A 72,089-nucleotide genomic window follows, 5' to 3' on the forward strand; every position below is an offset into this window, starting at 1 on the left:
GTGGACACCGAGGAACTTGAAGCTCTCAACCCGCTCCACTACAGCACTTTCAATGTGGATTGGGCGTGCTTGGCCCTCCCTTTCCTGCAGTCCATGATCAGCGTGGCAGATGTGTTGTTGTCTACCCTCACCACCTGGGGGCAGCCAGCCAGGAAGTCCAGGATCCAGTTGCAGAGGGAGGTGTTCAGTCCCAGGGTCCTGAGCTTAGTGATGAGCTTGAGGGCACAATGTTGTTGAACGCTGAGCTGTAGTCAATTAACAGCATTGCAATAGGGGCTCAAGAATGGTGCAGCAGTCTAAGGCACTGCATCTCAGTGCAAGATGCGTCACTACAGGCCCTGGTTCGATTCCAGGCTGTATCACAACTGGCCGTGATTGGGCGGCACACAATTGGCCCAGTATCGTCCAGGTTAGGGTTTGGCCGGGGTAGGCCGTCATTGTAAATAAGAATGTGTTCTTAACTGACTTGTCGAGTTAAATAAGATAAATACAAATGTGAATGCTATGGGGCGATAGTCATTTAGACAGGTTACCTTGGCGTTCTTGGGCACAGATTCCTGTCTTTTCATTCAAAATCTTTCTCTCGAGCCGCCATTTCTGGTTATAGGCCGCAGGTACACAGACCCATAGAGATGTATAGAGGGCACACTTGCCACTAGACGGGAAAGCCCTCTACGGGCTTTGCTATCACAGAAGCGAGCAGTGGCAAAGATCAGAGGTGCGACCTCTATACATTTTCATGGAGGCCGCTGACGACATTTCTCCAAACAGCCTCGAGAACTAAATGAGGAAACAAGCCGAGATCAGATCATGGAAACACACCCGGTAGAGACATAATTCTGAAAGTAACTAAGTAGTACTGTTACTTATACTGAACAAAAATATAAACGCAACATGTAAAGTGTTGGTCCCATGTTTCATAACCTGAAATAAAAGATCCCAGAAATGTTCCATACGTACGAAAAGCTTATTTCTCTCAAAATGTGTGCAATTTTTTTTTTACATCCCTGTTAGCGAGCATTTCTCCTTTGGTTAAGATAAACCATCCACCTGACAGGTGTGGCATATCAAGAAGCTGATCAAACAGCATGATCATTACACAGGTCCACCTTATGCTGGGGACAATAAAAGGCCACTCTAAAATGTGCAGTTTTGTCACACAACACAATGCCACAGACATCTCAAGTTTTGAGGGACTGTGCAATTGGCATGCTGACTGCAGGAATGTCCACCAGAGCTGTTACCAGATAATTGAATGCTCATTTCTCTACCATACGCCGCCTCCAACGTCCATCTGTATGTATGTCGCGTCATTGAGATACAGTGTGAATATGACCCCTATTTATCTAAGTCAGTATTTCCAATAATTTTGCTGAAAATAACCAGTTAATTGTTCACAAAAACAAATATTACATCTCTTTTCCTTCTACTACTTTAGTTTAATTCTACTTTTTTAGTTATATCCAATTGGGACTGATGTGCCTTCTTTAAATGGGAGAAGAAGCACAGTCAGGGTGCAGCACACTCTGTTATCTCTGGATGGGCCCACAACTGGGTGCTTGCCAATAAGTAAGATCTGATGGTATTGAGGGATCAAATCAAATCAAATTGTATTCATCACATGCAGGTTCAGCACTCCTCTGAAGGCTGAATAGCATCTTGAAACAGAGCGGCATACATAGTCCTGCCTCCTGCAGAGAGGTTGAAAGAGAAAAGTGGAGCGCAATGAATACTTGAGTGTTCTGGAGGCTGTGAAATTGAAAGGCCTCTCCCCATTTTTTTCAGAAGATTTCAATAGAAGAAAGAATCAGGGCGTGCTTTTTAATCTCAACTTTTAGATTGATTGGTTGAATTTATGTGTGCAAATCAATGTGGCTCTGACAGACCCTTTTATGGCAATCCTCATGGCTACCTGACGCACAAAGAGGAGCACATAGGCCTTGTACAAAAACAAAAACAAATGTATAATCTCCAAAACAGAAGAACTTGACCTGATTTAAATGATAGTGTTTGACACCACGTGAAACGAGAGTGAAAATGAAAAATGTTCGCCTAATCAAAGAAACAAGAAAATTATGATTTCCATGCTTTTTATTTGACAACTCTATCAAGAACATACTGTATGCTTAGTTTCATAATTCATCTAGGCCTTTATGTTTATGCCCATGATTCAAGGACATTTACAGTATCCCCAGCAAACAGGAAATCCTGAGGACATTCGGCAACAATCCCATTAGGTACCTTAAGGGTTTCAGCTATGTGACCCACTGACTTTCTGAAAACTTTCTAGGGACATTTGTCTAGTTCCCTGTAAGTTCCCAGGACGTCACTGAGGACCATATCATGACCATGTCAGGACCTTTTTAGGACGTTCTCAGGACTTTGATTTTACTAGTCCTTAGGACTTTGTGTGGTGGTCCCAAGGGAACGTTCTCTGGGAGACCTTTTTCTAGTCCCTGGTTTGTCCCAAGGATGTTTTTAGGACGTTCTTGGGATGTTGTGTAATGGTCCCTTGGAAGTTTTGTCTAGTTTGTCACAGGGACATCCCCGAGGAAGTTTTTAGCAAGTTCTTGAGACGTTGTGTCATGGTCCCCTGAACGTTCTTAGGATGTTGTGTCATGGTCCACTGAACGTCCTTGGGACGTTGTGTCATGGTCCCCTGGAGGTTTTTGTCACATGATGGTCCCAGGTGTCCCATAACATTATAAGTAAAGTAATGAAATGGTATGGGTGGTTTTAGTACACTGTTCAGCTAAAATAGTGTACAAAAATTTAATCAATGACAGTATGATTACAATTGACATGATCACTTAGTACTGACTTTTCAATATGAACCCACAACCTCTGGAGTTGGGGTATGCTAATATTTCTGCTGCGCCACAAAGCTTGTAGAATCCCTTACACATTCATTACCTATAATACATCTTTGCACATAGTGAATTCGTGCCATCTGCACTGGTATTTTATTTATCCATTAATGTGACTATTCTCATATTGAATTAATTTACTTAAAGTATTTCAACAATTTGAGTTAGGGTTTTCAGTATAGTTGTCTAATGTTGGTGGGGCATATTATTATGTTTTAATGTTACTCATGAATCCCTATGATAAATATTATAGTTTTTTTGAGTGTGTTTTTAACAAAGCTGAGATTTACTTTGAAGTGCAAAGTGGAGGAATAGTACTACAGGTGAAATCAGTCGTTGCTACAGACATGGTGGCGTAGCAGGAAGATCGGAATGCTGTGAACCGAGAGGTTATGAGTTCAAATCCCAGGTGAGGACTGTAATCATGTACTGTATGTCAGTGTTTCAAATACTGTATGTAAGTTGAGAACACTGTTTTTGTGGGTCCCTAGCATTGTCAAAAGACAAAGAGCTGAGAATTGATTTGTGGTCCACCCATCAGGGCCTTGATGGGCTTGGCAACAATTACAAGGGGTGATGTGTATGAAACTAGGGTGCGTGTGCCCTGGGTAAAAACATTTTTGGGGAGAATGTTTCTTTGTAACTATTAGGTGACCTCCCCGGGACAACCTGGGAACTAGACAAACACCTACAGGGACCATGACAGAACATCCCACGAATGTCCTAAAAACGTCATGGGGATGTCCTAAAAACTTCCTCGGGGACGTCCTTGGGACAAACCGGGAACTAGGCAAAACCTCCAGGGAACCATGACACAATGCCCCAAGAACATCCTCAAAACGTCCTGGGGACATCCCCAGGACAAACTAGGAACTAGACAAAACATCCAGGGGACCATGACACAATGTGCCAAGAACGTCCTCGGGGACTAGACAAAACCTCCAGGGGACCATGACACAACGTCCTGACCACTTTAGGCAACCATTTCCTAACGTTCCGGGGACTTCCTAACAACACATTTTTGTTTGCAGGGTCTGTACTACAATATGTAAATCATATTTATTGTTTTCCCATTTAATTACAAGGTAAGTTATCTACAAGGTTACGTATAGGCTAGGGGTATTTTATGTCCAGGCGTTCTACAGTCTCCCCCACCATGACATATGGCACAGATAACTCCCTTTTACAGTGGAGGAAAAGCACCCAGATGCTGCAGTATTTATGGGTTAATCGATATGCAGTCAAGATGACACCATGTTCCTGTAACTTTCTGTCACCATGATGGCTCACTAATTTTGGAGAGGATGCTTTCCCAACCTCCGACAGGCCCTGAGATGGTTTAATTTGGCAGTAAAAATGCCAATCAGCCAGTCACTGTCGGTTACTTGTTGTTCCTCGGGAGGTCATGATGAGGGTAAATCCATGGGAGGAAATATATTCACATACTGCAGCTAGAGACACTTCTAACCCCTGACATCCCATTTGGGTTGTAATTTCATGTTGTTAAAGTGACTAGGCTGAGACTGCAGTCCCTGTGCTGTTAGAAGGGGGTATGGCCAGATCAGGGGGATTTATGCTTTAATTTGTGTGTGTGTGTGTGTGTGTGTGTGTGTGTGTGTGTGTGTGTGTGTGTGTGTGTGTGTGTGTGTGTGTGTGTGTGTGTGTGTGTGTGTGTGTGTGTGTGTGTGTGTGTGTGTGTGTGTGTGTGTGTGTGTGTACAGCTTTTGCTGACAGGGGTCAGTACCGGTCAAAAGCACAAGGGGATCCCAAGGACCTTACCCCCCTTGAAGGATTGTCCCAGCCAAAGGGATGGGGGAAATGAACATGGCCATGTAATCATTGCCCTGGTTCCAACACTAAAACACTACGTTTTGATGATGTGCTATAACTGATAGTTGAATAGAAAAAGCAGCACTATACTTTCTGATCAATGCTTTCGAGGAAAGTGGGAGGGACATAAAATGTCGACCGCATTATCTACCAAGAGAATTCTCTTTGATTATAATCACAGCCGCATATATTCCCCCCCAAGCAGAAACATCGATGGCCCTGAACGAACTTTATTTGACTCTATGTAAACTGGAAACCACATATCCTGAGGCTGCATTCATTGTAGCTGGCGATTTTAACAAGGCTAATCTGAAAACAAGACTCCCTAAATTCTATCAGCATATCGATTGTCCTACCAGGGCTGGTAAAACCCTGGATCATTGTTATTCTAACTTCCGTGACGCATATAAGGCCCTCCCCCGCGCTCCTTTCAGAAAGCTGACCACGACTCCATTTTGTTGCTTCCAGCCTATAGACAGGAATTAAAACAGGAAGCTCCCGCTCTCAGGTCTGTTCAACGCTGGTCCGACCAATCTGATTCCACGCTTCAAGATTGCTTCGATCACGTGGATTGGGATATGTTCCGCATTGCGTCAAACAACAACATTGACGAATACGCTGGTTCGGTGAGCTAGTTCATTAGCAAGTGCATTGGCGATGTCGTACCCACAGCAACTATTAAAACATTCCCCAACCAGAAACCGTGGATTGATGGAAGCATTCGCGCAAAACTGAAAGCATGAACCACTGCTTTTAACCAGGGCAAGGTGGCCGGAAACATGACCGAATACAAACAGTGTAGCTATTCCCTCCGCAAGGCAATCAAACAAGCTAAGCATCAGTATAGAGACAAAGTAGAGTCGCAATTCAACGTCTCAGACACGAGAGGTATGTGGCAGGGTCTACAGTCAATCACGGAATACAAAAAGAAAACCAGCCCCGTCGCAGACCAGGATGTCTTGCTCCCAGACAGACTAAACAACTTCTTTGCTCGCTTTGAGGACAATACAGTGCCACTGACACAGCCCGCTACCAAAACCTGCGGACTCTCCTTCACTGCAGCCGACGTGAGTAAAACATTTAAATGTGTTAACCCTCGCAAGGCTGCAGGCCCAGACGGCATCCCCAGCCGCGTCCTCAGAGCATGCGCAGACCAGCTGGCTGGTGTGTTTACGGACATATTCAATCAATCCTTATCCCACTCTGCTGTTCCCACATGCTTCAAGAGGGCCACCATAGTTCCTGTTCCCAAGAAAGCTAAGGTAACTGAGCTAAACGACTACCGCCCCGTAGCACTCACTTCCGTCATCATGAAGTGCTTTGAGAGACTAGTCAAGGACCATATCACCTCCACCCTACCTGACACCCTAGCCCACTCCAATTTGCTTACCGCCCCAATAGGTCCACAGACGACGCAATCACAACCACACTGCACACTGCCCTAACCCATCTGGACAAGAGGAATACCTATGTGAGAATGCTGTTCATCGACTACAGCTCAGCATTTAACACCATAGTACCCTCCAAACTCGTCATCAAGCTCGAGACCCTGGGTCTCGACCCCGCCCTGTGCAACTGGGTACTGGACTTCCTGACGGGCCGCCCCCAGGTGGTGAGGGTAGGTAACAACATCTCCACCCTGCTGATCCTCAACACTGGGGCCCCACAAGAGTGCGTTCTGAGCCCTCTCCTGTACTCCCTGTTAACCCACGACTGCGTGGCCATGCACGCCTCCAACTCAATCATCAAGTTTGCAGACGACACTACAGTGTTAGGCTTGATTACCAACAACGACGATACGGCCTACAGGGAGGAGGTGAGGGCCCTCGGAGTGTGGTGTCAGGAAAATAACCTCACACTCAACGTCAACAAAACAAATGAGATGATCGTGGACTTCAGGAAACAGCAGAGGGAGCACCCCCCTATCCACATCGACGGGACAGTAGTGGAGAGGGTAGAAAGTTTTAAGTTCCTCGGCGTACACATCACGGACAAACTGAATTGGTCCACCCACACAGACAGCGTGGTGAAGAAGGCGCAGCAGCGCCTCTTCAACCTCAGGAGGCTGAAGAAATTCGGCTTGTCACCAAAAGCACTCACAAACTTTTACAGATGCACAATCGAGAGCATCCTGTCGGGCTGTATCACCGCCTGGTACGGCAACTGCTCCGCCCACAACCGTAAGGCTCTCCAGAAGGTAGTGAGGTCTGCACAACGCATCACCGGGGGCAAACTACCTGCCCTCCACGACACCTACACCACCCGATGTCACAGGAAGGCCATAAAGATCATCAATGACAACAACCACCCGAGCCACTGCCTGTTCACCCCGCTATCATCCAGAAGGCGAGGTCAGTACAGGTGCATCAAAGCAGGGACCGAGAGACTGAAAAACAGCTTCTATCTCAAGGCCATCAGACTGTTAAACAGCCACCACTAACACTGAGTGGCTGCTGCCATACATTTAAACAATGCCACTTAATATAATGTTTACATACCCTACATTACTCATCTCATATGTATATACTGCATCTTGCCTATGCCGTTCTGTACCATCACTCATTCATATATCTTTATGTACATATTCGTCATCCCTTTACACTTGTGTGTATAAGGTAGCTGTTGTGAAATTGTTAGGTTAGATTACTCGTTGGTTATTACTGCATTGTCGGAACTAGAAGCACAAGCATTTCGCTACACTCGCATTAACATCTGCTAACCATGTGTATGTGACAAATAGAATTTGATTTGATTTGATTTGAACTACATTGATTTGGGGTTCACTTTCTTGGAAGTAGTCCCTTTCCTCAGCCACAGTGTGTTATATGTGCACAAGTACTATCTCACAACTTGATGAAACCTTCACTCTTGCGTAGACATTTAGAAACGAAACATGCCAATTTGAAAAATAAGCCACGCAAGTTTTTTGAGCGAGAATTAAGACGACTTTCGAGTAGTAAGACATGTATAAAAGCAACAGATACCATTAATAAGAAGGGGCTAGAAGCGTCTTATATGGTGAGCTACCGAGTGACTGGGACAGGCAAGCCACATACTATTGTGGAGGACTTAATTCTTCCTGCTGCCGCGGATATGGTTGGGATAATGCTGGAGCAAAGACCAAAAAAACTATACAGACAATGCCTTCATCAAACAACACTGTTTCACGACGCATCAGTGACATGGCAGGAGATGTTTTGAATACAATACTTTGCATACAAGCCAGAGAATTCTATACGTCACAGCTGGATGGGTCAACAGATGTGGCGGGCCTGGCACAGCTCCTGGTATATGTCTGTTACGTTTATGGGGGTCAATTAAGGAAGACATCCTCTTCTGCAAACCACTGGAAACCATGATAACAGGAGAAGATATTTTTAAAGTACTGGACAGCTTTGTGACATCAAATGGACTTTGGTGGTCAAGATGTGTTGGTATCTGTACTGATGGCACAAAAGCCATGACAGGGAGACATATTGGAGTGGTTACGTGCGTGCAAGCAGTTGTTCCCGACGCCAACTGGGTACACTGCAGCATCCACCGAGAGGCTCTTGCTGCCAAGGGAATGCCTGACAGCTTGAAAGACGTTTTGGACACTACAGGGAAAATGGTTATTAAGGCAAGGCCCCTGAATTCTCGTGTATTTTCTGCACTATGCAAGGATATGGAGAGTAAACATGTAACGCTTTTACAACATACAGAAGTGCACTGGTTATCAAGGGGCAAAGTATTGACAAATGTTTTTAAATTGAGAGACGAGCTTAAAGTTTTCTTTACTGACCATAATTTTCACTTGTCTGACCACTTGCATGATGCTGAGTTTCTCACACGATTGGCCTATCTGGGTGATGTTTTTTCCAGTCTGAATTTTCTGTATCTAGGATTACAGGGACTCTCCGCAACTATATTCAATGTGCGGGGACAAAATTGAGGCTATGATTAAGAAGTTTGAGCTCTTCTCTGTCTGCATTAACAAGGACAACACACAGGTCTTTCCATCATTGTATGATTTTTTGTGTGCAAATGAACTCAAGCTTATGGACAATGATACAGTGAAGCACCTGAGTGAGTTGGGTGTGCAAATACGCAGGTACTTTCCCAAAACGGATGACACAAACAACTGGATTCGTTATCCCTTTCATGCCCTGCCTCCAGTCCACTTACCGATATCTGAACAAGAGAGCCTCATCGAAATTGCATCAAGCGGTTCTGTGAAAATTTTATTTAATGAGAAGTCACTGCCAGATTTCTTGATTGGGCTGCACTCAGAGTATCCTGCCTTGGCAAATCATGCTGTTAAGACACTGATGCCCTTTGCAACCACGTACCTATGTGAGAGTGGATTCTCGGCCCTCACTAGCATGAAAACTAAATACAGGCATCGTATAGCGTGTATGTAACAGGCTTACAACGATGGTAAAAAACAACATTTGAGAATGCGCTGACCCTGGTGGTAGAGGGGGTACGCAGCTGGAGGTTGAATGTTTGAAGGGGTACGGGACTATTAAAAGTTTGAGAACCACTGCTATAGAACATTATACCCTTTAATCATATAGCCCTAGACTTGACTAAATGTATTTCCCTATCAAAACGTAAACTATTCTTTACTGAACAGAAATATAAATACAACACGCAACAATTTCTTGGATTTTACTGAGTTACAGTCAGTCAATTTAAATAAATAGATAAATTAGGCCCTAATCTATGGATTTCACATGACTGGGCAGGGGCGCAGGTCCAACCTATCAGAATTAGTTTTCCCCCACAAAAGGGCTTTATTACAGACAGAAATACTCCTCAGTTTCATCAGCTGTCCGGATGACTGGTTTTAGACAATCCCTCAGGTGAAGAAGCCGGATGTGGAGATCCTGTGCTGGCGTGGTTACAGGTGGTCTGCGGTTGTAAGGCCGGTTGGACGTACTGCCAAATTCTCTAAAACGACGTTGGAGGCGGCTTATGGTAGAGAAATGAACATTAAATTCTCTGGTAACAGCTCTGGTGGACATTCGTGCAGATAGCATGCCAATTGCACGCTCCCTCAAAACTTGATACATCTGTGGCATTGTGTTGTGTGACAAACTGAACATTTTAGAGTGGTCTTTTATTGTCCCCAGCACAAGGTGCATCTATGTAATGATCTTGCTGTTTAATCAGCTTCTTGATATGCCACACCTGTCTAGTGAATGGATTATCTTGGCAAAGGAGAAATGCTCACTGACAGGGATGTAAACATATTTGTGCACAAAATTGGAATGAAATAAGCTTATTGTATGTATTTGACATTTCTGGGATCTTTTATTTCAGCTCAGCATGTTGTGTTTATATTTTTCAGTATAATTAGTGCTATCCGGGAACCTTGGGATGTCCCTGCACTAAGCCCTAACCCTTACCCCAACCTTAACCTTTACCTTTTTAAATGTCAACTTCAATGGGGTGACGTCAGAGTTGGGCCCCCAGTGATCTCGTTTAGACTTTTACATTCTAATTACTAGTCATTTGTTGTTACCAGTCAATAGATGCAGCCCACACATTGTTGACAGTAAAGAGAATAGGACTGCCTCGTGTCATAATGTCCCTCCCCTCTCGAGGTGTAAAGAGTTAACGGAGCAGTGGGTTTGCCCATTCTCATGTTTTGAGTGACGCGATCATCTATGAGACAAGAGAGGATCCGAGGTGGCCGCGTTTAACGCTGTTGACCACTACAGTCATTGCGCGCGGGGGACGACAGACATTCGCCTTTTTTCACCGACTTGCTGTGTTTTTCCCCTTTTTTTCGCGGACTTTTCTGTGCTATTTGACAACAATGCTCTTAGTTTTCCTACGGAGAATACTCACTGTATCGTGTATGAAGGCGTAATCGCGGTGTAGTGGAGCAGCTCGGATTCTACGAGGCCAAAGATAACTCTTCTTTGGGAAACCAAACATGCCGCGGCGGAAACAAGAAGCGCCCAAGCGCGCGGCAGGTACGTAGCCCACTACGACAGGAGTGGTTTTATTTGAAGCGATAGCAGCTCAAAGATTTGTTGTTCTCAATCTCAAACCTTTGGAGTTCCGTTTCCAGTATTTTTTTTCATAGGAATACTAGTGCATCTACTCGATGTATAGGCTAACTTGATTTGTAATAACACTTTGTAATACGAACCCACTATCCCAGGAGTAGCATACTAGTACTGTAACTGTAGGCCTATCCCTCGAATGTTACCATTTGTTTCCCCTCGTTACAAAGTAGCCATACTATTTGTCACAGTATCACCCACATCCGATGGCTGCAGTCAACTTTCCTCTTCCCATTGTTCCCATGGATAGTTTACTTTCCCGGTAAACGTTAACTTACCTTGGTGGAAGAATTAAAATGTGTGAAAAGTGTTCCGTCTGTAATAGCGAAATGCCCAAGGCGGTGCCAATACTCTCTGAGTCTCTAGGGGCTTTGAACATTTGATCCAAGCGGCTAACTTTGGAATTGGGAGGTGGAAGAATAACTTATGATTTTTTATTTGTATAAAATAAACAATTGGGTCCAGACGAAGAGATTGTGGACTGGAAGAAGGTATAATCGACTGTTGCCATGTCTGATTTGACAGTTGATTGATTAGCTGTCATCTGCTTTGATCTGTTTCTTCCCGATCTACATCAGGAAATCATTCCCCCATGTTATGCAGCCCCATGACGTCACATTAAAAGCACTTTGAAAGCATCGTGTACACCCCCCCTGCAATGGTCAAGTGACTCACGAAAAAGCAGAGGGGTAAAGTGGTTTCACAGTCTGACACACACACACACAGCCTACAAACACACACATGCACGCTAGGGGGGTTGTAAAATGAGAAGTGCACAATGTAATGGAGGGGAGGAATGGTTTTCTCTATTAGACCAGGCAGTCAGGAAGGCTTTGTTTCATGTTTGATTTAATTGTCTCTTCTCTGACAGGCCCATTCATCAATGGCTTTAATGGTCAATCAGAGACAGGCTGAGTGAGTGCTCCCATTCTGTTTAGCCATACGCTGGCCCAGGCTTTTATTTAATCAAAATGCCCCTGCCTAATGTACACACTCGCTCAGAGGGAGAGAGGGAGAGCATAAAGAATGTCTGAAAGCTTTCTGATTTCAGAACGAGAAATATTTTTTCTACAGTTTGTTTGTCTTTTCTGTCCATTTGTTTTGTCTCTCTGTTGAGGCAGGATCATGGGATGTTGTAATATAGACCCATTCTGTGTTTGTTGTGGAAATGTTAGGGAACTTTTAATGTCATTCTTTGTTCATTTATTCTTTATTTTTACCTCCTTTTTGTCAGTGGGTCCCTCCAGCTGCAAGTTACAAAGTTGTCAACTGTTCAGTGGCACACAAAGGGTGATGATGAATTGATTGCAGCACAGAGCATGGTGATGGAGAGAGCAAAGAAAGGGATGACAGATGATGGGCCTTGATTAGGGACTTAGGGGGAAGGCAAGCCCACAGCAACCTTGAGACTTGCATGAAAAATCTCCTCTCCCATATTCTCTATATCTCTCCATCTCTCACCCACTGTCCTTCCCCTCCCCCCTCAGCATTTTCCTAGAAAAAGCAAAGTTTTGCTTGCTTCATTAGACTTCACCTAATTAGCTGGAAAGGCTGATGGAGTCTTGACAGGCTTAATGATTGGAGATGACAAGTCTCTGTGTGCCCGGCCTCAACCAACCAGGTTTGCCACCACTTTGATGTAATCAAGTTGATATTACACAGTGCCTCCGCTCCCGGCGCAGTGCTAGCCGTTGGTCGTGCTGTAACTCAATTTTCCGCTGCAGGTGACAAATGGCCGGGCGTACCTGTGTGGGTCAGGTTTGAGTGCTTTTAACAACCAAGGGCAGCCTGACAGGAGAAACGCAAACAGCTGGGGAAGAAACCCTGGATGCATTCACATAGCTTATGATTAGCTTAGGCTGTAGGCCCAGGGGCTATGATGTTTTACATTAAAGCATTCTAGTGAGTGTACTCAGTGTAGTGACTGGGACCTAACAAGGTGGCCCCTAGGTTAGCATCCTCACAGTTAGTGGCTCTATTTGGTATGTGTTTGCCTGCGTGGGTACTTGCGTGCATGCATGTTTTGGTGTGATGTGTTTCTATGAGAGTGTGTGTTGTTTTTTTCAGCCAGGTATCGAGTCTCCTACTCAGGCCAGCGTAGTGAAATCCAGCCCCATGCTCTAATCCGGCCTCCCTGTGCTCCAGTAATCTTTGTGAGCAGTTCCAGCGGCGCGGGGAGTTCTGGTTTAGACTGGGCTCTATGGCTAGAGGTCTCCTGTTTCTGCAGGGTCAGGCCTATAGCTGCCAGGTCAGCTGTGGCAGCCATCGTGTGTGTGTGTGTATGGGTGGGTGGGTGGTTTGGATGGCAGGGGTGATGAAAGGAATTGCAACCATAGAGGCCCCAGTGAGGAGTGTCAGTCATAGGCCATCGTTCCTCTGAACTCTTTCATCCCTCTACCTCTCCCCTCCCTCTACCCCCTCCACTCCTCATCCCCCCCTCCTCATTGTTACTCACAACTGTTGTCGTCACTGCAGCATCTCTTATACTGAGACAGAAATGTGCTCAGGTACTGTATATTATCATTACAGCGCACACAGAACAAAAATAATAATTGAAACCACATATGCTTACTTACAAATATGCTTATTGACATATGAATTGCAGAGACCAACATAAATGGTTTTTATTTTATATCTGTGGGTGACTGCCTGTGTGTGTATTCTGTATTTGTCATTACAGGAATGAGGGGGCATATGGGCTCGTAATTGTTCCACTAAATAACAGGTAGGACTAGACCGTGCAGGTGTGAGTCTCAAGGAAGTTTTTCTTGTAGTTTTGTAGGCCACGCCACCCATGGCTAATGAAAGTTACTGTGGTTGGATTCCGGCGAAGGTTGAGTCATGCCTGTGATCTATGTGTCTGATAAGTGCATACCTAATGAGGTCGCTGTGCCTGCCTGCCATGCCGTTGAGGAGGGGTGGTTGACTGAGTGCTTCCCACAGGTATTGACAGACACCACCCAGTGTAATGATAACAATGCCACCCTAAACTGCCAGTGAAAGGGGAGGGAGGGAGCGAGAGAGGTGGAACGGGCTCCTCTCCTCTTTATTATTTTTTTTTAACCCCACTTGGCAGATGTCAGACCATGGGCCGGGCTCCAAAAGAGAAAAGGGAGTGAACCAAATCACAAAACGAGTAAGCCATCCTCTTCCAGGGCCGGGACGATACCAGTATCACGATACTTGTTAGTAACGTGGCAAGAAAACAAAACACGAAGCGGACTTAACTTCTTTAGGAAAACAGCCCTAATATTGGAAACAAACATTAGATTGTCATTCAGAATCACATTTATTTATTTTCCAAGCTATAGCACACAATATTTCACATGCAGCACGTTTTTAAAGGACCAGTTTGATCTGCTTAATTTTTTCATTTTTGCCATGGAAAAAAATATTGTGCTACTGGCATCTTCACAGCTCTACCCTCCTCAGATCAGGTTTCAGGGCCCTCATGTATGTGAGTGGAGTAGGCCTACGTAGATACTTTATAAAAATAGTCCCGCCATTCGTTGTTGTGATAGATGCAGCTGCGATATGGCAACAATTGGGGCAGTCTTGCTTACACAAACCCTCAGCTCCCGTCCCAGAGGGCAACGCGTCAGAGCCTAGTGGGATGTGTGGTCTTTTCGGGAAACTGAGCCCGCTCTGGTCTTCAGGGGTCCTGAAACCGAATCCAGGAGGAGAATAGCCCGGCCATGCCAAAGAGCCGATTTCCTTTTCAACAGAGTCATTTATCACTGACCCACCCTTCGTTCCTGACACACTGACGTGTGTCATTTATCATACTGGCTTTAGCAGACACACACACAGGGAGGGAGGGAGGGAGAGAGACAGAGAGAGCAAGAGAATGAAAGAGGAGAGAAGTAGACCGAGAGAAACAAAGAGAGAGGGGGGAAGGAATTGAGAAAGAGAGGCAGAGTGAGTATAGTTAGAAAAGGAGGAGAAAGAAAGTAACAAAGAAAAAGAGAGAAAAAGCACGGTTTTAAGAGTTTCTCACAACAGTATGGGACTGTACAAAATGCTGGAGAAAAGGTGGTGGGGAGGAGGACGACAACGGGAAGGGTTTTTAGATGACAGAGTATTAATTTACGTGATGTTTTGATGAGTGACAGAATATTCTTCCATGAGTCTCTGGATGTTTGGTTATTGAATATATGATGTGTTTGTTGAGTGTGTGTGAATATGTATATGTGTGTGTAAATTACACCTTGTGTTACGGTGCGTGTGTGCAATGGAGTTTGTGTGTGTGGCTGTGTGTGAGAGGGAGACAGTGTGCGCGACTGATGAGCGGGATGATGGGTATCACTCATGCTAGGCTGGCCTCCAAATGAACCCAAGCTGCTCTGCTATCCTGTGGTCCTAACCAGCACTCCCCAAGAGTAAAAAGCAGATTAATGATGGATACCAGGCTTATAGTGCCATTTATCATGGAGAATATTATTTAGGCTGGCCGTGTAGGTCTGTAACTGGAGAGCAGGACGAGCAGAGTGGAAAGCCTTAGACAGACACTCACTGTGTGATGAATGACCGTGCTCTCTGGCGGAGTGTTACTAGACACCCGGGCCACAGCAGTTGGGCCAAATCATATGGCCCAGCTATAGTGGATGATATGACATTTATCCCTCAACTACACTACCCAGATTGCTTTGCCTGGAGGGTTCGGCCCGCTGAAAAACCTCGATCCCTGTCTTTTATAAGCTAACAATGTGCTTGCAAATCATTTAATGGGAAAAATGTACCTTGCTTCCTAGGTGTAAAAAAAAAAAAAAGTGATGGTTAGTTTTAATGGAAATTCAGTTTGATTAGTGTAGCGTAAATTGGAAATACAATGGACTAGATGTCTGACCAAAACCCTCCCATTTTACTGTGCCCTGTGAAGGTCAGCAGGCTTCTGCTCCTCCGTGCTCCGGGCAGTTACGCCATAATCATGAATAAAAGAGTACAGTGAGGGGTCAAGGCAAGGCCAGCTCCACTGCTTCGTCTCTCTTCCACAATTAGAAAAAAGGTTGTTTTGTTTCTCTCTCCCGCCCCACACACACAGACACTGGTGTTGTGATTTATGGTGCCCATCCATCTTAGGGCCCCGTCCATCACCTCCTCGTTGCTAGGCGATCATCGCAGCAGCTGTTTGTTGGGAGTGGAGTGGGCCTTGAATGGTTGTCCCTTTGATGTGGTGAGAACATAACATCTGAGAGGGTCTCTATCTCTTTCTCCTCAGATTTGTTTGTCTGTGAGAGGTCTTTGTACTGTATGTAGCTGGTTGAATGTCAGATTAACCAATATACACTGTGTACAAAACATTAAGAACACCTAGGGTTGTTGCGGTGACCATATTACCGCCACACCGGCAGTCATGAGACGTGACCTCGGTAAAACTCTGTGACCGTTGAGTCACGGTAATCTCCTCTTATGCACTCTGGACATAAAAACCAAATGCAATTTTATTAGTCACATGAAATGCCTACTTAAGAGCCTCTAACCAACAATGCAATTAAAAAAAAAAATACAGATAACAATAAGAGATAAAAGTAACAAGTAATTAAAGAGCAGCAGTAAAATAACAATAGCGAGACTTTATACAGGGGGTTACCAATACAGAGTCAATGTGTGGGGGCACCGGTTAGTTGAGGTAGTATGTACATGTAGGTAGAGTTATTAAAGTGACTATGCGTAGATGACAACAGAGAGTAGCAGTGGTGTAATGGGGGGGCACTGCAAATAGTCTGTCTGGGTAGCCATTTGACTAGATGTTCAGGAGTCTTATGGCTTGGGGGTAGAAGCTGTTTAGAAGCCTCTTGGACCTAGACTTGGCGCTCCGGTACCGCTTGCCGTGAGGTAGCAGAGAGAACAGTCTATGACTAGGGTGGCTAGAGTCTTTGAGAATTTTTAGGGCATTCCTCTGACACCGCCTGGTATAGAGGTCCTGGATGACAGGAAGGTTAGCCCCAGTGATGTACTGGGCTGTTCGCACTACCCTCTGTAAGTGCCTTGCGGTTGGAGGCAGAGCAGTTGCCATACCAGGCAGTGATGCAACCAGTCAGGATGCTCTCGATGGTGCAGCTGTAGAACCTTTTGAGGATCTGAGGACCCATGCCAAATCTTTTCAGTCTCCTGAGGGGGAATAGGTGTTGTCGTGCCCTCTTCACAACTGTCTTGGTGTGCTTGGACCTGTTGGTGATGTGGACACCAAGGAACTTAACTCTGAACCTGCTCCACGGCAGCCCTGTCGATGAGAATGGGGGCGTGCTCTGTCCTCTTTTTCCTGTAGTCCACAATCATCTCCTTTGTCTTGATCATGTTGAGAGAGAGGTTATTGTTCTGGCACCACATGGCCAGGTTTCTGACCACCTCCCTATAGGCTGTCTCGTCGTTGTCTGTGATCAGGCCTACCACTGTTGTCATCAGCCAATTTAATGATGGTGTTGGAGTCGTGCCTGGCCGTGCAGTCATGAGTGAACAGGGAGTACAGGAGCGGACTAAGCACTCACCCCTGAGGAGCCCCTGTGTTGAGGATCAGCATGGCATATGTTGTTGCCTACCCTTACCACCTGGGGGTGACCTGTCAGGAAGTCCAGGATCCAGTTGTAGAGGGAGGTGTTTATTCCCAGGGTCCTTAGCTTATTGATGAGCTTTGAGGGCACTATGGTGTTGAATGCTGAGCTGTAGTCAATGAATAGCATTTTCACATAAATGTTCCTTTTGTCCAGGTGGGAAAGGGCACTGTGGAGTGCAATGGAGATTGCATCATCTGTGTATCTGTTGGGTCGGTATGCAAATTGGAGTGGGTTCAGGGTTTCTGGGATGATGGTGTTGTGAGCCATGACCAGCCTTTCAAAGCACTCACGGCTACAGACTTGAGTGCTACGGGTCGGTAGTCATTTAGGCAGGGTACCTTAGTGTTCTTGGGCACAGGTCCTATGGTGGTCTGCTTAAAAAATGTGCACGTCCTTGTAATCCGTCTGGCCCTGCGGCCTTGTGAATGTTGGCCTGTTTAAAGGTCTTAATCACATCGGCTGCGGAGAGTGTGATCACACAGTCTTCCGGGAAGAGCTGGTGCTCGCATGCATGTTTCAGGGTTATTTGCCTCGAAGCGAGCATAGAAGTAGTTTAGCTCGTGTCACTGGGCAGCTCTCAGCTGTGCTTCTCTTTTTAGTCTGTAATGTTTGCAAGCCATGGCACACCCGATGAGCGTCAGAGCTGGTGTAGTACGACTCGATCTTAGTCCTGTATTGATGCTTTGCCTGTTTGATGGTTCGTCGGAGGGCATAGCGGGATTTCTTATAAGCTTCCGGGTTAGAGTCCCACTCCTTGAAAGTGGCGGCTTTAGCTCAGGTCGGATGCGGCCTGTAATACATGGCTTCTGGTTGGGGTATGTACGTACGGTCACTGTGGGGATGATGTCATCGATGCACTTATTGATGAAGCCAATGACGTAGTTAGGAGTACCCAACTCACTATTGGCCTGGTACTCAGTGCTCTATTGTCCCTCTTATTTTTTATTTTATTTCACCTTTCTTTAACCAGGTAGGAAGGACAGTTGAGAACAAGTTCTCATTTACAACTGCGACCTGGCCAAGATAAAGCAAAGCAGTGCGACAAAAACAACAACACAGTTACACATAAACAAACGTACAGTCAATAACACATAGAAAATAAAAATAGAAAGAATCTATGTATAGTGTGTGCAAATGTAGTAGGGAAGTAGCCAATAAATAGGCCTCTAACCACTCTGACATCAATGCAAATACAATTGAAAATCACATCAAACACATCATCAAAACGGTATGTTTTTAAAAAACTCACCTCACTGATTGATCACTTTGAAGAAAGTAGTTCAACAACAGGTTGAAACTGAGTGTAAAACATGGTCCTTGTGCATTTCGTTTCAAAGCCAAACACAATGAAATGGACAGCCTTTCTAAGGTGGGGATTAATTCAAAACACCATATGCATATAAGAGCTTATGCATATGCAAAGGCCAAGCATATATATAATAAATATATATATATAAAAAATGAATAATGATTGTGCCATTATATAATATTCCTTTCTCCGGCGTGCAGAGAGCGGGGTTGTTAACATTTTAGTAATGACATTTTTTTACTACAGATTTCACTTGGTTTCCCAAATTAAGTGCTGGGTGTAACTGCAGGAACAGGCAGCAAATAACCAGAGTAGGCTACCTGACATGAGTGAAACGAACCACCCGGAAAGTGGCCTCCATTCTCTGTTCCTGCACATGTAACCTTTATTTAACTAGGCAAGTCAGTTAAGAACAAATTCTTATTTACAATGACGGCCTACCGGGGAGCAGTGGGTTAACTGCCTCGTTCAGGGGTCAGAACGACAGATTTGTCAGCTCGAGGATTCGATCCAGCAACCTTTCGGTTACTGGCCCAACACTCTAACCACTAGGCTACCTGCCGCCCATGTTATAATAGGCCATTCTAAATCGAAACTAATTTGACATATTAGTAAAGACGAGATTAACTTGAGAAAATATGATGACTTGATGAGAGAACAGGGTGTGCATAGCCAGATAACATACAGTAGGTCAACTTTTTTTAAATGTAGATGTTCCAAAGGCTTGTATGGAGATGCTAAACCTGTCTGTTAATCACCGTGAGACCACCAGTCTTTTGCATGACAATAACCGTCTGACAAAATGTCATGACCGCCACTGCCCTAGGAACACCTTCATAATATTGAGTTGTACCCCTCAATTCATCCAGTCATGGACTCTACAAGGTGTCGAAAGCCTTCCACAGGGATGCTGGCCCATGTTGACTCCAATGCTTCCCACAGTTGTGTCAAGTTGGCTGGATGTCCTTTAAGTGGTGGACCATTCTTGATACACACGGGAAACTGTTGAACATGAAAAATCCAGCAGCGTTACAGTTCTTGACACAAACCAGTGCACCTGGCAGCTACTACCATACCCCGTTCAAAGGCACTTAAATCTTTTGTCTTGCCCATTCACCATCTGAATGGCACACATACACTGAGTATACAAATCATTAAGAACACCTGCACTTTCCATGACATACTGATCAGGTGAATCCAGGTGAACGCTATGATCCCTTATTGATGTCGCTTGTTAAATCCACTTCAATCAGTGTACATGAAGGGGAGGAGACGGGTTAAATAAGGATTTTAAAGCTTTGAGACAGATTGTGTATGTGTGCCATTTTAGAGGGTGAATTGGCTAGACAAAAGATTCAAGTGCCTTTTGAATGGGGTATGGTAGTAGGTGCCAGTCGTGGCGGTTTGTGTCGAACTGCAACGCTGCTGGGTTTTTCACGCTCAACAATTTCCATGTGTGTCAAGAATGGCACCCAACGGAAATCCAGCCAACTTCATACAAGTTAAAGCATTGGGAAGCATTGGAGTCAACATGGGCCAGCATCCCTGTGGAACTCTTTCGACACCTTGTAGAGTCCATACGCCAATTAATTGAGGCTGTGTTGAGGGCAAAAATCCTTCATTAACCTGTCCTCCCCTTCATTTACACTGATTTGAAGTGGATTTAACAAGACCTCAATAAGTGACCTCAAGGAATCATAGTGTTCATCTAGTCAGTCTGTCATGGAAAGAGCAGGTGTTCTTAATGTTTTGTACACAGCTGCCTGTTGTAGGTCCAGTCATAACACAACAATGCAGCATTCTGGGAGTACAGTACAGTTTGATCTATCTGCCTGCCCAGTCTCCCTCGCTCGCTCTCTCAACATGGTGCAGCATTGAGCCTCACCTGGAGCGAGAGGAATCTCTGTTTTTCCCATCTCCTTGAGCACACATCCTGCACTACAATCAGCGGACACAGTGTATTCAATCATTCATTAGGGGGTAGAAAATAGGAACAGAATAGGAGGAACAGTGATGTACAGTAATAGACTGTCGTGAGCATCTCTTTCTGAGCGATCAAACACAGCCACATATTAGTAAATCTTTCTCTTAAGGTTATGACTTATGACACTATTTTCTACCGTTGAGTGTTGGACTATGTTGTCTTACCTCTACCGACAGTTGAGAGAAACCTATCTGTTACCGACCGCCTCGATTCGGTCTTATGTAGCAAAATGTTTAATTGTGGGGTTTTTTTGTATTTTTTTTTTTACATTGGATTAAAGTAGAGAGCTAGAAAATTTTACATCATACACGGCAGTTGAGGAACAATGGGAAAGTAATTCTCCTTTGAAAGTTGATAAACTTGTAACCCCACTTTTGAGAAAATGGCCCTTGAATGTTTCAGCATCGTTTACACCCTCTTAAGCATTAGCCCCACCCATCTCTTTAACTTCTTCAGGCTGCAAGCCCGACATCGGGATCAATATGACAACAGCCTGTCCAAGTGCAGAGCGCGAAATTCAAAATCTATTTTTGTAAAATATTTAACTTTCACACATTAACAAGTCCAATACAGCATTTGAAAGATAAACATCTTGTCAATCCAGCCAACATGTCCGATTTTTTAAATGTTTTACAGAGAAAACACCACATATATTTATGTTAGGTCACCACCAAATAAAAAAAGACAGAAAGACATTTTTCACAGCACAAGTAGGCTGCATTTAGCATGCACAAGCCAACCTAACTAACCTAGAACCAACCTAAATAACCTAGAAAAAACTACCTCAGATGACAGTCCTATAACATGTTACACAATAAATCTATGTTTTGTTCAAAAAAAATGCATATTTTAGCTATAAATCAGTTTTACATTACTGCTACCATCATAGTTACAGTAAGAAATCGCACGGGAGTAGCCAGAGAAAATACAGACACCAACGTCAACTACCTTATTACACTTCAGAAAACATTTCAGAGAAATATATGGTGGATAGCTAATGAAAGAGAAAGATCTTGTGAATACAGACAATATTTCAGATTCTTTAAATGTTTTACAGCGAAAACACCACATATATTCATGTTAGCTCACCACCAAATACAAAAAGAGAGACATATTTTTCACAGCACCGGTAGCATGCAGCTAGCATGCAGCTAGCATGCAAAGCCAACCTAACTAACCTAGAACTAACCTAAATAACCTAGAAAAAACTCCCTCAGATGACAGTCCTATAACATGTTACACAATAAATCTATGTTTTGTTCAAAAAAAATGCATATTTTAGCTATAAATCAGTTTTACATTACTGCTACCATCATAGCTACAGTAAGAAATCGCACGGCAGTAGCCAGAGAAAACAGACACCAACGTCTACTTCTAATTTCACATCAGAAAAGATTTCAGAAAAATATATGGTGGATAGCTAATGAAAGAGAAAGATCTTGTGAATACAGACAATATTTCCGATTTCTGAAGTGTTTTACAGCGAAAACACAATATATCGTTATATTAGCTTACTACAATAGCTAGCACACAGCAGCATTGATTCTAGTCAAACGCTAGCGATAGCACAGTTCGACAGATATATGAAAAAGCATCCCAAATTGGGTCCTTATCTTTGTTGATTTTCCATCAGAATGTTCTCCAAAGGGTCCTTTGTTCAGAACCGTGTTCATTTGGACCTAGAACGAACGATGTCCCTGTTGAATTAGCATGACACACTGGCCATGCCATGCTAACCTCTCCGTCTTGACAAAATTCTTGCGTCGCATCACGTCTAAAGTCCAGAATAAATTTCAATAATATAATTAAAGTATATTGAAAAAACATACTTTAGGATGATTTTGTGACATGTATCAAAGAAAATCGAAGCTGGAGGTCATATTCACCTATAACGAGTGTTTTCCAGGAGCGCGGTCCAGTTCCTACTTCGCGCCCAGAAAAAATTATAAAGTGCGCACTTATCACTCAAAGAGGTTCCTTTCAGTCCCTGACAGAGATAATCAAGTCCTTTTTTCTCTCACTTCCGCATGACAACCAGGGGAAGATGTGTGACGTGTTTGTACAGTCCCAAGTGCCAAGGCCTTTTATAGAGAGTATCTTGAAGAGAGACATAGCTTCTTGGAAAATTCACTTTTTCCAGAAAATGGGCTGTAAAAAGAGTTATGTTTCACTTAGAGAAATAATTAAACCTGTTTTAGAAACTAGAAGGTGTTTTATATCCAAAGGTAATAAATAATATGCATATTGTACGAGCAAGAATTGAGTACGAGGCCGTTTGAAATGGGCACCTTTTTTCTGGCTACTCAATAATTTCCCTTGCAGCCATAAGAGGTTAAGGATTCACATGTGAGGCCATGTACTAAACAGAGTGAGTAGTTTAGTAAACAATCAAAGATTTCAAGACTGTAAAAGTGGTAAAAGTAGTAGCTTACAATAAGAAAAAACTCCAGGTAAAAATACACTATCTAGTCCTTGCCCTATATCCTAATCTGATTTTGGTGCATTGTCAATGTTGTTCACATTACTGTCTCTGGTAACACACACACTATATCAAATAAAATCTATGTGGATGGGTCACTTTTGTCTAGACATGTACTCATGTTCATGAAATACAATAGATGGCTGTAATCACCCCCAGACACACCTGGCTAACTTGATGGGTCATGTAATCATCTGGCAAAGTGGAGTCTTTTGTTTAGACATGGAGCTAGCTAGCTAAACAATGAACTGGCATAATCCCAACGCATATTACTACCAATACAAACATTGTCATAGCTGTAGTATGAATCTGCAGGTAGCTAAAGCTAATAACTAGGTTTAATGTTAGCTAGCTAACATTAGGCTACAACTAGCAATGCAAATGGTTTTCTGATTCTAATAACATTACTACACAGATCATACACGTAACGTTAACTAGCTAGCAAGCTAACGTTCACTAGCTAGCTAATAGTACGCTGTAACTTGCAATGAAAATGACTTTCTGACTTATATCTGAAAATGTAGCTAGACTCTTACCTGTATAAATGGATGAACACTTCACAGCAGACTGGAACCATTTTAACTCCGTTTTTGTTTGTAGCTACATCTTGTTTGGCCAGTGTTGTGTCAAGTCACTCCAGTTCACACTGACAGTGGTGTGTGCAGAAATTATTCCATCACCTTTTCCAACTGATCTGTCGATAGCACCTGCTAAATTCAGGGCATCAATGTTGTTGAGAATTGTAGCAAAACGTTTGTAGTTTTCGATGGCTAACGTTATATCTTTCAAAAACGGCACTGTAGAAAGAGCTATCAACATACTGAGCAGCTCACGTTATAGACAGAAGTATGCTACATGGCAGACCTATCCAAACTCATCTCCCAGCATGTCCAGTCCATCCATTATCTCAGCCAATCATGGCTAGTGGGAAGGTTCCTGACTTTTTCCATGGCTAAACCAACTAGGCTCATAATTTAACAATTTTATTTGTATTTACAGATTGGAATACACGTTTGTTATTAAGGTACATGAAAGTTCACATGTTCCAGATGGCATTTCTGCCAAAAAAAAACACATTTTGATTTCAAACAAAATATATATTTATGTTCAAATGCATCTCCTGTGAAGTAGTGACGTGCGACATACGCCTAGTTTCCTGAAACGAGTCACATTTTTTTTCTGACAGTGAGTATAATTTCACCTCATGCTACTCCCTCCTTCCTAGCAACAGAGGACATGAGGGGAATACCACCACAAGACCAAGGAGTGGTTAGCCTAGCATGACAAATGTTAAGGAATGAAGACATTTCATTTTACTTTCCCCACTGATCTTCAGACATTTTGATAGAACCAAACAAGACTGTTTTGGTATGGAATTATTCTAATCTATTTTAAAGCCTTGAGTCAGTCGAATGCTGGGAAACTGGAAATAGTGGAAGTCGGTGGTTTGCGGTTGTGTGATTTTTAGGCTGTGGTGACTTACTTCCTGGAGGTTGTAAGTGTTATTTAAGGCTCCTTCCTGTAAGTAAGGGCCCCCTGCCGAGGCGCTGTGTTGCTTTAAGGGCGAGAGGGCCCAGTTAAAGAACAAATGTCCGGAATAAGAAACACCACAGCTGTGTAGTGAGGCCCTGCTTAACTCTCTCCACTCTCAGTACCCTTACTGTGATCTATGATCACACTGTAGAGTGTTGTTCACTACCACCTCATGATCCTCTAAGGATGTTGCCACTTTGAAGCATATCTTAACGTTTTTCAGACTTACCTTTATTTTTCTAGTTACCCTAAAAGCAGTCTATTGGGCCAGGAGAGATTTATTCACTGTTTGGATTTGTTTAAATAGCCACCCTGCTAACTACCTATCGTTAGCCAATTCTCACCAAAATGCATTGGGCGGGATAGAGGCAGGATCATCATGTTCAATGAATGAATCCACTCTCTTCTCCCTTATTCCTCCTCTGTTTTTAACTCTAGCTGGCTGTTTTAGCTGGCCAACCTCTGGCCTCCTAGCTGTGGAACTGTTATTGTTACGTGGTACAGTAACAGCACGAGAGAGCTTAATGATGGCATCCTTTTCCTATGAATAGCCATTAGCCATTTGCTTCGGTGCCAGCTATGATAGCCTAAGTCTGTAGCTTTAGGCTAGTTGGTGGTTGGACCACCGACAAATATAACACTCTCCTTCTTTTACTCCTTTTGCCTTCTCCTTCCTCTCCTTCTTTTCAGCTGTTCTGTGGTCAGCTCCTGTAGCTAGCTGTAAGCTGCTATGTCATTCAGTGGTTGAAGTGCAGACTCGGGTAGTAGTGTCTTGATTACACATCCTGTTTACCCCAGTGTTTTGTGTGATTTGGCTCCCAGCTCTACTGGCTGTTTCCCCATCTGTGTGGAGGCTGAGTGAGGTGATCACTGTGGGCAGTGCAGGGTGCTGAGTGAGGTGACCACTGTGGGCAGTGCAGGGTGCTGAGTGAGGTGACCACTGTGGGCAGTGCAGGGTGCTGAGTGAGGTGACCACTGTGGGCAGTGCAGGGTGCTGAGTGAGGTGACCACTGTGGGCAGTGCAGGGTGCTGAGTGAGGTGACCACTGTGGGCAGTGCAGGGTGCTGAGTGAGGTGACCACTGTGGGCAGTGCAGGGTGCTGAGTGAGGTGACCACTGTGGGCAGTGCAGGGTGCTGAGTGAGGTGACCACTGTGGGCAGTGCAGGGTGCTGAGTGAGGTGACCACTGTGGGCAGTGCAGGGTGCTGAGTGAGGTGACCACTGTGGGCAGTGCAGGGTGCTGAGTGAGGTGACCACTGTGGGCAGTGCAGGGTGCTGAGTGAGGTGACCACTGTGGGCAGTGCAGGGTGCTGAGTGAGGTGACCACTGTGGGCAGTGCAGGGTGCTGAGTGAGGTGACCACTGTGGGCAGTGCAGGGTGCTGAGTGCGAACAGATCAACCGTTACTGTTCTTAAAAGCTGATTACTTCAGGATGCATGTTTTTGTTTTCTTTCATTTTTTTTTTCAGTTGAAGCCTTCACATTTTCTTGTGTCTTGCTTCCATCACTCACCATCCTTTCCAGGACAGGGTGTGACTCCTGGCTTTGACTAAATGATTACTGATGATGTACTAGGGTGTACCATCTACCATCAGAAGAGAGGGCCTGGTTTTGCTTCTTACTTTTGGTGTATAGTCACAGTGCCTGTTTATCCCATGTTTCTTCCCTGTTACTGATCGTCGGAACACTCTTTGGAAGAAAAAAAAAAAGGTGCTAGCTAGAACCATAAAGTGTTCTTTAGATGGTTCCATGTAGAACCTTACACCTCTACAAATAACCCTTTGATAATCCTTGAGAGTGTAGCTAGCTATCTGTTAATTCTCCATCCAGGTGTATTCTTAATAATCCATAATTTTTCTCAGAATGAACCCAACACACCCATCACATTTTATTAGAGTGATAAATCACCTCTGTTGTCAGTCAAGCTTGGGAGAATAATTGGATGGTGGTTGTCACCCACGGTGATGGATGATCAGTCATTGGGGATCAAATTAACAGATAGTGCTCAGATGTAATGGCTGTTTTGCATTTTAAATTGCCTGGGAGCGTTCACTGCTGGTCGCCCGTTTTTATTGCGATGCCCTTTCAGCCCACATCTTAGCCTTGCTTTCTTTGACTGTCTAGACTTTAGACTAGACTAGGAGATTGGAATTATGTTCATTTTTTTATTTTTTATTTTTGGGTTAGGAAAGGCTTGCCAAAATGACACTTTCACCAAAAGTAGTCATATACAGCTAGAACAAAAGGTTCAAAGGAATATGTGAAGCATGTTCATGATGAGTCATTGGTCAAGACTATAAGAGCGAACTAAGGACTTCTCGTTCAACCTGCCTGCTAATGCCAGAGTCATAACCTCAGTGATTGAACCTGACATCTGTGACCAGCTGCTCTGGATACAAACACATTACCGTAGCTACCACATCCTGACTGTATTTCCTCCAAATTAGACACTCACACGAACACCATCCGGAAGAGGAGGAGAGAAAAAAACCTAAGACTGAGATATCTCCCCTGCTGGTTTGTCCGCCGAGCGGTGAGCGATTTACCTCCTCAGAACCCCCGCCCTCCCCCCCTTCACATTATCATAATTGTGTCCAGGACATGAGGCCAGGGAAGTGATCATGTCATTTTATTTACACCCTGCTTGGCCCTCTTTACGAGCGGTGTGCCAGGCCCTGCCAAGCGCACGGGGCCCGGTGACATCTTTTGATCAGGGCTGTCGCAGAAGATCAGCGGAGACTGGCAGGTAATGGATACCCAGTGACAAACTAAATCTACGGGCAGGATGGGAGACTAGACCGCACCTGCCAGGTCCCTATTAGACTGGCCCTTTCAGTGGGGCTGCCTGCCTGCTGACACCCACCGCCCCCAGGGCCAACATCAGACCAGCGCCCACCGCCCAGCCGGCCCTGAGATTGGCTGTTAGCACAGGATATGGGAGTTATTCCAGCGATGCCGTTTTTGTTTAGACTGGATGTGTTTGTGTGTGTGTGTAAAGAGATTACGGATTTGAAGTGCTGTGTGTGTGTGTGTAGCCAGAATGCTCACCTGTCATAAGTATATAAGATGTTCAGAACATCTTTGCTTATAGTTTTTTTTGGGGGGGGGGGGGGGAGGTTGAGTCCATAATGAAGTGGGCAGAAAGGGAAGGGGCAAAGGGAGGAGACTGGTGACGTGTCCTTCGCCAAGACATTTGTCCCACTTAGCTGTGACAGTGTGTGGGGACCCGAGTGGGGGAGGGTCTGTCACTACAGGGGACCGTCACTCTCTGAGGACGGGAGGGGGGAGCTGAGGGAGGGTCGGTGTCCCCTGTGATCGGTCAGGGCCAGGCACCCAGCAAACGTACACACCTGTCTAAGGTGAGCCGAGGGCGCACACATGCAAAGTGACAGGTCGCTTATGTGTTGCCATCGTCTCTTACTCAACCTCGCACTCTTATGTCTGTTTCTCTCTGAGGAAATGTCTCTGATGTCCTGTGTATGTGTGTGTTTGCCTAATACCAAGCACCTGTTAGCCTGCTCCAAAAAGCATTTCTAGTCTGTCTGTGATACTCATCACCATTGGTAATCTCTTGTGCCTCACTTCCATTTAGTTGACTTTGAAAGATGTCGTTCTAACATTTTAAATAGTCTTATCGTCATAAATCATATTTCCCTTTATTAGCAATGAGTGAAAATCCTGTCTGTGTCCCTGTCTGTGTCCCTGTCTGTGTCCCTGTCTGTGTCCCTGTCTGTGTCCCTGTCTGTGTCCCTGTCTGTGTCCCTGTCTGTGTCCCTGTCTGTGTCCCTGTCTGTGTGTGTCCCTGTGCCTGCCTGTCTCTGTGCCTGTCTCTGTGCCTGTCTCTGTGCCTGTCTCTGTGCCTGTCTCTGTGCCTGTCTCTGTGTCTGTGTCTGTCTCTGTGTCTGTCTCTGTGTCTGTCTCTGTGCCTGCCTGTCTCTCTCTGTGCCTGCCTGTGTCTGTCTCTGTGTCTGTCTCTGTGTTTGTCTCTGTGTTTGTCTGTCTCTCTCTGTGTTTGTCTGTCTCTCTCTGTGCCTGCCTGTCTCTCTCTGTGCCTGCCTGTCTCTCTCTGTGCCTGCCTGCCTGTCTCTGTGCCTGCCTGTCTCTCTCTGTGCCTGCCTGTCTCTCTCTGTGCCTGCCTGTGTCTGTGTCTGTGTTTGTCTCTGTGTCTGTCTCTGTGTTTGTCTCTGTGTTTGTCTGTCTCTCTCTGTGCCTGCCTGTCTCTCTCTGTGCCTGCCTGCCTGTCTCTGTGCCTGCCTGTCTCTCTCTGTGCCTGCCTGTCTCTCTCTGTGCCTGCCTGTCTCTCTCTGTGTCTGTCTGTCTCTCTCTGTGTCTGTCTGTCTCTCTCTCTCTGTGTGTGTGTGTGTGTGTGTGTCTCTGTGTGTGTGTGTGTCTCTGTGTGTGTGTGTGTCTCTGTGTGTGTGTGTGTCTCTCTGTGTGTGTGTGTGTCTCTCTGTGTGTGTGTGTGTGTGTGTGTGTGTGTGTGTGTGTGTGTGTGTGTGTGTGTGTGTGTGTGTGTGTGTGTGTGTGTGTGTGTGTGTGTGTGTGTGTGTGTGTGTGTGTGTGTGTGTGTGTGTGTGGAGACAGACGAGAGGCAGTTGAAGAGGCGTCAGACATATTAACTGACAGATGGAGGTTGATCCAACTCATTTATTACCCCAGAGGAGAATGCCACAGCACGATTGAGCTTCATTAATTTCCGATTTAGCTTTCATTTCAAGCTGTTGCGCCCTGAGATAAATAAAATGGCACATTGTGTTTTTGCCAAGATATTGTTTTTTGTTTTTCCCCACCATAAACAAAGTAAAGGAGAGAGTAGAGGAGAATCAGCTAGTTATATGTGTGGCTGGGGTAGTATATAAACACAGGCTTGTCTGGGAGGAAAATAACACCTTAACGGTTGATGAGGTGAAATGGGATGACTGTCATTTCTCAACTCGGTTTTCACTCGCCTCCCGCACAGATGGCTCGTTTATCCCTGCGAGTCCTCAGGCGCCCGTAGTAGAGAAACTTTCTCTACAATAGTTCAACTAACACCCTGTGTGGGAAAGATGGGACAGTCTGTGGACATCTGAGGGTTGGAATTAAGATGAGTGACTGGTTGATTTTGACGATTCACTTGGAGTCCAGTACAAACAGGAAGAAACCATATACACTGAGTGTACAAAACATTAGGAACACCTGCTCTTTCCATGAGACTGACTAGGTGAATCGAGTTGAAAGCTATCACCCCTTATTGATGTCACCTGTAGACGAAGGGGAGGAGACAGGTTAAAGAAGGATTTTTAAGCCTTGAGACAATTGAGACATGGATTGTGTGTGTACCATTCAGAGGGTGAATGGGCAAGACAAAATATTTAATTGCCTTTGGACGGGGTATGGTAGTAGGTGCCAGGCACACCAGTTTGTGTCAAGAACTGCAACACTGCTGGGTTTTGTCACGCTCAACAGTTTCCCGTGTGTATCAAGAATGGTCCACCACCCAAAGGAAATCTAGCCAAACAGTGGCGTCAACATGGGCCAGCCTCCCTGTGGAACACTTTCGACACCTTTTAGTCCATGCCCCAACGAATTGAGGCTGTGCCGAGGGCAAAAGGGGGTGCAACGCTATATTAGGATGGTGCTCCTAATGTTTTGTACACTGAGTGTGTTCAAACCTTCCTAATATTGAGTTGCACCCCCTTTGCCCTCAGAACAGCATCAGTTTGTTGAATGGACTCTAAAAGGTGTCAAAAGCGTTCCACAGGGATGCTGGCCCATGTTCACTCCAATGCTTTTCAGTTGTCAAGTTGGCTGGATGTCCTTTAGGTGGTGGGCCATGCTTGATACCAGTGGAGGTTGCTGAGGGGAAGACGGCTCATAATAACGGCTGCAACGGAGAAATCAAACGCATAGAAACCATGTGTTTGATACTATTCCGCTACAGCCATTACCACGAGCCCGTTCTCCCCAATTAAGGTGCCACCAAACTCCTGCGCTTGATACACACGGGAAACTGTTGAGCGGGGAAAACCCAGCAGCGTTGCAGTTCTTGACACAAAGCAGTGCGCCTGGCACCTACTACCATACCCCGTTCAAAGGCACAATCTTTTGTCTTGCCCATTCACCCTCTGAATGGCACACACACACAATCCATATCTCAATTGTCTCGAGGCTGAAAAATCCTTGTTTATTCTGTCTCCTCCCCTTCATCTACACTGATTGAAGTGGATTTAACAAGTGACATCAATAAGGGATCATAGCGTTCACCTGGATTCACCTGGTCAGTCTATGTCATGGAAACATCAGGGGTTCTTAATGTTTTGTATACTCAGTGAATATCTATATAATTTCAATGTAACATCATTTTCATGCTATCCACCAAGTCCTCCAACCAGGGGAGAGGGTAGTTAAATAAAATTTTAAAAAGTGATCAGATATGATGAAATTAATAGAATTAGTCTATCAAATAATATCTGCTAATTTTATAGCTAATCTGCCCCCCCCCCCCCCCCCAGTGTGTTCAGTGGCCTTCATATAACACACCCTCTCTTCTGTTTCCCCTCCAGCGTACTCTCCAGAGGAGTTGGAGGAGATGAAGGAGCATGCGATGGAGGTGGAAGAAGAGGGCGTGGACTTTCAAGAGGACGGAGAGAGCTCAGAAAAGGACCTCCTCACCAAAGAGCCACTGGGTGACCGGGACTCCATTGTTGGGGCCGAGCTCTCTGCTCGGGAGATGGACATTGAATCACACGTGAGCGAGGCCAGCGACCCCCTGTCAGACTTTGAGACCACCTCTGTCAACGCCGTGGAGAGGCCTGTCAAAGAGCCTCTGAACGGAGCAGGGGTGAGGCTGGACACTCCCTTGGCGCTGGACACTCCCTTGGCGCTGGACACTCCCTTGGCGCTGGACACTCCCTTGGCGCTGGACACTCCCTTGGCGCTGGACACTCCCTTGGCGCTGGACACTCCCTTGGCGCTGGACACTCCCTTGGCGCAGGACACCCTGGAACAGATGAAGACCATCTACTCCAGCTTCCTGACCAACACCTATTGGTCGCCCCTGAACTTTAACCCCACCCCAACGCCAACTCAGACACTGACACCTGTGGAGAAGCCACCGCGGACTAGCAGCTCTAGCAGCAGCAGTAGCAGCAGCAGTAGTTATGACTGGCACCAGTCCGCAGTGGCTAAGTCCCTGCAGCAGCAGGCCTCTCAGAGCCGCCACCACCATCATCCCTCAGAGCCCAGTCTCTTCAGCACAGTGCAGCTCCACAGACAGAACCCCAGACTGTACGGCAACATCTTCACCGGGGCCAGCAAGTTCCGCTGCAAGGGCTGCAGTGCCGCCTACGACACCCTGGTGGAGCTCACCGTGCACATGAACGACACGGGCCATTACCGCGATGACAACCATGAGAGGGGAGCCAACGGGGCCAAGGGGCACTGGTCCAAGCCTCGCAAGCGCTCCCTTCTGGAGATGGAAGGCAAGGAGGATGCCGCGAAGGTGCTGAAGTGCATGTACTGTGGCCACTCCTTCGAGTCCCTGCAGGACCTGAGCGTCCACATGATCAAGACCAAACACTACCAGAAAGTGCCTCTGAAGGAGCCACTGGCCCCTGTGGCAGCCAAAATGATCTCAAGGAAGAGAGGCCCACTCTCTGGGAGCCTGGACCTCCCTAGCTCCCCAAGCTCAAGAGAGGTGACCCCCAAACCCAAAGCCTCCCTGAGTGGTGACCCCTCCCACAAGGTCTCCAACCCCTATATCACCCCCAGCAACCGCTTCGGCCACCAGAACGGCGCCAGCTATGCGTGGCAGTTCGAATCGCGCAAGTCCCAGATCCTCAAGTGCATGGAGTGCGGGAGTTCCCACAATACCCTGCAGGAGCTGACCGCCCACATGATGGTGACGGGTCACTTCCTCCGGGTCACCAATGGCAACCCCCCCAGCAAGAGAGGAGGCAGGCCTGTCCCAGAGGCCGCCTCCCCCAGCTCTGTACAGGCCACACACCCCACACAGGAGGGGGTTCAGTCAATCCCATTGGCTCCTACATTCTCCCCCCCTCCACCCTCTGCCGTTTCACCCCTGGCCATCTCCCCTCCTCTCAAAGACATTAAGAAAGAGGAGACGGAGGACGAGTGTACCAAGGACATGGTCAGCCATGACAAAGTTTCGAATGGGGACGAGGATGAGGAGCTGGAGGAGAAGTTTCACAACTCCACCAAGTATAACTATCTGACCGAGGAGGACCTGAAGGAGAGCCCCAAGGGCGGCTTCGACATTCTCAAGTCCCTGGAGAACACGGTGACTTCGGCCATCAACAAAGCCCAGAGTGGCAACCCCAGCTGCGGGGGATACCCCAGTATCCACGCTGCATATCAGTTCCCCAACTCCCTGAAGCTGCCCCAGGGTAGTGCTGAGAAGAGCTCCCCTCTCAAGTACCTATTCACTGGAGGAGAGGGGGTGCTCTCTTCCCTCAGCAAGAGGCAGCCCCTGATCTCCCCACCGGCTAGTCAGAGCTACCCACTCAACCACCTCAACAACTTCCAGGCCATGGAGGAGCTGGTTAAGAAGGTGACTGAGAAAGTGGCCAAAGTGGAGTGGAGGGTGAAGAGAGAGGTGTCCCCCAAGAGAGAGGTGTCCCCCAAGAGAGAGGTGTCCCCCAAGAGAGAGGTGTCCCCCAAGAGAGAGGTGCACCGGCCCCCCTGTAGCAGTGACGCCGCAGAGTCCACCGGAGCAGAGTCCCTGCTTCGAGAGTGGAGGGCGGTGACTCCGGCTAACAGCGACAGTAGCCATAGCGACAGGGCCTCGCCATCTGCGAGAGCGAGCAGGAGAAAAACGGATCCATTGCCTGCCTCTGCTCTGAGCTGCAGCACAGCCTTCATAACAGGCCACGCCCCTCTGGAGCAGCCCTTCGTTAACCCTTTAAGTGCTCTTCAATCTGTGATGAATGTCCACCTGGGGAAGGCAGCCAAGCCCACCCTGCCCAGCCAGGACCCTCTCAGTCTGCTGTCCAGGCTGAGCCAGAGTATGGCCGAGAGGGCTGCCGTTGCCTCCTCCCCCACGCACACCAAGAGACACCCAGAGCCTGTGGCTTGTCGGGGCATCTGTCAGTCCAGTGATGACCAGCCCATGGACCTGACAAAAGGGAAGCGTGATCGAGGGGGCTCTATGGGCTCTGACCCTCTGACTCCCTCATCCACAGCCTCCTCCGTCTCCCCTTCCTCAATGGTGACCCCTGCTAAGATGACAGTGGTCTCTCCCTTCACATCCAGCAGCCCGTTACATGAAAATGCTCTGTCGGACATCTCCGACATGCTGAGGAACCTGACGCAATCAGCACACCACGTCTCCAAGCCCCCCTCCAGGACGCGGGTCACAGATGTAGTGGGCTCCACCACCCAAGAGGAGGCTGAGGGGTCCATGGCCAATAAGAGGAAGGGCCGTCAGTCCAACTGGAACCCCCAGCACCTGCTTCTCCTACAGGCCCAGTTCTCTTCCAGCCTCAAGCCGACATCCGAGGGCAAGTACATCATGTCCGACCTGAGCCCCCAGGAGAGGATGCATGTGTCCCGCTTCACGGGCCTCTCCATGACCACCATCAGCCACTGGCTGGCCAACGTCAAGTACCAGCTGAGGAGAACCGGCAGGACGAAGTTCCTCAAGAACCTGGACTCAGGCCAGCCGGTGTTCTTCTGCAGCGAGTGCGCTTCACAGATCCGGACCCCCGCTGCCTACATTTGCCACCTGGAGGCCCACCTGGGCTTCAGACTGAAGGACCTGGCCAAGCTCTCCCCCAAACAGACCCTGAGGGACTCCTCAAAAGTTGGGTCTGATGAACTGCCCCTCCTGGACCCTTTCCTCTTCTCTTCTGCACCCTCTTCTCAGTCACAGGAGGAGGGCAGTGGGACTGTGTACCGGTGCCAGCTGTGTATCCGTAAGTTTGCCAGTAAGCATGCCATCAAGCTCCACCTCAGCAAGAGCCATGGGAAGTCCCCAGAGGACCATCTCCTGTATGTCTCTGGGATGGGGAAACACTAGAATTAGAATTGACATTTCATTATAGAAACACTTGAGTGCTCCCAGCATTGGACATACTGGAATATAAGCTGTTAAAAAAAGAGCGAACTTAAAAATAAACTTAAAAGAAAACAGTTGAAGGTGTGACAAAAGTAACTACTGTTAAGTGTCAGCACAAGGTGTTTACATTCATGGCCTATGCTTGTCTGTATTTTTCTCCATTTCAAAATATGTTAATTTCACATGTTGAAGATCTAGATCATGAATATTCAGCTTTTAAAGGGATAGTTCGCCCAATTACTAAGTTACATATTTTTCCTTACCTTTTACCGTAAGTTGTCTATTGGCCAGGAGAGACCACGATACAAACTTTAGATTTGTTTTCATCTCTGAAGATAAGGACACATTTAAGTAATTTTGTATTTTGGGTGAACTCTCCATTTGTAAAATATAGTAATTTGAGATTTATTATATTGTAATGTAGTTATTTTTACATTTTTGTGAAGTTTATTGGAATTTGTTGACTCTTTGAACTACATGTATGTATTAACAAGTTAACAGTTCAAAACAAGTTTGATACTCCAGTTTTTAGTTGGCTCTTGTCACCTTGCTGATGAGGCATTTCTACTCTGAGATCAGCCAAGAACCTGGGAGTGCTCTTCGGGAGAATTAGCCAAACAAATACATGACATTGTACTAGTCAGTTACATCACATTTTATATACAGTTTGTGTTGCAGGTTTTGTCGACTCTGCAGTATTGCTTATCATCATGTCAGGAGCCCTCAATCCACGTATGTGTACAAATGTACATACAGTATATAGGCTAACCACTTTCTGTTTTAAGTTATGCATACTTGTTATATTTCCTAATTTAAGAGGACTATGACTATCCACTGGTGCAAAGCCTTTGAAGAAGACAGAAATGACATTGTTTTGCACAATAGTTTTATAAATGTTATTTGATAAGAAAATATATAAAATTGAACTTTGTTCATGCTCTGTTGCTTCTATTATTAAATTGACTTGAAGTGCTGCACACAACTGTTTTGTATTTCTTAAAATATCACAAATGCTTTTTACACCTCTTATTGTATTGTTACCAGGTCCCAAAACACACCCCAGCACTACAAAACAGATTCGGCATCGACAAAACACACTTAGTTACTGCAGAGCCTTCAGCCCTGTCTAGGCTCTGTAATGTCTGCACAGGCACAGTCCTACCAAACACCAACTGTAGTGTGTGTGGCTAAGAGCAGACAGAGTGTGTTGCACCGAGACGTCTGCCAGGTGGTGTGTGCTGCATGTAAACCACCAGATGTTCCTGAAACAAGCCACTGGAGGAGAGTGCAACAGCAGGCAGAGTGGGCTGATTACCACCGGGGCTTCAATGCCATCATCATGAGGCAGCCAGGGACCGAGGCAAAGGAGCTGGCATATCGCCGGTTAATGTTAATATCCCTTGGCAGACGTGCATATGATGCTCACACCCAGACTCCAACTGTATAGTTGTATACCTTCAACCGCTGGAACGTGAACCTAAACAGACTTTTGAAACACTCCTATTCTGTCAAGGGCATGAATTACTGTAACATTGCAACAGGCTAACTGCTCGATCACACTGCGTCCTTGAGGCCATGGAGAAAGTGAACATACTTGCACACAATCTCTTGGTTACCAAATTAATGCGTTTATTGTCCTTTTGTAATATATTTTAATGCAGATACAATGCTACATTGACAAGCCATAAAATCTTCATTTATTAGTCTAAACGAAGCAATCTTAGGTTGACTTGGTTACTATGGTGACTGATGCAGTTGCCCAGACTCTAACCCCTGTTCTCTCTCACCAAGGACAGTCGGCTCAAGCAGCACACCATTTACTCTCTTAAATCTCATCATCTGGCTTCAGTTCCTCTCACCCGGGAATACATGAATTAACACACACACTGTGCCCTGACTCCGTCTTCTCACACAAGCTCATTACCTCCTCAAACTGCTCCCAGCTCCGTTTCAGACGTTTGGGATATGTTGCGCTAACGTTGCACAAGAACCTCGTGATCAGCCACTTCAGATTAGCTGAATAAAGCCTTTAGCTAACAAAGGCTGAACATTGAAAGATGGGGCGTAACATATCAGTCATTGATTATCGTATAGTTCAGTAGTTGATTATAATTCAACTGATAACATTGTGGTGCGGAATATACGACTACAGCATGAACATAAACCTTTATATTATGACAAAGGTATAGGCCTAAATCAAAGTGTTTCCCCCCCATGTTTATCCCTTATGATCTGATCGGTGAGTGAATTGTATGGACATCTTGGGGAAAGATGGCTAAGATGGTTTAGGGCGAAGATAAGACCGTTTACATTATGGGGGTTAATGAGGAGCTTGAGGGAAAGCCCTAAATGGTTTGACTTCTGCTTGAATGAGCATTAAAACAGACAGTTGGCGAGGATAAGCAACTGCCTTAGCCCTAAGACTAAATTTAAAAAGACCATGGAACAGCAACATTTCCGTGTGTCAGGAGATTGAGTGGAATGCTTATAGATGGTTTTTATTGTAGTAATTCAGATGAGATGTATTTTCTTTGTCTCGAGGAACCCTGAGCCGAGTGAAGGGATGGGCAGTGCTGCGCCTCACTGATCTCAAAACCAAGTCACTCAGCGTCGGGCAGGCGGGCAGAGAGACGGAGAGACAGAGAGGGAGAAATGAGTCCCCTCATCCCCTTTCCTCCTCCAGAGAGGCCCATCAGCTCTTGTCATCTCTCTAATGAATATCAGTTAAATTGCTCTGTGTGTATCTGACGAGTTGGGATGTCAATGTGATTTGTGTGAGTGTGGCGGACAGAGGGCCCAAACTAATGAAAGGAGAGCCCAGGCTGACAGTGTGATGAGCATCAGAGCCAACACAACAATCTGAACAGAGAGGCTGATAGACAGGGAAGACAGCTCAGTCTTTAGGAAAACAAAATGGCTGCCATTGTTTCAGGGGTTGATATTGATAAAGCCAAGGATACCCTGCACCTGTCTCAAAATGTTAGTGATAGTGTTAAATTCTCTTGTAGGTCTATGTTTCTGTATATATTCATGTCTAAATTCATAGAGATAAAACTATGTCTAAATCATTCTTGAAATCAATGACATTGTGGGCCTTTGATTAATTGAATTAATCATTATCATCTTGGCCAAGTAGGCCTAAAGATGAACATTTTAAACACTATACAATACTAAAGTATTAAACAACTTTCAGGAAATTAACTTGGTTGTTGATTAGCTCATTGATGACAACAATGGACTTACAAGGACGACACAACAGATGCTCATGGGTCCAATCCGATTACAGATGACTTTCGATTATCGACCATGTCACATAGTCCACTCTGACCTTTGCATTTCTTGGAACCCTTGTGTGCTTCTTAGGAGTGTGTCTCTTCACACTGCGGCCACTCCAGTCGAGGTGACATGATGCTTTATGACAGCACAGAGGGGGTCATGAGTAGTGCCGAGATGGCTTAACCTTTGACCCTTGACATCTGTCCACTGAAAGGAGGGTTCAACCAGAGAAGAAGAGGGTTAATCCACCCAAAATCTGTCCACAAAAATAAGACCACGAAGTGAGGGTTTTTTGTATGGAGGTCAATGATAGTGTTGAATATGGTCCCCAAATAATTGCTACGTGGGGCTTATTTGATTGAATAGAAGTTTCGTAATGGTTAGGTTGTTCCTGCCATCCAGGAACTCTATACCAGGCGGTGTCAGAGGAAGGCCCAAAAAATTGCCAAAGACTCCAGCCAACCTAGTCATAGACTGTTTTCTCTGCTACCGCACGGCAAGCGGTACCGGAGGGCCAAGTCTAGGTCCAAAAGGCTTCTTAACAGCTTCTACCCCCAAGCCATAAGACTCCTCAAAAGCTAATCAAATGGCTACCCAGACTATTTGCATTGTCCCCACTCCACCCACATTTTTACACTGCTGCTACTCTCTGTTTATTTACCATGCATAATCACTTCACCTCTACGTACTGTACATATTAGCTCAATTACCTTGACTAACCGGTGCCTCCGCACATTGACTCTGTACCGGTACCCCCTGTATATAGCCTCACTACTGTTATTTTATTGTTGCTCCTTAATTATTTGTTATTTTTCTTATTTTTTAAATACTTTCTTAGCACTTTCTTAAAACTGCATTGTTGGTTAAGAGCTTGTAAGTAAGCATTTCACTGTAAGGTCTACCTACACCTGTTATATTTGGCACATGTGACAAATAACATTTGATTTTATTTGTTTCAAATGCACTGAACTTTTTATTTTTAAAGTCCTCTAATTCCTCCCAAACCCGGATCCGGGAGCACCCCCCACAGTAAAAAAGCTGACTAGCATAGCCTAGCATAGCGTCACAAGTAAATACTAGCATCTAAATATCATTAAATCACAAGTCCAAGACACCAGATGAAAGATACACATCTTGTGAATCCAGCCATCATTTCTGATTTTTAAAATGTTTTACAGGGAAGACACAATATGTAAATCTATTAGCTAACCACGTTAGCAAAAGACACCACTTTTTTTACTCCACCAGTTTTTTACTCCATCAGTAGCCATCACTAATTCGACCAAATAAAGATATAAATAGCCACTAACCAAGAAACAACTTCATAAGATGACAGTCTGATAACATATTTATTGTATAGCATATGTTTTTTTTAGAAAAATGTGCATATTTCAGGTATAAATCACAGTTCTACATTGCAGCTGCAATCTGAAATAGTGCCGAAGCTGCCAGAATAATTACAGAGACCAACGTCAAATACCTAATTACTCATCTTAAAACATTTCTGAAAAATACACAGCGTACAGCAAATGAAAGCCCAACATCTTGTGAATCCAGCCAATATGTCAGATTTTTTAAGTGTTTTACAGCGAAAACACAATATAGCATTATATTAGCTTAGCACAATAGCCAGAAACACAAGCAATTTACCAGCAGCACAGGTTAGCGATCGTAACAATACAGCAAAAGATATATAATTTTTGACTAACCTTGATATACTTCGTCAGATGACAGTCCTGTAACATCATATTACACAATGCATATAGGTTTTGTTCGAAAATGTGCATATTTAGCAGCACAAATCGTGGTTATACAATGTGATCAGTGGCAACAGGTCATGTATTCTGGCCGGCGCCATCTTGGAAAGGCACCTAATCTAATCAATAAATAATCGTAAACTTGACAAAAAAATACAGATTGGACAGCAAATGAAAGATGCATTAGTTATTAATGCAACCGCTGAGTTAGATTTTTAAAATTAACGTTACTAGACATACAGTGTGCGTTACAGCCAGACTAGTGCCGCAATAATGGCGGACAAATGCGTTTACATTTTTCCACATAAATACGGAATAACATCATAAATAGCTCTTACTTTTGGACGAGCTTCCATCAGAATCTTGGGCAAGTGGTCCTTTGTCCAAAAGAATCGTTGCTTGGTTGTAAAACGTCGTCTTCAACTTCGGAATTAGCAGCTAACATTAGCTATGTGGCCACAACATGCCCAAATGTTCAAAGCGCAATACTAAGGAAATTCCGAAAATAGCAATATACTCGCATAAACTGATATAACTCGGTTTAAAATAACTTCGTTATGATGTTTCTAACACCTATATCGAATTAAATTACAGACGGATATAGCTAAGGCCGATAACTGAGCGTTTCAAAATGCCATCCTGAGGTCTTGCTTTGCGCAATGACCAACGTCGAAAAGAGAGCTCCCTTCGTTCCTTGGCCTTTTATAAGCTCTGAGAACTACGTAGAAAATCCATTCCACTTCTCATTGGTTACTGACATCCAGGGGAAGGCGGGTGCAGTTCATGTCGACCCATAGGATACATACAGAGCTTTAAACTGATCTGAGAACAGAGCCTCGTTTTCAGACCTTCGCAGTTCCTGTCATGAATTTCGCTGCAGAAAGAGTTCTGGTTCACCCACAGACATAATTCAAACGGTTTTAGAAACTAGAGATTGTTTTCTATCCAATAGTAATAATAATATGCATATTGTACGAGCAAGAATTGAGTACGAGGCAGTTTAATTTGGGAACGATAAATGTCCAAGTTGAAACAGCACCCCCTGTAGTGTCAAGAGGTTTTTAAGAGCAAATTCTTATTTACAATGATGGCCTACCCCGGCCAAACCCGGATGACGCTGGGACAATTGTGCACCCCCCTATGGGACTCCCAATCACAGTCAGATGTGATACAGCCTAGATTCGAACCAGGGTGTCTGTAGTGACGCCTCAAACACTAAGATGCAGTGCCTTAGACCGCTGCGCCACTCGGGAGATATAAGTGGACACACGTGTCATTTTGGCAACCTTGGGAAAAAAAGACTTTATATCGGTGTTGTGCCTGTTGGTCACACGCATATCTGCCCTCTCATTGGCTAGAATAGTCCCACCTGATCTCGCCTCCTCTCACATGCCTTCGACCTTTGAGGACATGCATTCCCACAGCCAATTATCAGCCTGAAAACGTCATCCTGGCATGTTTTTACAAAAAAGGTCAAATGTCACAGTAGCTAACGTTTTTTTCAATACATTGCAGTCAATGGGAAAAAAATTGTGTCACAGGGTTGATGTTTATGTCAATACATAGCAGTCAATGGGAAAAGATAAGCGTCAACCAAATGTATCTTATGTCAATAATTTGCAGTCATTAAGAAAAGCTGAGTGTCACAGGGCTGATGCCTAAGTGAATACATTGCATTCATTGGGGGAAGACCAGCATCACAATATTGATGCATGAAGAAAGGCATCAAAGACACTACACCCTACTTTCTCTCGCTCACCCTCCCACCCTCTCTCTCTTTCTCTCTCTTTCCCCTCTTCCTTCCGAAACACAACCCTGCCAAGCCGCACTGCTTCTTGACACACTGCTCACTTAACCCGGAAGCCAGCCGCACCAATGTGTCGGAGGAACATTGGCGACCGTGTCAGCGTGCATGTGCCCGACCCGCCACACGGGTCGCTAGAGCGCGATGGGACAATCCCATCCCGGCCGGCCAAACCCTCCCCTAACCCGGACGTGTGCCGCATCATGGGTTTCCCAGTTGCGGCTGGATCGAACCCGGGTCTGTAGTGACGCCTCAAGCACTGCGACTTGAAGACTTGCAACTCATGACATTGTTGAAGAGTGTGCCCAGGGGGGTCATACATTGAATTTCAGCTTTCCCCAAATGTAAAAAATGTGTAAGTCAGTCACCCCAAAAGCATTTTTGATCTTTTTGACCAGTTCCAGAAACTAAGAGCCTTGTTATAAATTCTTGAATGAATTCTGAAGCGGATATTGGGCAAATATTTTTAGATTGACTTGAAACTGTCTTTGTCTGCCTGCCTGCCTATCTGTCTGTGTGTCTGTCTGTCTGCCTAACTGTCAGTCTGCCTGTCAGTCTGTCTGCTGGCCTGTTTGTCTGTGTCTGCCTCTCTGTCTGCCTGTCTTTCTGTCTGATTACAGGAAGTGACTTAATTGGGGGTCATTGGAGCGGTTTCAAAGGGTTAAAAATATTTAATCTTCCCAAATTTTACATATTTGTGACCGGGGACTATCATGACCTAGCATTTGGAATTTAAAGTCAATTGACCCAAAAGCATTTTTGACCTGTGACCCAGCGGTTGGATTTTACAGTGAGGAGGCAACCATGCAGAATTGTTTTTTCTTGCCAAGAGTGAGACTTTTTAATGAAACAAGAATGAGCAGCATGCCGACATGTTCCCTGTCCTGTCCCACAAACAATGAGATGACAGGCTTCTTATAGCAATACCCACGATGCAACTGACCAATGGGAAACCCTTACACATATCTGGTCAATTAGCATTCAAAGCACATGAAATACTATACATACATGTTCTGATAATAAACAATGTATTTACAGTGCCTTCGGAAGGTATTCAGACCCCTTGACTTTTTCCACATTTTGTTACGTTACACCCTTATTCTATAATGAATAACATTGTTAAAACATTTTTTTTACAAATGTATATATAAAAAAAAACGGAAATATTCAGACCCTTTACTCAGTACTTTCTTGAGGCACCTTTGGCAGCGATTACAGCCTCAAGTCTGCTTAGGTATGATGCTATAAACTCAGGAAACCTGTATTTGGGGAGTTTCTCCCATTCTTCTCTGCAGATCCTCTCAAGCTCTGTCAGGTTGGATGGGGAGCGTCGCTGCACAGCTATTTTCAGGTCTCTCCAGAGATGTTCGATCGGGTTCAAGTCCGGGCTCTGGCTGGGCCACTCAAGGACATTCAGAAACCTGTTCCGAGGCCACTCCTGCGTTGTCTTGGCTGTGTTCTTAGGTTCGTTGTCCTGTTGGAAGGTGAACCTTCGCCCCTAGTCTGAGGTCCTGAGTGCTCTGGAGCAGGTTTTCATCAAGGATCTCTCTGTACTTTGCTCTGATCATCTTTCCCTCAATCCTGACTAGTCTGCCAGTCCCTGCCGCTGAAAAACATCCCCACAGCATGATGCTGCCACCACCATGCTTCACCGTAGGGATGGTGCAAGGTGTCCTCCAGATGTGACACTTGGCATTATGGCCAAAGAGTTCAATCCTGGTTTCATGAGAACAGAGAATCTTGTTTCTCATGGTCTGAGTCCTTTAGGTTCCTTTTGGCAAACTCCAAGCGGGCTGTCATGTGCCTTTCACTGAGAAGTGGCTTCCGTCTGGCCACTCTACCATAAAGGCCTGATTGGTGGAGTGCTGCAGAGATGGTTGTCCTTCTGGAAGGTTATCCCATCTCCACAGAGGAACTCTGGAGCTCTGTCAGAGTGTCCATCGGGTTCTTGGTCACCTCCCTGACCAAGGCCCTTCTCCCCTGATTGCTCAGTTTGGCCAGGTGGTCAGCTCTAGGAAGAATCTTGGTATTTCCAAACTTCTTCCATTTAAGAATGATGGAGGCCGCTGTGTTCTTGGGAACCTTCAACACTGCAGAATGTTTTGGTACCCTTCCCCAGATCTGTGCTTCAACACAATCCTGTCTCGGAGCTCTACAGACAATTTCTTCGACCTCATGCCTTGATTTTTGCTCTGACCTGCACTGTCAACTTATATAGACAGGTGTGTGCTTTTCCAACTCATGTCCAATCAATTGAATTCACCATAGGTGGACTCCAATCAAGTTGTAGAAATATCTCAAGGATGATCAATGGAAACAGGATGCACCTGAGCTCAATTTCGAGCAAGTGTCTGAATACTTATTTTTTTAATTTGTAATAAATGTGCAAAGATTTCTCAAAAACGGTTTTCGCTTTGTCATTATGGGGTATTGTGTATAGATTGATGAGGACAACTTTGCATTTAATCCATTTTATAATAAGGCTGTAACGTAACAACATTTGGAAAAAGGGAAGGGGTCTGAATACTTTCAAAATGCACTGTATACAGTACCTGCATACATCAATAATTGTGCTAACCCATGCTTTAGAGCATAAATACCATCTGGGATGTACGTCCCCCCGGGATAAGCTACTACTACCGCACTGCCCGTACCATTCATGCACTCGAATGCGCTCCATTTGTCTGTCAATTCTCGTAAAAGGAAATTAACAGAACCCTCTTCAATAACCAAAGAAATACAAGGTAAACATTTCTGACAATTTACCTTCAGGTTTTAATTAGAAAATAATATCACATTGTACTTGTAACTTTTGATCACTAAATGTATGACCAGAAAGAGCCTATACTATCAGGAAACGCAACAAAAAGTTTCTGCGCCCAACGCAAACTCTTAACATGTTTCTCATCTTTTAAAGGTGACCAGCATCAATCAAGAAGACATCTCTAACCCACATTATTATCAATAAATAAATAATCAGAAAATCATCGTCACTGTCTGGTTATTCATAGTTTCTCACACCTCCATTGGACACAATGGTCTTGCAGTTCTAGAAACTAAGAGCTTTCTTATGAATTCTTGAATTAATTCTGAAGAGGATATTGTTTTTTATTTTTTAGATTGACTTGAAACTGTCTGTGTCTGTCTGCATGCCTGCCTGTCTGTCTGACTAACTGCCTGCCTGTCTGCCTGTCTGTGTTTATTTGTCTGTCTGTGTCTGCCTGTGTCTGTCTTTCTGCTTATCAGTCTGCCTGTCTTTATGTTGGCCTATCTGTGGGAGAGAGGAGGGAGAGAGAGGAGGGAGCGGGAGAGAGAGATGAAAGGAGAGGAAGACAGGGATAGAAGGAGGGAGTGAGAATGGAGGGGGGAGCAGATAGAAAAAAGAGGGAGAGGGAGGGAGGGGGAGAGAGGGGAGAGGGGGAGAGAGAGAGGGTGGAGGAGGAATGGGGGAGAGAAGAGAGAGAGATGAGTGAAAGAGATGAGAGGAGGGGGAGAGATTGAGGGGGGGGGGGGGAGAGAGAGGGAGGGGGAGAGAGGGAGAGGGTGAAGGGGGGAAGAGAGAGGAGGGAGGGGAGAGAAAGATGGGAGTGGGTGAGGGCGAGATGGGGTGAGAGGAGGGAAAGGGAGAGAGATGAGAGGAGGTGGACGGAGGGAAAGAGAGGGAGAGAGAATGGAGGAGGGAGAGAGAGAGAAGGGGGAGAGAGAGAGGGTGAGAGAGGGGGAAGAGGGTGGAGGGGTGAAAGAAGGGGGAGGGAGAGAGAAAGAGGAAGTAGATAGTGGGAGAGACAGACATGAGATTAAAAAGAAAAATGTCAACCCTGGCTGTGAGACTCATATTTTTCAATTGACTGCAATGTACTGAGATATAAATCAACCCTGTGACCCTCATCTTTTCCCATTGCCTACAATGCATTGAGAAAAAAATGTAATCTTTATGCAAAAACTTGCCAGGATGACGTTTTCAGATGATCTCATGTTGATTCCCATTGTTAAAGTGGTCACTCAACCATCTTGTCAATATCAGTGGTGGAAAAAGTACTTAATCGTCATACTTGGGTAAAAGTAAAGATACCTTAGAGAGGGACTGCAATGAATCAGTTTGAAAACAGGCTATATGCATATGAGTCAGAAACAGTTATTCTAGTGTCAAAATGTACTACAAAATGTAAATAGCACAATTTTGGTCATAAAGTCAGTCTCATCTAAAAGACTTTGGATAAACAGCTGCTTTGATTGCTCTCTATCCAATAGCATAGACAGTGAGACAGACCTGCCCAGCAGCTCCGACTTTGCTTACATAAGACAACACATTTACATTTTATTACTTGAGGAACACTGCACCAAACACCAGTGGTGTAAAGTACTTAAGTAAAAATACTTTAAAGTATTACTTAAGTCGTTTTTTGGGGTATCTGTACTTTACTATTTATATTTTTTTGCAAATTTTACTTCTACTTTATTACATTCTTAAAGAAAATTATGACACCCAAAAGTGCTCGTTACATTTTGAATGCTAAGCAGGACAGAAAATTGTCCAATTTGGACAGTTATCAAGAGAACATTCCTGGTCATCCCTACTGCCTCTGATCTGGCGGACTCACTAAACACAAATGCTTTGTTTTTAAATTATATTTGACTGTTGGAGTGTGACCCTGGCTGTCCATAAATTTAAAAAACAAGACAATTGTGCCGTCTGGTTTGCTAATATATGGAACTTTAAATGATTCGTACTTTTACTTTTGATACTTATGTATATTTTAGCATCTACATTTACTTTTGATACTTAAGTATATTTAAAACCTAATATTTTTAGACTTTTACTCAAGTAGTATTATACTGGGTGACTTTCACCCATTAAAATACTACTTGAGTAAAAGTCTAAAAGTGTCTGGTATTAAAAATACTTAAGTACGGTGGTGGAAAAAGTAACCTATTAAATGGTCATACTTGAGTAAAAGTAAAAAGTAAAAGTTAATGCTAGACATCAATTAGCATTCTAGAAGATACCTATAGACTTCTTAGTATTGCTGTCACGCCCTGACCTTAGAGATCCTTTTTATGTCTCTATTTGGTTTGGTCAGGGTGTGATTTGGGGTGGGTATTCTATGTTCTTTAGTTCTATTATTTGTATTTCTATGTTTTGGCCGTGTAGGGTTCTCAATCAGGGACAGCTGTCTATCGTTGTCTCTGATTGAGAACCATACTTAGGTAGCCCTTTTTCCCACCTGTCTTTGTGGGAGATTAACTTTGTTTGTGGCACATAGCCCTTTAGCTTGTTGACGACCGTGACAATTGCGCTAACACTAGTTAGCATTGGCTCATGAAACTACATCTAACTTCCTTCATACTGGACACAGAGACATAAAAAAATCCCCCAAAATATTTATACGTTATTTTACCAGGTAAGTTGACTGAGAACACGTTCTCATTTACAGCAACGACCTGGGGAATAGTTACAGGGGAGAGGAGGGGGATGAATGAGCCAATTGTAAACTGGGGATTATTAGGTGACCATGATGGTTTGAGGGCCAGATTGGGAATTTAGCCAGGACACCGGGGTTAACACCCCTACTCTTACGATAAGTGCCATGGGATCTTTAATGACCTAAGAGAGTCAGGAGACCCGTTTAACGTCCCATCCGAAAGACGGCACCCTACACAGGGCAGTGTCCCCAATCACTGCCCTGGGGCATTGGGATATTTTTTAGACCAGAGGAAAGAGTGCCTCCTACTGGCCCTCCAACACCACTTCCAGCAGCATCTGGTCTCCCATCCAGGGACTGACCAGGACCAACCTGTGGTATGGTATCCATAAGTTCATCTGGCTCTGAAGAAGTATCCCTTTAAGCAAACCAGACGCATCAATTTACAATGCAGATGAATGCTCCTATTATGTAGGCCTATGTATGACTGCTAGGGCCAGGCAATGAAGTTATATCTACCGCAGTCATAGCCTTGAAAGCGTCTCAGGCTATTGCATGTTTGTCTGTAAAAGCCAACTTATGCTTAATCCGAATATGTTGTCCGGAGGCTCCGTACAGAGGGTGTGATGCAATTGCGAAGCCTCCGGAAGCTTGCGGAGGCCAAATCAAGCTCCGCACCGCATCGTCGTGCGCCTCCCGAATTGGAACAATGTGGAGGGCTCCGTATAGCTCATCATTGACATGATTGGTTGACGGTAGGTAGGGGCTGGAGGTTCTGTATAAATAAAAACTCACTTCCTTGACAACTTCCTTCACAACAGCTCTGCTCTGCTATGCAAAGAAGTATGAATGCCTTGACTTCTGCAGAGGCCATATCGCAGGAAATGCTGTACAGCCACTGCAGACAACAGATTGACCATGCAGAGCCTTTATTAAGGGCACACTACAGCTCTGTAAATAACGACACAAAACCTTCTCTGGAGATAGTTTCTGAAGCTCCACTGTATGTAAAGAAATGCCGCTTCTGAAGCGGGTCTTCATCACTAGGCGACCAGAACTGCCAATCAAATAATCTTAAACTGCCTGCTGCCTGCATGCAGACCACTTTCTCCTAAAAAAGTACTTTTGACTTACCAAGACATGTAGTAGAAAGAAAACCCATCTTCCGCTAGTCATTGACTCCTAAGATTCAGCATGGAATGGAAGAGACTGATTAGTTGCCTTAACTTCCGAGGACACAAACACTCGCATCTTTCATAGCGAGCTAGCGAGGGACGGAGAGAGGAGGGGAGGGGCACAGTATAGGCCGGTTGGCCACCAGGCAGACAGTCAGAACTATACACTAGGCCTATCTATCGGCAATCAAAAGCTGTATCTTGCAATGGAATGCTGTACTTCGCAACTTCTTGGCTTTCAATGTCTTGCAACTTCAGTAATGCAGGACCTATCATCAATGAATAGGCTAGGATATTCTACACGCACCAGACTGCAGAGTGAACACATACATCATTAGCAAATAGAAAGAGCAGGCGAGCCAGCTGCACTGTGATTGTTTTTCCATTAGGGATTGTTCTTAACGTTAAGGATCCCAATTTCTTTTAAACGTTTTAACTTTTAAATGTTCACACACCTTGCACAGATACCCCAAAAGACTACTTAAGCAGTACTTTAAAGTAATTTTACTTAAGTACTTTACACCACTGGTCAATTGATCAACTTTGGTTCAACACATCCTATGATGACAGCCAGGGTCAAGGTAATTTGCCTGTCCTTCAGCCTCATAATCCAGGAAAGGCTTTTAAAAACTCAAGATTTAGCTTTATTTAAGAAAAAGCCAAGGGGGTCATAAAAAAAAGTAGGCTGAGAAGAGACAAAGAGGAGAAAATAATCAGATTTCCCACATTTTCTGTGAGTGGCGGGGAAAGGGATTTATGCTGCTGAGTTGCAGTGAGGCCCGGCAAGACGCTTCCATCCTGAGATAGCTGTCAGAAGCGTTTTGCGCTGATATCTGACAGATTTGCTAAAGACACTCATCTCAGGGCACTACTCTATATATCGTTAGTTTAATGCACAATGACATGACCAATTATAGCGAGCTCCATGCTCAAATAGCATGTCAAAACCTGTGTATCAATCCATTAGATCCTGTCTCCTAGCACATTAAGTGGTACCTTAAGCAATCTCTCCAGCGGTACAGAAGTGCTGACTGAACGGAAAATCTGCCTCAGCTCACCGTGCTGTCTTTTTTAGAGAGGCAACTCGCCCTGCTGTCGAAGATACATGAACAATACATCTAGATAATGGCTGGCATTGTTTACTTTAAACTGGAAATATATTTGCGCAAAAGCCTAGAATGCATTTAAGGGATATTAGTCACTCGTGTTAAAGCTTTGTTGACGCTATGAGCACTGAAGTAATGAAGTGATGTCATGACAATATCATATATTATTGTGTCCTTTCAGATAAGTTGATATGATGTGATTGACAGGAACCAAAAGTATGGGAACCAAACCACTGAAGTACACTGACACTGACTCCTCACATTGTTCTGTATCCCTCCCTCCCTCCCTCCCTCCCTCCATTCATCCCAATAATCTGTCCCTTCTGAAGTGTGCACATGTACACTCCTTCCCATAATTTTTAAAAGGAGTTACAAGAAGGAATTTCCACCATATTTCTTATACCAGTCATTTCCTTTTCAAATCAATGATTTTTGATTTGATTTGAAGGGAAGTGTAGACTTTGACAGATGATTGTTTTCCTGCCATGTTGGCTATGACAGTCACTGGGCGTGTGTGTGTGTGTGTGTGTGTGTGTGTGTGTGTGTGTGTGTGTGTGTGTGTGTGTGTGTGTGTGTGTGTGTGTGTGTGTGTGTGTGTGTGTGTGTGTGTGTGTGTGTGTGTGTGTGTGTGTGTGTGTGTGTGTGTGTGTGTGTGTGTGTGTGTGTGTGTGCACGTGTGATTTAGTACAGCCGTTCCTAACGACCTCTCTGTACCTGTGATGAGGACACACCCCCTCAGGACACTGGCATGGAGGGTGCGTCTCGGACCGACTCTTGCACCTCGCCTGGCTGGCACCACGCTGCACGCATGACACCACATCCACACTCTGCCACCCCTCTGATAGATACCTATCTGATGCCACTAGCAGATAAATTCATTTGATTTGTTGTCATGTTTTTCTGGTGAGTTTTTGTGGATCAAAAAGATTCCTCTAGCTAAGGCATTGTAGTAATTGCATTACCCTTCCATAAATCAGATTAATGCAACTGCACCTGTGTGTGTGTGTGTGTGTGTGTGTGTGTGTGTGTGTGTGTGTGTGTGTGTGTGTGTGTGTGTGTGTGTGTGTGTGTGTGTGTGTGTGTGTGTGTGTGTGTGTGTGTGTGTGTGTGTGTGTGTGTGTGTGTGTGTGTGTGTGTGTGTGTGTGTGTGTGCGCATGTGTGCGTTTAAAACTGTTATCGCAGCAGGAGCACATTACAGAATAGAATTCAATGTCCGGTGACATGGCCATCATATGAAGCTGTTGCCTGTAGCTGTGACTGCTCTTTCCAATGTGCCATTTCAAAGCAACCACATCAATAAGGCACGATTACAAGGCTGACAACATGAATCTCAACTGTCATTATGGTTTAGACAGGCTCTTATCAAGTTATATTAGTGTGAAAGCCAGTGAATCAATTTATCTAGCCTTCTATTTGGCAAGGGATTATTACATGCAGAATCATATTCTGTTTGAGACAACTGACATTTGGAACAGTGAATTTGGAATCCTTGTTCTTGAGCCTCTGTATTATGAAGCATTTTATGTGGGACCAGTTTGGGTTGCTGTTCAGCAATGGGATCTTGTTGACATGTGTTAACAGTAGTTTGGGGGTTTTAGTCCTGCTATGTACACTCACACATATGTAGCCTATTGCACAGCCTATTGCATGCGAGATATATGTGGGTCAAGGATGTGCATGCATACACAAGGGAGGCATTACACATTCTGTTAAGTTAACATTTACAGTATGTTGACATTATTGTATACCACAGAGAGAGAGCATACAGAGACCAATATTTGCATAAACCAAGTCATTCCAAAACGGAGAATTCCCCCTTTCCATCTGAGAAGTCTTAAACATCCTTCAGCTTCTGGACAGAGAAGGAGAGAAGGCAAGCTCAGGACATCCTCTGCTCTTCACCACAGACACAGTGGTTTGACAAGGCAGACATTTTGACGCCGTGCGTCAGGGTAACCGGACAAGACATTCTCATGTTTTATCAGAGCTTCAAAAACGGGCTGTCGTTCTGCCTCTGCGTCTTCCGTATGTCAGTCTGTCTCCTCCCGACTGCGTGGTGTCGTGTAGGTGGCATCGCCGACTCGTCTAGGAGACAGAGTGTCCCAAAAAAAGCGGCAATCAAGCGGAGCTAGCGCTGTGACCTCCTCGGCCATGCGACGTGTCTGGAGTTGGCAGGGGACGCAATTGAGTGTGACACTCCTGGTTGGCGCTGCCAAACTGCCACTTCCTGTCCTCTTTATTCACACGTAGCGGGAGTTTAGAGTGGACGTTTGAAGAGCCCAGAACAGACATGTGTCTCCGCATCCAGCCATCCCTTCTGACTGTCATTACTGTGGTGAAGAGCCACTCAGTCATGATCAGTGCCAGGGCTTGGGCCTGTCTTGGTGACAGAGATGGCTAGAAAAAACATCACATCCAGAAACCCATGGAATTTACATGGATACAATGCCTACCTACCGTCAGAGTGTGAAGGGAATACTGTATGTATACAGTACCTGTTTATTTGTCATGTTAACTCAATTTTATACCTCCACAGTCATTGTGTATTACCTAGACATGGTTATATGTTATCTACTAGGCCTACTTGACTTCTTTCTTTGAGAGATAAGAGTGAGTCATTGAAGAGAGGCCTCTCATTTCATTGCCTTTCAATTGCATACCATATAATTTTTTATGTATTTGTACCTACTCCCATTATAGATAAACAGATACAGCTAATAATCATAGCTACTTTCAGTAGGTCGTAGCGTTTAAATTGGCAAATTAAAGACATATATTTTAATGTTTGTGTTAAATTAGCTTTTCACTTGTTTAGGATCAATTTGTTCACTCTATCCCTCCTCCTTTCTCTGCTTTAATGTCTTTGTTTTTCTCCTTCTGAGTATCCCTAATAACACTTCAGCTGGCCATGAGTCACTTTCACCAATACAAATCAGATTCAAAGTCATATGTGTCCAGACTCTGCTTTCATTGAACTCTGTCCCCTCAGGTCAAGTTTGTTTTATGTCTCTGATATCCCTCTCTCTCTGTCTCTCTTTCTCTCTCGCTCTCTCTTTCTCGCTTTCTCTCTCTCTCTTTCTCTCTTTCCCTCTCTCTCACACACACATGTGCACCCTATCCTCAAGCTATTACCAGAATAAGCCAATTTGATTCACCAAGCCCAATGATGGGGAAATGTAATGTATTCTGAAGTGACCATAAGAAGATAGAAATGCATCAAGCTTCTTTCTCGGGTCACTGCATCCAGTCATTCTGAGTTCACAGATCAATACAATAATAGATCTATGGACATATACTATAGATCTGTTGTTTTAAATGTCACTCTAAAGAACAGCTTTATACAAGTCTGGGCTTTGGCACAATGTCTTCTATTTATCTGTGAGTCACAGACAGAGTTGCCAGCAAATGTAGAGAATGGCTGCTGTGACTTAGAGGGCTGCAGGGAGGGAAAAATGAGAAGATACAGTGAGTGGAGGGAGGCAGGCACACAGAGCAGAGAAAGTTGGAGCTGAGACAAAAATGTGTCTATTCATGCCAACTGGTGTCCTGACCCTCCTCCAGGCAACCATTGCCTTCTGTCAGGGAGAGGAATTACAGGGACTGGGAAAAAGGACGACACATAGCTGGACAAAGGAACGAAATTCAGGAACGAAAAATATATTTTCGTTAATCTTTTCAGGTAGTAGTTTCAATCCCAATCACTAAACAGGGTTCAAGCTCATAAAAAAAAGCAGTGTAGAGAAGAAAAAAAAATCTGTCACTTTAAAGGTGAAACATTGAGGTGCCAAATAGTGTACCTTTCGTTCCAGGGGAGAGAAGGAGAAGGTCACACAGAGTTCATTAGTGAGGAACAATGAGTGATGACTGTAGTGAGGGGCTTTGGTGTCTGCTCTGCTTCCCTCTACTCTGCTCTCTCTGCTCCACCTCTCCCAGGCTGAGAATGGGCGCACACAGGCACACAGGCACACACACACACACACACACACACACACACACACACACACACACACACACACACACACACACACACACACACACACACACACACACACACACACACACACACACACACACACACACACACACACACACACACACACACACACACACACACACACACACAGTGAGTGAGCTGCCTCTCTGACGGATTGACAGCCAGTGAAAGGAAACACTCCTCATGCCCTTGAGGCCCCAGCTGTGCCTACAGCCCCCCAGGCGATGTGACAGAAGAGGGGGTAGGTATGTAGGTAAGTAGTGAACATCACATGGTAAGGCAGGGACATCCTGTGGTGTCTGATGTGTTACTGCTTAATGTTTAAGCATGTCAGACTGTATCCTAAGCTAAACCAGGCCAGGGCGACCAACATAAGAAGGGAGAAATAGAGAGAGAGAGAGAGAGAGAGAGAGAGCGAGAGAGAGCGAGAGAGAGAGAGAGAGAGAGAGAGAGAGAGAGAGAGAGAGAGAGAGAGAGAGAGAGAGAGAGAGAGAGAGAGAGAGAGAGAGAGAGAGAGAGAGAGAAGGCAAGAAGGGCCTTCTATGCCATCAAAAGGAACATAAATTTCAACATACCAATTAGGATCTGGCTAAAAATACTTGAATCAGTCATAGAGCCCATTGCCCTTTATGGTTGTGAGGTCTGGGGTCCGCTCACCAACCAAGATTTCACAAAATGGGACAAACACCAAATTGAGACTCTGCATGCAGAATTCTGCAAAAATATCCTCCGTGTACAACGTAGAACACCAAATAATGCATGCAGAGCAGAATTAGGCCGATACCCACTAATTATCAAAATCCAGAAAAGAGCCGTTAAATTCTACAACCACCTAAAAGGAAGCGATTCCCAAACCTTCCATAACAAAGCCATCACCTACAGAGAGATGAACCTGGAGAAGAGTCCCCTAAGCAAGCTGGTCCTAGGGCTCTGTTCACAAACACAAACACACCCCACAGAGCCCCAGGACAACAGCACAATTAGACCCAACCAAATCATGAGAAAACAAAAAGATAATTACTTGACACATTGGAAAGAATTAACAAAAAAACAGAGCAAACTAGAATGCTATTTGGCCCTAAACAGAGAGTACACAGTGGCAGAATACCTGACCACTGTGACTGACCCAAACTTAAGGAAAGCTTTGACTATGTACAGACTCAGTGAGCATAGCCTTGCTATTGAGAAAGGCCGCCGTAGGCAGACATGGCTCTCAAGAGAAGACAGGCTATGTGCACACTGCCCACAAAATGAGGTGGAAACTGAGCTGCACTTCCTAACCTCCTGCCCAATGTATGACCATATTAGAGAGACATATTTCCCTCAGATTACACAGATCCACAAAGAATTTGAAAACAAATCCAATTTTGATAAACTCCCATATCTACTGGGAGAAATTCCACAGTGTGCCATCACAGCAGCAAGATTTGTGACCTGTTGCCACAAGAAAAGGGCAACCAGTGAAGAACAAACACCATTGTAAATACAACCCATATTTATGCTTATTTATTTTAACTTGTGTGCTTTAACCATTTGTACATTGTTACAACACTGTATATATATAATATAACATTTGTAATTTCTTTATTGTTTTGAAACTTCTGTATGTGTAATGTTTACTGTTAATTTGTATTGTTTATTTCACTTTTGTATAATATCTACCTCACTTGCTTTGGCAATGTTAACACATGTTTCCCATGCCAATAAAGCCCCTTGAATTGAATTGAAATTGAATTGAATTGAATTGAGAGAGAGAGAGAGAGAGAGAGAGAGAGAGAGAGAGAGAGAGAGAGAGAGAGAGAGAGAGAGAGAGAGAGAGAGAGAGAGAGAGAGAGAGAGAGAGAGAGAGAGAGAGAGAGAGAGAGAGAGAGAGAGAGAGAGAGATTTTGAACCAAAAGGACTGATCACCCCAATCCACAAAAGTGGATGCAGATTTGACCCCAATAACTACCGTGGGATATGCGTCAACAGTAACGTTGGGAAAATCCTCTGCATTATCATTAACAGCAGACTCATACATTTCCTCAGTGAAAGAAATTACTGTACGACAGACCACATATTCCCCCTGCATACACTAATTGACAAACAAACAAACCAAAACAAAGGCAAAGTCTTCTCATGCTTTGTTGATTTCAAAAAAGCTTTGACTTAATCTGGCATGAGGGTCTGCTATACAAATTGATGGAAAGTGGTGTTGAAGGAAAAACATACGACATTATAAAATCCATGTACACAAACAACAAGTGTGCGGTTAAAATTGGCAAAAAAACACACATTTCTTTCCACAGGGCCGTGGGGATGAGACAGGAATGCAGCTTAAGCCCCACCTTCTTCAACATATATATCAACCAATTGGAGAGGGCACTAGAACAGTCTGCAGCACCTGGCCTCACCTTACTAGAATCTGAAGTCAAATGTCTACTGTTTGCTGATGATCTGGTGCTTCTGTCCCCAACCAAGGAAAGCCTTCAGCAGCACCTAGATCTTCTGCACAGATTCTGCCAGACCTGGGCCCTGAGAGACATGGGCCCTGACAGACCTGGGCCCTGACAGACCTGGGCCCTGACAGACCTGGGCCCTGACAGTAAATCTCAGTAAGACCAAAATAATGGTGTTCCAAAAAAGGTTCAGTTGCCAGGACCACAAATACAAAAACTCCATTGAGACACCGTCGCACTAGAACACACACAAAACTATATATACCTTGGCCTAAACATCAGCGCCACACGTAACTTCCACAAAGCTGTGAACGATCTGAGAGACAAGGCAAGAAGGGCCTTCTATGCCATCAAAAAGAACACAAAATTCGACATTCTAATTAGGATCTGGCTAAAAAATACTTTAATCAGTTATACAACCCATTGCCCTTTATGGTTGTGAGGTCTGGGTTCCACTCACCAACCAAGAATTCACAAAATGGGACAAACACCAAATTGAGACTCTGCATGCAGATTTCTGAAAAAAATATCCTCAGTGTACAACGTAAAACAACAAATAAAGCCATCACCTACAGAGAGGTGAACCTGGAGAAGAGACCCCTAAGCAAACTAGTTCTGGGGCTCTGTTCACAAACATAAACAGACCCCACAGAGCCCCAGAACAGCCCCAGGACAGCAACACAAATTAAGAGAAAATAAAAATGATAATTACTTGACACATTGGAGAGAATTAACAAAAACTCTGAGCAAACCAGAATGCTATTTGGCCCTAAACAGAGAGTACACAGTGGCAGAATACCTGACCACTGTGACTGACTCAAGCTTAAGGAAAGCTTTGACTATGTATAGACTTAGTGAGCATAGCCTTGCTATTGAGAAAGGCCGCCATAGGCAAACCTGGCTCTCAAGAGATGGTAGGCTATGTGCACACTGCCCACAAAACAAGGTGGAAACTGAGCTACACTTCCTAACCTCCTGCCAAATGTATGACCATATTAGAGAAACATACTGTATTTCCCTCAGATTACACAGACCCACAAAGAATTAGAAAACAAACACAATTTTGATCAACTCCCATATATATTTGGTGAAATACCAGTGTGCCATCACAGCAGCAATATTTGTGACCTGTGGCCACAAGAAAAGGGAAACCAGGGAAGAACAAACACCATTGTAAATACAACCAATATTTATGTTTACTTATTTTCCCTTTTGTACTTTAACTATTTGTACATAATATGACATTTGAAATGTCTTTATTCTTTTGGAACTTTTGTGAGTGTAATGTTTACTGTTCATTTTATATAGTTTATTCACTTTTGTTTATTATCTATTTCACTTGCTTTGGCAATGTAAACATATGTTTCCCATGCCAATAAAGCCCTTTGAATTGAATTGAGAGAGAGAGAGATAGAGAGAGAGAGGAAAATTGTATGACTGACAAGTTTGGAATCTGAATCCCCCTCCCTTCTCCCTTCCTCCCCCATCCCTATCCTCCTGTAGCGTTTTCAGCAACCCTCAGTATCCTCAGTGGTCATGTTGTCAGGCTGCTCCTCTGTGAAGTGGCCCTTGCCATAAAACAACAGTGACGTGACTGATTGATCCAGCAATGAGGATGGCAATAGTGTTCTGCATCAATATGAAGCCGGGCAGGCAGCCTGGGGGACTGGAGGCCTTTCAGACAGCTCTCTGCTTCTCCTCCTCGGAGGGAAAATCCATACACAATTGATGGCAGTTCAAAGGGAGGCTTTATTGTGGGATATCAAATAAAACATCAGAGAGGGAGGGAGAGAGAGAGGGATGGAGAGAGAGAGAGTGTGTGTGGGAGATAGACATGGGAAATGTGCTCTGCATTTTGTGCTATGGTTTTCACCTGAGAATAAACTGGACTGGCTGGATTGGGAAGACGTTTACATCCCACTACAGGATGAATGTCCTCCTCGACTCATTTTACTCCAATATAGGTAAGTACAGTTGCACTAGCATCACTTTGTAGTAAAAGGTAGACAGACAAACAGCAAACAATTGTAATTATGAATGAGTGCAATGAAATAGACCTCTGGATGGGGTAAAACCACAGTATTTGTAGAGCATGGTAGGGTGTAGAACAGTGTGGCTGACCAGTGACAGAGACATCCGTCCAGCCCTGCATGCCTGTCATCGTCTCTGTCCTCTATACCTGAGCCTTCAGCAGACCCCTGCATGATTTCATCAACACAACCCCTAATCCACTTTACTTAATGAAATACATAATTAACATAGCCTAATTGCAGTAAGGACAGTTTTGACAGAAATCATTTCCCGTGGTTAACAGCATGCTAATTGAACGTGTTCCTCGCTCTCTATAGAGACCTTTGTAATCTGTTTTTCGTCTTTTGACTGCTCTCTCCTGGTTTTGATTGATGGATGTTCCAGACTTTGATGAGACGTCATGGAAGGCAGAGCGGGGTTGGCGGTGAGGTCACGTGACCAACAGCAGATGGTACAGGGGTGTATTAGAGAGGGTTCACCTGCTGTGTGGTCTCCTGCATCCGCCCTGAGATATCAAACATCCCTGAGAGGGAGAGAGGGAGGAGCGAGAGGGGGTGGAGAGAGAGAGAGGGGGGGAGGAAGGAGGGAGAGAAGGAGAGGGGGTATAATTTACACAGAGAGAGAGAGATACCGAGAGCAGATAGATAAAAGGAGTGGTACCAAGATAAACAGTCATATACCTCCTCTCTTCTTTTATCTTCTTCTCTCATCATCACTCTTCTTCACTCCCTGCCTCTCTCTCAGTGTTGAGAACCATCATGGAGATGTTGACTAGGACCCATTAAACACGTCCTATGGACCATAGGTTGGCCATAGATGACCATGGAAGGCCTGTAAAGAACACATAGTAACTATGAGTGATCAATGAGTGGGACTACTCCAGGGCACATCCTCTATGTAATTATCTTAGGGGGAAATTCCTGACCAGAGTTAAGTACGCAAATGGAACGTAATTCCCTTTTTATGCGCTTTTCTCTCTATGCATATTCTTACCTTGACTTAATTCCAACACCTTTGCCTACGAGGAAAGCATGAATACGGTCTAGCGAACCTACCAGTTCCAAGTGGATAAAGTATTACTTCCTTTTTTCCCGATAGAAATAACCCCATTCATTCACTGTAATTGACAACTTTGATAAGATCTATTGACAATAAATAGGTAAATTAGTAATACGTTTGGATAAGGGGATTGTAAATATAAATGACACTTGTTTTGGATCTGTTTTACCTTATGATCGCTGGAGACAAATGTGAAACCAGTCACATGTTAGCAAACTGAAGCATATCAACATATCAACTTTCACACAGGAGAGTTTATGAAATGCTTTGCAATTATGCAGAATTTAAATTGTATAGCCTTTTAACTTGCAGGGAGGGACACTCTCAAATGTCTCCCATTTCCATCATGTTAAATATCAGCATTCGACCATCAGTAGGCCTAATAACCACACTTAATTCAACTGCCAATTTACTGTTCGATCCTTCAGTTGGTGTAGCCTACATTATTGTTCCATTTGTTAACATGATTAAGTTCACCTTAATTTGCTTCCGCTGTAAACACCGTCACAGCCGTTTGGTTATTTCTGAGGACAGTTGATAATATAAAAAAAAACATGTAGACTAATTAAATCGTTATGGAGGAGCGCAGACCAAGTCGTAACAGTTTGAACCCGACGCATGACGCAATACGGCGGTGTCTTCACACAGTTCCATGCTTAGAGCAGGCAATAGACGAGGTTATAGACTTCTATTGTACACTATTCTCCATATTATAATTATATGTACACTAATGGGTTGACGAACTGAATGTGGCAATTTTCACAATGAATCAAACCACCGGTTTCTTTCTTTCGTGTGTAAAGGCTCTCCAACCCAGTTTATGATTCATCAATATTTTCCTGAAAGAAGGCATTCTTTCATTGATCTCTAATATTCTTTAACTCGTTCTCTCGATATGGGCCTATTCTGGTCAGTTCACAAAATTCTAACTAAAATGTGCACCGTATTTAAAGCGATGGCTTAAGATAAACGGTATGTACCGAAAAACCCATTGAATGGAAACTCCACGAGAAAATGTGTTTGCCAGCAAGTGTGAGAGTTTTCAACGGTTGAATGGCATATATTCAGAGGTAGCCACACCTACAGAGCGCGTTCCGCAACTGAAAAAAGGTACAATGCTTTACTGTCAAACTGGCGTCTGCAGTGGCCGTACAGCATTTACTGCGATGCGGCCTCCGCAGATGTCAGAGCGTTCATACTTCTTGCGCTTCGGGGAGCTGTCACACACATCCAATAAATTGGTCTGCCCCACACCACTTGTAGTGATTCAGGGCTAATCTTTATAGCTATCCAGCTAATTACAAGCAACTGGCTAAACGAAAAGACAAGACCTTTATACCTCTTCTGAGGTGCTTGACATAGGAGTAAATAAGACCGCACCGTTTTCCAACCTGCATTTCCAGTCTGGTCTCATAGACTAGACGTAACATAGTGTAATGAAACAGCAGGGAGCAGGTCTCGAACGCTGGACCTTCTAGCCCGAAGTCCAGCGCGCTATCGACTGTGCCGCAAAAGCATGTTCAAGCGGCAGAGTCGATATCGGCGCTTATAAAGCCAGGGTCGTTATAATAGTACATGTAAATCCAGGAAACTCAACATAAGATGGATGGTTACTTAAGGCAAAAACTTGAGTTGGATGGATGGGTGGGCGTATAACGTGATTGTCTAGCAACCCAAAGGTTAGGAGTTTGAACCTCATCACGGACAACTTTAGCATTTTAGCTAATTAGTAACTTTTTAACCACTTACTACATTTTAGCTACTTTGCAACTACTTAACCCTTTTAGCTAACCCTTCCACTAACCTTACCCCTTTTAGCTAACCCTTCCCCTAACCCTAACCTTAACCCTTTTAGCTAACCCTTCCACTAACCTTAACCCTTTTAGCTAACCCTTCCCCTAACCCTAACCTTAACCCTTTAACTTAATTAGTCACCTAGCTAGAATTTGTAATATATCATATGTTTTGGAAATTTGTAACATATTGTACATTTTGCAAATGTGTAACATATAATATGAATTGTAATTTGTAACATATCGTTTGAAATGGGTGATGGAAATCCACAAATTAATACATACCATACGAAACGTAACATATCATACTAAATTGATTTGTTTTATGTACAGAAACCAGGTTGCAGAGCTGTTGTGAAGGAAGTTGTCAAGGAAGTGAGTTTGTATTTATACAGGACCTCCCGCCCTCTCCTACCATCAAGCAGTCATGTCAATGTGGAGCTATACAGAGCCCTCCGCATGCTTACAAAATTTGGGAGGCTCACGGCATCGTCATACCGAGCTCGATTTGGCCTTCGCAAGCCTCCGGGGGCTCCACAATTGTGTACTGGATCAAGCAACATTGGCTTTAAGTCTGAATACCAAACACTAAGAAGTGTGTAGGAAAGGCATACATTTCTAACTCGGGATTGGGCCCTTAGAGCAGAGCAGCATAATTTATCTTCACAAATAGACATATGACCCTGCAATACCCTTGTGTCACACAGAGTTAAAAACAGATTGCAGGCAGAGAGGATCATGCACACACATATGTGCATTGCACAAGCACGCGCAGGCATATGCATGTGTTAAACACGAATGTGTTAACACACATGCATGAACACAAATTTGTGTTAACACAAAGGCACACACACACACACACAAACACTGCAGAATGATCACGGATGTACTGAGCATACCTAATTACTCAAGTACAATACAGTACAAGCAATGCCACACCCAAGCATCTTGAAGTCAGTCCAACAGACATCCTGTGCTCCTTCTATCTGCCTTCTACAGACTCTCCAGACTCCACAGTGAATATTAGGGATGAGTAGGATGAGTGGCAGGTGTGTGTAAATGCTGCTGCTGATATGTCACGGGCACCAATCTGCCTTCCCTAGGGAGCGCTCTGGGAGTTCAGACGCAGTATCACACGGAGGAGAAAACCATTTCTGCTGCCAATACTCCCGCGCAGATGAACAATGTTTTAATATTTGCGTCTGCTTTATGACGGAGGGTTATGACAGTGATGGAGAAAATGTCAGCTCTTTCTCCCCCTCCTTAAATGCCATTCTTTGTCTCAGCCTGTTTCTTTTCATTGATCTCCGCCTTTGGTTGTGAAATCAATAAGGTCGGCCAAAGAATTTTCTTTTTGGGAGAATGCAATGTGGCAATGTTTTCACTCACTGAAGCTTTGTTGCCTTTCAACAATGTCTCTTAATTCTGAAAAGAGGAAGTCATCTTCCTGTATGCCTATTGCCTAATTCGTTTTCCAATATCTTTCATAATGTATAGTACATTACGTGAAAGGAAATAGTCCGTCTTTCATTGGTACAACTTTATTTGTAATGATAGATGACTCAAATTAGATTAGATTTCATTTGATGAGATGACTCAAATTTGATAATATCATGACTATAGCATACAGTATGGTGTGGTGGGTACCTACTGTTCTGTACTGTATGTGGAGTTATGTATGTTTCTGTCTCTATGGCAAAGCGCCTACCCAATCAGCAGCAACATTAACAGGGCACCACTACACCCTTTCTCCAACCCCCATTCCACAGCTCCCTGGATGTGCATGTTAATGGTAACTGACCCAAACTTGCATCTCTTGGGTGGTGAAGGGTAATTCAGTCAGAGTTGTCACTCACTCTGAGACTACTATTTCCTACACGGGTGCACCGAGGGAAATAACCGAAGAGGCTGAGAGGAAAGTGGAGTACATGCTAATGCAGTTGTAGAATGATGTACTACAGTACCCATAATGCTCTGATAGTTGAAGTATCTCTGTATGCTGTCAAATCAGCCTCTAAAGACCATTGCACGAGATGGTGCTGTCGAGCAAGATGAAACATCATTGAGCAAGCAAACACTGTGTCAAGAGTGCCGAGGATGAGTGCAGCAAACACACAGACCACTCGAGAGAGCAGAATGTGGTCGAGGGAGCAGAGCATGGGTTCCACAAGAGCACAGGCAGATGGAGCGCGGAAATGACATTTTAGTGGCAAGTGTGACTTTGAACGAGCAGGACATCATTGCTGAACGCAAAATATTCATTTGAGAGCAGAGATTTTTGTTTGTTTTGCAGAGATACAGTGGGGAGAACAAGTATTTGATACACTGCCGATTTTGCAGGTTTTCCTACTTACAAAGCATGTAGAGGTCTGTCATTTTTATCATAGGTACACTTCAACTATGAGAGACGGAATCTAAAACAAAAATCCAGAAAATCACATTGTATGATTTTTAAGTAATTAATTTGCATTTTATTGCATGACATAAGTATTTGATACATCAGAAAAGCAGAACTTAATATTTGGTACAGAAACCTTTGTTTGCAATTACAGAGATCATACGTTTCCTGTAGTTCTTGACTAGGTTTGCACACACTGCAGCAGGGATTTTGGCCCACTCCTCCCTACAGATCTTCTCCAGATCCTTCAGGTTTCGGGGCTGTCGCTGGGCAATACGGACTTTCAGCTCCCTCCAAAGATTTTCTATTGGGTTCAGGTCTGGAGACTGGCTAAGCCACTCCAGGACCTTGAGATGCTTCTTACGGAGCCACTCCTTAGTTGCCATGGCTGTGTGCTTCGTGTCGTTGTCATGCTGGAAGACCCAGCCACGACCCATCTTCAATGCTCTTACTGAGGGAAGGAGGTTGTTGGCCAAGATCTCGCGATACATGGCCCCATCCATCCTCCCCTCAATACGGTGCAGTCGTCCTGTCCCCTTTGCAGAAAAGCATCCCCAAAGAATGATGTTTCCACCTCCATGCTTCACGGTTGGGATGGTGTTCTTGGGGTTGTACTCATACTTCTTCTTCCTCCAAACACGGCGAGTGGAGTTAGACCAAAAAGCTCTATTTTTGTCTCATCAGACCACATGACCTTCTCCCATTCCTCCTCTGGATCATCCAGATGGTCATTGGCAAACTTCAGACGGGCCTGGACATGCACTGGCTTAAGCAGGGGGACCTTGCGTGCGCTGCAGGATTTTAATCCATGACGGCGTAGTGTGTTACTAATGGTTTTCTTTGAGACTGTGGTCCCAGCTCTCTTCAGGTCATTGACCAGGTCCTGCCGTGTAGTTCTGGGCTGATCCCTCACCTTCCTCATGATCATTGATGCCCCACGAGGTGAAATCTTGCATGGAGCCCCAGACCGAGGGTGATTGACCGTCATCTTGAACTTCTTCCATTTTCTAATAATTGCGCCAACAGTTGTTTCCTTCTCACCAAGCTGCTTGCCTATTGTCCTGTAGCCCATCCCAGCCTTGTGCAGGTCTACCATTTTATCCCTGATGTCCTTACACAGCTCTCTGGTCTTGGCTATTGTGGAGAGGTTGGAATCTGTTTGATTGAGTGTGTGGACAGGTGTCTTTTATACAGGTAACGAGTTCAAACAGGTGCAGTTAATACAGGTAATGAGTGGAGAACAGGAGGGCTTCTTAAAGAAAAACTAACAGGTCTGTGAGAGCCGGAATTCTTACTGGTTGGTAGGTGATCAAATACTTATGTCATGCAATAAAATGCAAATTAATTATTTAAAAATCATACAATGTGATTTTCTGGATTTTTGTTTTAGATTCCGTCTCTCACAGTTGAAGTGTACCTATGATAAAAATGACAGACCTCTACATGCTTTGTAAGTAGGAAAACCTGCAAAATCGGCAGTGTATCAAATACTTGTTCTCCCCACTGTACTTACTGCATGTCAAGACTCAGAAGGTACTGCAGTCTCACAAATACATGACATCCCCACACAACTCTCACATCAAAAGATCTTGCTCTCGCAACTGCAATCTTTTACTATAATTTTATTACAGGTGAAAACACAGCCACAAAGTCATAATTAGTATGGCTAACCCTTATAAAAATGAATTTGTTGCTGCAAACATCCTGCATGTTTGTGGCAAATTTCCTGTTAACTAAATAGTGTGCCATAAAATGTTGCCATAAGTTTGCAAATATTTGCCACTACTGGTGAATCTGCCGCAAACCTTTGGCAACAATAATGTTTATTGCCACTAGTGGCAAACAGTTCGCCAGAGGTTTCTTTCTGGCAGACATTTTTCTCAAGATTGTATTTGAATCTGTGGCAGGAATATTTATTGCCACTAGTGGCAAACAGTTTACCAGAACTGTTTCTGGTGAACACATGAGTTCCAAGACCAGTAACCTTTTGGAAAATGGAAACCAAGCTATCTTGCTAGCTACAGTACCTACCAAAGTTGTCCGGTCAGTGTCTAACTTTCTAATAAACTTGTACATTTTATTAGCTAAATGATGACTAGGTAGCAATGTCATGTTTTATGGGATAGAGTGGAACACATTTTGTTGATACCAGTTTCAATCTGTCAGCGCCACTGACTGACTGGCTAGCGCTTAGCTAGCTATCACATTTTAGTACAATTTATGTGATAGGTAGCTAGCCAACTAATGATTTTCCTTAACACTTATACAGTATTTTTAGGTGAATATGTCGCTGTCTGTTAATACCAATGCATGTCAATATGATACTGTCATGGTTCAGTAGCATGTTAGCTTGCAACAATATGAGTTGATTTGACATCAAAGCTTCACTATTGCAAATTTTTATTTATTTTACTAGGCAAGTCAGTTAAGAACAAATTCTTATTTTCAATGACAGCCTAGGAACACTGCCTTGTTCAGGGGCAGAACGACAGATTTTTACCTTGTCAGCTCGGGGATTCGATCTTGCAACCTTTCGGTTACTAGTCCAATGCTCTAACCACTAAGCTCAGATGGACTCCCTTCCTCTAGCCTTGGTGTTGGAAGAGGCTGTATTGGGAGGAGGATGCATCCACACCCTGCACTCACTCAAAACACTTTTTTTAGTGATAAATTTGTGTATTGTCTACAACATTGATAAGGTAAGTAAATGCATGATAAATATGTATGCACCAGACAGGTCAAGGCTTCTTGCATGTATGACTTTGAGATGTAAGTTACAATCTAACACATTTTGGGTTGTTTGAATGACCCAATTGCTGGGTTGCAGGCATTGGGTCAATAGTTGGGTAGTTTTCTGTAAATACAGCAAGGTTGGATTGTTGGTGCTGGGTTATTAAGGTTGGGCTATGGATATCTGACCCAGCCAGTGGGTTAATTGTCCCGCCATCAGTGTGTGAAGTCCACCAGAATACGTGCAAGTATTCTAGTTCTAGTGGAACTGAGTGACTGACGAGTGGAAAAAGGCTAACTTTATTTCGACAGACTAAGGCTGTTTTGCTGACTGAAAACCATGAAACGGTAAGTAACAAATGTTACGAATTATGAATTTTATGGTCATTCAGGTTAAATAGATTGTCCTGTCATAATTAGGTAACTAGCTAACGTTAACTTGAGCGTTAGCTAGCTAACGAGCGTTAGCTAGCCATTTTCTGTGTTAATATCTCTTGCTGCGTTAACATTAGCTAGCTAGCTAACATTAGCCTCGTGACCATGCTCGCGACGCTATCTTACTGAAGTGTTGTCGCAGAATATAACTAAATGTATGTTTTTTTGTCTACGTTTTGCTATCTAGCTAGCTATGTCAGTGTCTGTAATGGTAACTAGCTAACTACCGTAGCTAGTTAAGTCTGACACTTCTTCTGGACTGTCTCAGACACTGTTTCACTCGTTAGCTAAAGTTAGCAGGCTAGTTAAGTTACTATAGCTAGATTTTTACTTATTCTCCTTTTGGGTTAATTTAACCAAGCTATTTGGCAGGCTTATCTCATGCTTACATGGTGATTGTTTGAGTTAGCTAGCATTACTGTACTGGTTTTCAATAGTTTCAGTGGCAGCTTTAGTCGGACTTGTTAAGTTGAGGAGGATGGATGCAAAGTCTGTAGGTTAGCTAACGTTAGAGTTTACCTTAAATTTGATGCAGCCAAGTTAGCTTAGCTAGCTGTCACGTTCCTGACCTGTTTTATGTTATTTTTGTATGTGTTTAGTTGGTCAGGGCGTGAGTTGGGGTGGGCATTCTATGTTTTGTGTTTCTATGTTTAGGTCACTTGTAATTAGCCTTATATGGTTCTCAATCAGGGACAGGTGTTTGACGTTTTCCTCTGATTGAGAACCATATATAGGTTGGCTGTTCACACTGTTTGTTTGTGGGTGATTGTCTTCCGTGTCTGTGTTTGTCTGTGCACCACACGGCACTGTAGCGTTTGTTCGTTCGTTTGTTATAGTCTGTACCTGTTCCTGCGTTCTTCGTGTTATATGTAAGTTCTCATGGTTTAGGTCAGTCTACGTTCGTTTTTTTGTTATTTTGTAATCATTCCAAGTGTTTGTTTTCGTGTAACGTCGTTTGCTTTAATAAATCATTATGTATTCACAACCCGCTGCATTTTGGTCCTCCGATCCTTCTCTCCTCTCCTCGTCCGAGGAGGAGGAAGATCTAGACACCCGTTACAGAATCACCCACCCACCTAGGACCAAGCGGCATGGGAGAGCGCAACAAAGTAACCAGGACTCGTGGACATGGGAGGAAATATTGGACGGAAAAGGACCCTGGGCTCAACCAGGAGAATATCGCCGCCCCAAAGCTGAGCTGGAGGCAGCGAAAGCAGAGAGGCGGCGATATGAGGAGCTAGCGCGGAAGCAGGAAAAGGATCTGGGCTACACTACGTGGGAGGAGATCGACAGGTGGTCGATCGACCCAGGGCGAGTGCCGGAGCCCGCCTGGGATTCTCTGGCGCAGTGCGAGGAGGGATACCGGCGAATGGAGGCAGCACGACGACGCGGTAGGAAGCCTGTGAGTAAACCCCCAAAATTTATTGGGGGGGGGCTTAAAGGGAGAGTGGCGAAGTCAGGTAGGAAACCTGCGCCTACTCCCTGTACTTACCGTGGAGAGCGAGAGTACGGGCAGACACCGTGTTACGCAGTAGAGCGCACGGTGTCTCCTGTACATGTGCATAGCCCGGTGCGGGTTATTCCACCTCCCCGCACTGGCAGGGCTAGATTGAGTATTGAGCCGGATGTCATGAAGCCGGCCCTACATATCTGGCCACCAGTGCGTCTCCTCGGGCCGGCTTACATGGCACCAGCCTTACGCATGGTGTCCCCGGTTCGCCTACATAGCCCGGTGCGGGTTATTCCACCTCCCCGCACTGGTCGGGCGACGGGGAGCATACAACCAGGTAAGGTTGGGCAGGCTCAGTGCTCAAGGGAGCCAGTACGCCTGCACGGTCCGGTATTTCCGGCGCCACCTCCCCGCTCCAGGCCAGTACCACCAGTGCCTACACCACGCACCAGGCTTCCAGTGAGTCTCCAGAGCCCTGTTCCTCCTCCACGCACTAGCCCTGTGGTGCGTGTCTTCAGCCCAGTGCCTCCAGTCCCGGCACCACGCACCAAGCCTCCTGTGCGTCTCCAGAGCCCTGTACGCACTGTTCCTTCTCCCCGTACTCGCCCTGATGTGCGTGCCCTCAGCCCGGTAACACCAGTGCCGGTACCACGCACCAGGCCTATAGTACGCCTTGAGAGTCCAGTGTTCCCTGTTGTTGTTCCCCGCACTAGCCTGAAGGTGCGTGTCTTTAGCCCGGTACCTCCAGTTCCGGTACCACGCACCAGGCCTACAGTGCGTCTCAGCCGGCCAGAGTCTGCCGTCTGCCCAACGGCGCCTGAACTGCCCGTCTGCCCAACGCCGTCTGAACTGTCCGTCTGCCAAGCGCCGCATGAACTGCCCGTCTGCCATGAGCCTTCAAAGCCGCCCGTCTGCCATGAGCCTGCAAAGCCACCCGTCTGCCATGAGCCTACAGAGCCTTCCGCCAGACAGGAGCCGCTAGAGCCTTCCGCCAGACAGGAGCCGCTAGAGCCTTCCGCCAGACAGGAGCAGCCAAAGCCTTCCGCCAGACAGGATCAGCCAGAGCCTTCCGCCAGACAGGATCAGCCAGAGCCTTCCGCCAAACAGGATCAGCCAGAGCCGTCAGCGAGCCATGACCAGCCAGAGCCGTCAGCGAGCCATGACCAGCCAGAGCAGTCATCCAGCCATGACCAGCCAGAGCCGTCATCCAGCCATGACCAGCCAGAGCCGTCATCCAGCCATGACCAGCCAGAGCCGTCATCCAGCCATGACCAGCCAGAGCCGTCATCCAGCCATGACCAGCCAGAGCCGTCATCCAGCCATGACCAGCCAGAGCCGTCATCCAGCCATGACCAGCCAGAGCCGTCATCCAGCCAGGATCCGCCAGAGCCAGCCAGCCAGGATCCGCCAGAGCCAGCCAGCCAGGATCCGCCAGAGCCAGCCAGCCAGGATCCGCCAGAGCCAGCCAGCCAGGATCCGCCAGAGCCAGCCAGCCAGGATCCGCCAGTCATTCTGGTGTTGCCCCTCATTCTGGTGTTGCCCCTCATTCCGGTGCTGCTCCTTATCCTGGTGATGCCCCATAATTTAGGTGGGGTTATTTGGAGGGTGGTCATTGTGAGGGGGATAAAGAAGCGGGGATTTATTATGGTGGGATGGGAACCACGCCCAGAGCCTGAGCCGCCACCGTGGACAGATGCCCACCCAGACCCTCTCCTAGACTTTTGGTGGTGCGTCCGGAGTTCGCACCTTGAGGGGGGGTTCTGTCACGTTCCTGACCTGTTTTATGTTATTTTTGTATGTGTTTAGTTGGTCAGGGCGTGAGTTGGGGTGGGCATTCTATGTTTTGTGTTTCTATGTTTAGGTCACTTGTAATTAGCCTTATATGGTTCTCAATCAGGGACAGGTGTTTGAGGTTTTCCTCTGATTGAGAACCATATATAGGTTGGCTGTTCACACTGTTTGTTTGTGGGTGATTGTCTTCCGTGTCTGTGTTTGTTTGCACCATACGGGACTGTTTCGTTCGTTCATCGTTTTATGTAGTCATTTTTCCTGTTCCTGCGTTCTTCGTGTTATATGTAAGTTCGTATGTTCAGGTTTGTCTACATTCGTTTTGTTGTTTTGTAAGTATTCAAGTGAAGTTCGTGTTTTTCGTCTACACTTAAATAAATAAATAATGTCCTATTCCAACGCTGCATTTTGGTCGAATCCTTGCTCCTCCTCTTCGGATGAAGAGGAGGAGGAAATCCGTTACACTAGCTATGTTTCTAACATTTTCTTATTTCTGTACTTGAATGCAGAGGTCACTTTCACATTGTCATCGATAACCAATAGTACAACCTTAATGGAAACTTGAAAGACTTAACTTCACCAGAGCCTCTTAGAACCATGAAGCCACTTTGGGACTAGACACATTACATGCATAGCTACCACAGATAGTCTGGGCTTCATTTCACCATACTTTCTTTATTGGTCATTTGCACAGATATTCTGTCACAGTGACCAACCTGACACACAACACACACATCATAGGCTGGGTCAGCAGGTCATGGGCACTTAGAGGTAAAGTGCCTTGCTCAAGGGCACAATAGCAGTAGGTAGTATACAGAGATATTGTAGCTGGTAACCATCTGGCTGACTCAGAGGGGTTGGGTTAAATGCAGAAGACACATTTCGGTTTAATGCATTCAGTTGTGCAACTGATTATGTACCCCCTTTCCCTTTAACCCTCTTTTTTACAGCTGAAGAGATGGCCCAGGAAACGCTCTTGCTTTTGGACGATTCTACTATAGCCTGAAGTTAAAGAAGAACATAAAAGCCTTATACCCTATGTATATACTATAAACACCACCTTTTTCATATACGAGGGGAGGTCCTCGGGACACACACATGAATACATAGGACTGGGAACACACCAAGCGACACACCAAACTTGAGCAGTAGTTGGGTCCTGCCAGGTACATGTTGAAAGATTTGTTGTGTATTTTGAAAACTGACCGATAAAAGTAATTTATAATTCATTGAATACTTTGTGCTCACAATAGAGTCAAATGTGAGAGGGCATCCCAGATGACCAAGTGGCTAAACAACATTTGGTCGGCAAACCAGGTTGCAGAGTACATGAAGTAGATTTCGATCCAGAGGGCTCAGTGGACCAGACAGAATGGGGCCAAGACAGTCGAGATAGTTTGAGTATCCGCGTCTGCTGGATACTCCAGGCGTGGTGGGTACATATTTTTTATTAGACTGGAATTTCATTCTGTTTGCTTTGATTAACTAGCCTGGCTAACGCGAACCACGTAACTCACAGTGCAAGGAGAGTGGTGACCACACTGGTCTGCAAAGGAGGCTGTTTGTTAATGCAATATTTGCAAATAAATTGTACGTCTGGGTTTGATTGATTGTCTCAAATATTATTTTTCTGGTTGAGACCTCTCATTGTTTGGATTTGAAAGTCCAACCGTTGTAATAGGAGGGGGCGGCGCTCAGAGACTGTGTGTGGCTGTGGGGGTTTGAGCAGTGGTGTAAAGTACTTCAGTAAAAATACTTGAAAGTACTACTTAAGTCGTTTTAGGGGGTATCTGTACTTTACTTTACTATTTATATTTTTTAACAACTTTTACTTTTACTTCACTCCATTCCTAAAGAAAATTATGTACTTTTTACTCCATACATTTCCCCAGACACCCAAAAGTACTCGTTAAATTTGTTATGCCTAGCAGGACAGGAACATTGTCTAATTCACACATTATCAAGAGAACAACCCTGGTCATCCCTACTGCCTCTGATCTGGTGGACTCACTAAACATATGCTTCATTAGCAAATTATGTCTGAGTGTTGGAGCATGCCCCTGGCTATCTGTAAATAAATAAAAACAAGAAAATGGTGCCATCTGGTTTGCTTTATATATTACTTTTGATACTTAAGTATATTTTAAACGAAATACTTTCAGACTTTTACTCAAGTAGTATTTTACTGGGTGACTTTAAGGTATCTTTACTTTTACTCAAGTATGACAATTGGGTACTTTTTCCACCACTCTGTTTGAGTGAGAAAGACACTGGCGAGCCAACCTGTAAAAGCACGGCCCCCTTCATTCTTGACACATTATGCCAACAACATCAAAGAGCCGTTCCAGACACTGAAGTCAGGAGGACTTCGAGAGATACGTGTTAGCCAGACTAGTGATTAACTGCAATGGAAAAGTAATTGTGTGTCTAGCTACAACATAACACCATTTTAAATCAAAAGGGGCAGAGTCTCACAAGCATTAGAAAAAGCATTGGGTGTGGATACGGTTGGAACGTGGAAGCAAGTGTGATGTCATACATTTTTGTGGAAGTGTATGTAAATGTCAATTGTTTTTGTCAATGTGTTTTTGTTTGTGAAAAAAATCAATAACTAAAATAAAAATAAAAAATTAAAGTAATTGCCTGCTTTACTACAGATTGCTCAGGACTTCTACATTTTAAACCCGAACTGCTCGGGGAAACTCACTGATAACTAGATTGTGTTCTGCAAGGACAAAAAACTTTGCTTCGCCATCCCAGAGAG

The 72,089-nt window shown here is 44.7% G+C and overlaps 1 protein-coding gene across 1 annotated transcript; it reads left to right on the forward strand.

Annotated features, from left to right (window-relative positions):
- Window positions 1–10,328: 10,328 nt before the first annotated feature.
- Window positions 10,329–35,644, forward strand: LOC139540192 (teashirt homolog 3-like). Its single transcript, XM_071343805.1, has 2 exons — window positions 10,329–10,660; window positions 31,156–35,644. The coding sequence occupies exons 1-2, from the start codon at window positions 10,621–10,623 to the stop codon at window positions 34,626–34,628; spliced, it is 3,513 nt and encodes a 1,170-aa protein (XP_071199906.1). The 5' UTR covers window positions 10,329–10,620; the 3' UTR covers window positions 34,629–35,644.
- Window positions 35,645–72,089: the final 36,445 nt, after the last annotated feature.

The sequence above is a fragment of the Salvelinus alpinus genome, chromosome 15 (assembly GCF_045679555.1).
Source record: "Salvelinus alpinus chromosome 15, SLU_Salpinus.1, whole genome shotgun sequence".
Taxonomy (NCBI): Eukaryota; Metazoa; Chordata; class Actinopteri; order Salmoniformes; family Salmonidae; genus Salvelinus; species Salvelinus alpinus.

What these genes read in the sequence shown, in the direction of transcription:
- LOC139540192 (XM_071343805.1), top strand. Translation starts at nt 10,621, where the DNA reads ATGCCGCGGCGGAAACAAGAAGCGCCCAAGCGCGCGGCAG. An exon ending in AGCGCCCAAGCGCGCGGCAG is followed by an intron (nt 10,661 to 31,155) that starts GTACGTAGCCCA and finishes TTTCCCCTCCAG; the next exon opens with CGTACTCTCCAGAGGAGTTG.